Source organism: Artemia sp. Qi Xiang Cuo, chromosome 5, assembly GCF_049724085.1.
Source record: "Artemia sp. Qi Xiang Cuo chromosome 5, ASM4972408v1, whole genome shotgun sequence".
NCBI lineage: Eukaryota > Metazoa > Arthropoda > Branchiopoda > Anostraca > Artemiidae > Artemia > Artemia sp. Qi Xiang Cuo.
The window spans coordinates 56,413,404-56,485,492 of record NC_142798.1 but is presented as its reverse complement, the minus strand read 5'-3'; the positions used below and the strand labels follow the sequence as shown (position 1 = coordinate 56,485,492).

The window sequence follows — 72,089 nt, the reverse complement described above, 5'->3', positions numbered from 1 at the left end:
GAAAAGAAAAGAAACAGGGGTGGAACCCCAACAGACCGTATACAATACTATGGTATAATTGCGTAAAAATGGTAATTTTGCAATGAAACATGGTAGAATCTACATAATTACTGTATCAACGTAACCTTTTTTAGGCCAATTTGCTTTTTGTACATTTAATGGAAAGGTTTTAAGTTGCAAAATTGTAAGCTCAGCAAATTTAATGTTCGTTAGAGAGGGAATTGTTCAAATGTGTGAATAGGTTTATCTTCCAATCAATTTCCCTCAATACAGCTTGGACTGGACAAACCTCTTATGTACTTTCAATTAAAAATTGACGGTTGATTACATCCATGTTTCAAAACAATATAATGTACAACCTCTTTGTATAATTGAATCTCTTTGTTCATCCCACGGGGAAAACTATAACTTATTGGTCTTACAAAACTTCATTTAAATTCTTGTTTCTTATCCCATTTCGTTTACAAATGATGGAGATATAAAAACTGATTTTTCCAATATTTTAGGAAGTAAAAAAGACTGGATATACTTGGCGAATTAATTTGTCCAAAACGGAGAAGTATTGGAATAGTTGGTTTCATGGACTTTCTAATATGTTCCTTAGCATTCCTGCAGCGAAAATTCTTCTGTTGGCTGGTATAGATCGCCTTGACAAAGATTTAACAGTAGGACAAATGCAAGGTAATTCAGCCTCTATTAATTTATACTTTTAGGCCTTTATTTTGTTTTGTTCCACTGAAATTTGACAAAAAGGATATATTAGCCTTTCTGCTAGTAACCTCGATTAAGGCTTCCACTCATCTGGGTTTCTCCCACCTATATAACTAAGTTTTGTTTGTTTTCATTTTCCTTCCATTTATTTTTTCTTTCTTTTTTTGCTGTGATGTTAGGTATTTATGCTGTTTTAATTTACTATCGTTGTAAAGCATACAAAAGCTACTTTTTTTTTCCCTTTTTATATTTTATTGTCGAAGTTTGAGAAAGATTTTCATTAACCTTGACATTAGAATTCGACTAAAGCTTTTTAATTGTTGTTATCATTACAACAGGCCATGGTCATATTCTTGGTTGAGATCTCTATTTTATAAAAACAAAAATACGTTTTGTTTTCTGGTCTTTAAAAAGTTAGCATAAATTCATGAGATACTTTAACTTTTGTCCAAATAAGGATCCAGGTTTACTATTTATTTAATCTGTTGTATCCTAAGGCCTGTTTTCAGTAAGATTTTGCCCTAGGTCGCGATGAATAGTTGAAAAATATGAATTTTTTCAATGGAAATGAATTTCGGATTTGTTTTGTACTTTTTTATAAGTCAGTTTTAGTAAAAATTTGTGTGGCTCCAAAGAAGTATTAAGAAGGTTGTAAGCATCTTACTAGCTTTTGCTCTCGAAAATTGATTTACGAATTGGAAATAAGTTATAGACTAAAAAATATAAATTAGCGAGTCATAAATGAAGTTCTATATCACTTACGATAGACAGTGAGCAACTACTTGGGTCAGATGACCAGTATAAACAAAAAGATTGTTATTAACACAACATACAAATTGGTTGTGTCAGACGGTTTAAACCTGCAACGGTAAAATGATCGGGAACATCTTTGCTAATATTAAAAAAAAGTAAAACGGTCCTTTTAGGTAAAAATAGGATTGAAATGAAAAATTTCACCGTCTGGTGGCTATGTTTAAAAAAATACCTCGTGTTACCCAAAAATAAATAATTAAAATGGTGATCACTCGTGGTGGTCAATTAGTTTTACATTTTATTTACTAAAAGTTCATACTATTTTTTTTTTTTTTTAAGTTTGATATAATATTATTTAAAACATTTACAGGCAAGTTTCAAATGCATGTGCTCCCTCTGTGTGGACACGCTGTACATGAGGACGTACCTGACAGGGTAGCAGAAGTTGTGGCTACTTTCCTAGTCCGAAACAGGTTTGCAGAGGCTAAAGAAAATTTCCACAGGTAAAACATCATTATTTCTTAGAGGTAATATAAAAGAAGCATAAAATTGATAGCTACGAGACACAAATTATTGATTAAGTACACTGATGTTGCACATACTAAAAAGATGCAAAAAGACCCCCTCCCTCTCTAAGAGATGTCTTAGTGACCCTCCAGCTTCCATAGAAAATGTTGCCTCCTTGTCGTAGCATAATATTTGCAAATATGAATCTATAATGAGTCGTCGATAGTTAGGCTGAAGATAAGGCATCCACTCTTACTGACAAGAGTGCATGGCCAAACGCCTAAAACCATGTAGTCATCAAAATGAGCATTGGTTTTGCATAAAGCCTTCACTCAGTTAGGGGTCTCGAGGGTTTCTTGCTATCTGGTTTTTAGTCAGCTTAAACGCTTTGTATATACTTGAGAAAGAGTTATTTGTCCCTGCACTGGTGGGATTGTTTGCTTTTCTTAACGCGCTAACGTTTTCGGAGATTTAAAAAACATCATAATTCTTGGAACCTTACGGCGTTTAAAGACTACTACTGTATCTGCATTTTGGCTGACGAATTTTGAAGTTTTGGACTGGGCTTATTAGTAGTTTGGGAACTCATCTTTCAGGGCTAGGAAATATGAAACTGGGTAATCTAGGTAATCTATGGGTATCTGTTCAGGGGCTCTAGGCGTTTACCCCCCTGCGATTACCCCACCCCGATAAATACTCTCCCGCGGAAAATACCCCCCCTCCCCTGAAAACACCCCCTCCTCTCGTGGAAATTAAGGCTTTCCAAATTTGACAATTTTATTTGATTTTTTTTCCGTAGGGGGAACGAATTTTGGTACTAAAATTCGAGAACCCACAGTTTTTTCGTTACTTTAGAAATCAATTTAGGCTATAGATTTGCATATTTGGGGGGGGGGGGGGTAAAGTATAGCGGGTCTGCATTCAAAATGCGTTTGGTACAATTATTCTGCATATTAGATAGATAGATAGAGAAGTGTATTTTAAATACAAACTATACGACCATGAACATAGTAAAGTAACATAAATGAAAGGTACAAATGACATAAACTTTGATCAGCGATCATCACAAAACACTTAAATGAAACACTACATTAGCCTAATAATAGTACTTAATATTTGGAAAATCGGTCATTGACAAAAAAAGCACTTAACACTTGGGAAAAACACTCCAAGACTCCCCCCCTCCTATGTGCAAATATATAGCCCAAATTGTATATTCCCCATCTATTCTGTTACTTGTCCTTGTCTTGTCTCATGCTAAGATGAAACAAACTAACGAAGAAACCGTTTTGTTCTCGAGTTTTACACAGCGTAAACTTGAGTGAGGGGGGGGGGGTAAACGCCGACCACCCTATTCAGGTACTAAAGATGAAGCAAATGGACTGGGAGCAGGACTCATGATGAATAAGGAAGCCTCTAAGTCTTAGGTTGGGAAGTGCTAATGATAGCCTTCTAACTGCGCGTGTCCTTATAAAAATGACTAACGGAGACAATACTGGTTCGAAAGAATTTTTTCACACACAGCTACAGTACCAAATAGACAACATCCCTGGTAAAAATATAGTACTTTATTAGGGGACTTTAATGCCCTGGTTGGCTAATGGGGATTTTGTGTAGGAAAAGAAAAGAGGAATGTAGTTAGACGTTTACAATTTTGCAGGCATGATCATCTAGTTTTAAGCAATACCGTACTTCGTCATAAAATGACCCATAAGCTAAAATGATTTTCAGATGATAATAAGACGCCTAGTTCTGTTAATTATTTTAATGTAAATCAAAGACTGGCAAGACTGAGGTTAGGACACTTGGGTCAGGGTGTATAGTAGTGCTGCAATTAATGTCAAAAGGGAAGACTTCAATGTAGTAGTGTCCAGAGTCGATTTGAAGCTGAATTTTAGGAAAGCAACCTTATCATTAGTTATTTATTACTTTGAAAGATTAGAATTTGCGAGGAGTGTTCAAAAAATAGCTGGATATGAAACTGGAGATTTTAGGATTTACCGATTTTGAAAGATGAGTCCATCAAATTTTGTTTAGATTAATAATAGAGTAGTATCTGGATTGTCAGATGCCTTTAGTCCTGAGTTTTATAGACTACGATAAGGCATTTGATTAAGCAAGTGGGAAAGCCTTAGTCATATCCTTGTATATTTACCATCCAGGATTTTTTTTTGGGGTGGGGGTCAAAATAGGTTGATCCGATAAACTTGCGTTAGGAGCAAGTTTAATGCAAACTTGCGTTAATTAAGTAAATTACACTACTTTAGACTACGTTAGGGGGCGCGCTCCCCTCGTCCCCCCTGGATCCGCCACTGATTTTACCAAATCAGTACGTTAAAGTGACTGTTATTGTGAACATAGTTAATGCAAATGCATTAGAAAAATGCAACCTGATCAAACAGTTCGTGGTAACGAACTGTAAGTAAGGAGCGACCCGGCTCAATGGTAACCGAAACTCTAGAAAACGGTATTTTGATACAAATAGATACATCAAAAGAATCAGATTTTAATGCTGATTTCAAATATATAAGTTTCATCAAGTTTAATTTTACCCATCAAAATATAGGCGCCTGAGAAAATTTGGCTGATTTTCGAAAAAAGGAGGAAAGACCCGCTAAAAATTATAGAACCTTAATGAAAATCACACCATCATATTCAGCGTATCAGAGAACCCTACTGTAGAGGTTTCAAGCTCCTATCTACAAAAACGTGGAATTTTATATTTTTTGTCAGAAGAAAGATCACGGGTGCGTGTTTATTTGTTTGTTTGTTTTTTTGTTTTTTTTTTCCCAGGGGTGATCGTATCGACCCAGTGGTCCCAAAATATCGTGGGAGGGTTCATTGGAATGGAAATTAAAAGTTCTAGTGCCCTTTTTAAGTGACCAAAAAAAATGGAGGGCAACTAGGCCCCCTCCCACGCTAATTTTTTTCCCAAAGTCACCTGATCGAAATTTTGAGATAGCCATTTTGTTCAGCATGTTCGAAAATATAATAAGTATGTCTTTTAGGATGACTTAATCCCCATAAATTCCCGGGGGAAGGGCTGAAACTTATGAATTTTACCCAATGTTAACATATAGTATTGGTTATTGGTAAGTATCCCGAGGTTTGCTGGGGATTTTTTGCGGGGTAGGGGGGGAGAGGGGGGGGGGGGGGGTTATGAGGGAGGATCTTTCCATGAAGGATGTTTTCATGGGGGAAGGGACATTGCTATAAAGGGGACGCCGGACTTCCCAGCATTATTTAAAAAAAGATCAGAAATTTAATATAAAAAAACAAGTATTTCAACTGCAATAGCAGCAACATCGAAACTTCAAACGAACAGAAAATACTACATATATTATTGGGTTTACCCCGTAGTCAATACCTCGCTCTTTAAGCCAAAGATTTATTAGTACTTTCATAAGAGCTATTTATTCTAATTAACGGCCTTTGTGATTAAGCGGTCATTTTTAAAGAATTGGAACAAAATTCGAACTTTCGCTTAAAGAGCAAGGTATTAACTAGGGGGCGAACCCCCTAATAAACTTATTAAAAATATATGAATATAGAAGTTCGTTACGTAAGTTAATTCGTAAGTTACGTATATTTATTACTAATAAAAACGTTCGTTAATAAAATTAAACAAGTTTCGAGAAAGCCATTTAAATAAATAAAAGTAAATTAATATTAAAATTTTGTTTTAATTATTCATGTACGGTGAGCCAAGATAAAAACCTGCATTTATTCAAAAACTTTCAAAAATTAAATAAAAAAAACAAGTTTTTTAAACTGAAAGTAAGGAGCGACATTAAAACTTAAAACGACCAGAAATTATTCCGTATATGAAAGGGACTGTCCCCTCCTCAACGCCTCGCTCTTTACTCTAAAGTTTGACTCTGTCTCACAACTTTATTTTTTAAAACAATAAAAAACTTTAGCATAAAGAGCGAGGCGTTGAGGAGGGGACAGTCTCTTTCATATACGTATATTTATTACTAATAAAAACGTTCGTAAATAAAATTAAACAAGTTTCGAGAAAGCCATTTAACTAAATAAATGTAAATTAATATTATTATTTTTTTTTATTATTAATGTACGGTGAGCCAAAATCAAAACCTGCATTTATTCAAAAACGTTCAAAAATTAAATAAAAATAAAAAGTTTTTTAAACTGAAAGTAAGGAGCCACATTAAAACTTAAAACGAACATAAATTATTCCGTATATGAAAGGGACTGTCCTCTCCTCAACGACTCGCTCTTTACGCTAAAGTTTGACTCTTTCTCACAACTTTATTTTTTAAAACAATAAAAAACTTCAGCGTAAAGAGCGAGGCGTTGAGGAGAGGACAGTCCCTTTCATATACGGAATAATTTCTGTTCGTTTTAAGTTTTAATGTCGCTCCTTACTTTCAGTTTAAAAAACTTGTTTTTTTTATTTAATCTGTCCTAAAAATCACCTGGTCTGTCATAACTTTGGCCTTATTGCCTCCTTTCAGTCTTGTCTTAGGTGTAGCAGGTTCCTTTTTACTCTTTAATCATAAACATTCAGTGTTCAGTCTTAATAAGGGAAATGGTTAGAATTGTTAATCAACTAAACTAATTTGTAAAGGTAAAACAAGGATTACATGTAAGATGAGTGTCAAATAGGCTCAAAATTACAAGAAAAATAATAAATGTATATATATATATATATATATATATATATATATATATATATATATATATATATATATATATATATATATATATATACAATATGATTATTTATATATCAGCATTTTAATTATTTATTTGCAAAGAGACCCCCTGCCCCTCTAAGAGATGTCTTAGTGACCCTCCAGCTTCCATAGAAAATGTTGCTTCCTTATCGTACCATAATATTTGCAAACATGAATATATAATGAGTCGTCGATAGTGTTATTTACTGTTATTTCAATTAGCCCTAAGAGTAAAATGTTATTGTGAAAACAAACTTATGGAAATTTTGAAAAATAGCCTGAAACATTTAGAAAATTGTGTCGGATCGAAACGAAAAGTATACTATTACTAAAAGTATACTAATCGTCATTGTAGGAAAGTATATGCAGGACACAATTCTTGTGTATCAGACTTTGTCTCAGTTGTGTTAATTTAGTTATTTCTCTTACATTTCTTGTATCTTTCAATGTTCTATTTCAATTATTTCTTTTCCTTGCAATTGTAGGCAGTAAAAATCGGCAGCGTTTACTGCTTTGATTTACGACAGAACCATAAGCCCATGCATACTCTTTGAGATAACTACGAGATATAATCGTTTAAGCAATGCTTATTTACATTCTTAATTACATTTGCTTAATTAATTTTGTATGTTTTCTTTTTCACTGTATTTTTTTTATGCTTTTTATATTGTGTTCTTTTCTTTTTTTTTGATTTAGAATAATAAAAACGACAATGATCACTTGTTTCAATTTAGTTATTTCTCTTATATTTCCAATATCTTTCAATGTTCTATTTCATTTCTTTCTTTTCCTTGCATTTTTTTTTGCTTCAATAACCATTGGCAAGATTATTATCTGAGCCATTCAGAGGTCAGCCCGTTTTGTTAAACACTAATTTTGGAACTGTAAATGTTTGATTCTTTTTATCAAGTTTTTTTCTCCTTCTTTCGAGATTTCTAGTTGGATTTCAGATGTTTATTGTCATTTACTTTACAGTTTCAGATGAATTTACACTATTTGTATTAAACCATATCATAGTGGCCTTTTTTTCGGTGGAGCGCCACTTTCGAGTCGGCTGTAAAAGATATGCTTTTGTATGTCTCTTTTAGCCTTTTTTTCTATTAATAAAAGTTGAGTATAACAGAATTGATGAATACATATAACAAATCATTACCTGTCTGTAGAAGTTGGAACCTTAAATCCTGACGTTTTCAAAACTGTGAATACTTTTTTTTCTTAGAAAACAGTCAAGTTTTCATTAATTTTTCAATAGTTTCTGCATAATTATATTTGTTTATTTCTGCACTGTTTTTTTTCTGCACTAATTTGATTTTTTTTTTCAGTTGTTGAATAGCACTATTGTAAGAAAACTTTTTTTCAGGCCGTTCCCTTGCTGTTGACTGATATTTTGGCATTCCCTAAAAACTTGTCAATGTGTTCAACCACCGCGAATGATTATCTTTACTTTGTAACTGTACCTATTGATGAACCAAAACTGCAGATGAAAAAAATTCAGTGCTAGCCTGTCATATTTCCTGGAAGATTACTAGTTGGTAACAGCTCAGTTATGGTTTGGAATACAATATTCAATTGTACATAAGCCGTGATCAATTGTGTGGATTTTAAAATAATTTTTTATCTATGTAGTGATACATAAAATAAACGGTTACTGATTTTATATTTCTTACCTTCACAATTTGATTTATTGACAAACTTAAATTCTTTTTTTCAATCCACAACTCGTCAGCCAGTTTTATCTGATTTAAATGTTCGATAAATTCTACCTATATATATGCTAGTATTTGTCAGAAATTGCTCTTAGTAAATATAATTAGGGAAAATCTCTTAGGTATATTCTTTTTAACATAAAAATAATCCTTGTCCTGTTAGTTTTGGGATATAACTGGGTTGTCAAGAGACGAGACAAATTATAGACAAAAATTAGTAATAAGCGGTCGCAGTTTCAAGTTCGCCAAAAACAAAATATAGAAATATCGTAAAAATCTGGATATTTTTGGCGTTGTGGGCATGAGTATCCTTCGCTCCCACATGCCTGAGCGAAGTTGTTGGGGTAAAAAGCTTTCCCGTGAGGAATAAAAAAAGTTCTCATTTGATCTTGCCTGTGCGACATTTCAAACATTATGACTTTAAGATTAAGAAATTTTTTCTTTGCTCAAGACACAAGCACTTACAGAAGATTTTTATTTAGTTTTATTTTTGAACATTTAGAAAAATAACTGTCTATGGGTGTCTCGGAATTCACTAATCAATACTACCGCATTTAAATTGAAATATAGTGTATCCTACTCCAGATATTTCACAATATACACGATAAAAAGCTGTTTTATTCTGTTTAATATCAATCTGTTTAATAAGACATTGAGCCTATAAGAGGCAGGCCTGGTTTAATCGACTGACTCTCAGAGTCGAATTGGACTACGGTAACTTAATATATTTTTCACGATTTTAGCAACAACGCACTTGTGAGTTTTGTATATTCAAAATGGTATTCCCTATCACAAGGATATCCCCTAAAAATAAGGAATAATTTAGACTGATAAAACACGTTACAGGCCTTGAATACTAACTAATGATTTTAGAAGCGAATTAATTAAGCTATGCTAACATGTACTTTAGCTCATTTGAGGTCAAAATTGCAAATTTTTCTGTCAGACCAATACATTCAGAACATTCTTATAAAACAATTGAATAACCATTTGGCACAAATCCAAGTATGTATGATTCCTCGATCAAAATTGTTAACGTTTTTAAACTGTTTTATAGTGATTACTGTCAGATAAAGTTTTTAGAGCAAAGTTTAAAAATGAAAGTAAACTCCTCTTATAGTCAATACATTATGGCATGATTAGTCAATATTCTTTTTCTCGCTTATTCTAGCAAAAAGTATAAAGATGGATTGCGAAACAACCAACAAACAAAACTATTGGGAAAATTAATTTTTATATTGGAATCAGGTACTTAAACAGGTATTTCTGTGGGGTGATGGATAAATCGTAAAAATGTAAAAAAAAATAGATGAAAAAACGGCCCAAAGCCCCTCCCCCTGTGTTCATGTATGAGTGGAGCACACTGGTTCCCATTTTATACATATATTATAACGGTAAAGGAATCAAATAGTTCTTGGTAACGAACTGCAAGTAAGGAACGACTCGGATCAATAGTAATCATCATTAAAGTACGAACTTTTTACATCAATAGATATATATAAAAAGAATTGGTTTTTTATGCTGAATTGGCTTACGAACCCGAAAAAAATTATCTCATTTTCAAAAAAAGTTGGAAGGAAAACGCCCCAAAAAATTTGCGGAATCTTAATGAAAATCATAGCATCAGATTCAGAATATCAGAGAACCCTACTGCAGAGGTTTTAAGCTCCCGTCTGCAAAAACGTGGAATTTAATATTTTTTGCCAGAAGAAAGATAACGGAGGCGTGTTTATTTGTTTTTCAAAGGATAGGTGATCTTATCGAACCAATGGTCCTAGAATATCGAGAGAGGGCTCATTCGAGCGGAAATTAAAAGCTCTAGTGCGCTTTTGAAGTGAATTGGAGGGCAACTAGCCAAGGGCGGATCCAGGATTTGTTTCGGGGGGGGGGGTGTTTTACTAATTTTTGAATCAGTTTTCGACTAATTTTACTGATTTTTACCTAGGTTTTACTAATTTTCTACTTATTTTCGACTCGGTCAAAAATTTCGGGGGGGGTTCAAACCGGGTACCCCCCCCCCTGAATACGGCCTTGCAACTAGCCTCCTCCCAAGCCCGTTTTTCATCAAAGTTGTCCGATCCAAATTTTGAGATAGCCATTTTGTTCGAAAGTTGAAAGGTGACTCCCCCCCCCCCGAGGCCCCTGGGGAAAGGGCTATGATTTATGAAATCTGTCCATTGTTTACGTATAGTATTTGTTAATGTAAAGTATATAAATTTTTGGGGGGGGGATTTTTCATCGGGAGGGAAGTTTTTGGGGCTGAATTTTCCAGGGTAAATTTTACGTTTGGGAAATTTGCCAGAATTCCTATAGTTAATACATTTTTCACTTTGCCAACTCAATTTTAGACGTGGAGATATTCCAGTGGAATTTTAATTGCCAGCTGACACACTGAAGTTCTCGATTGAAAATCTTGGATTGAGAATTCGAACATTGGTTTATAGTTTTCTTGCTATCCATTCCCTCTCTGTTCCAAAAAAAATCTCCTAATTTTTTCGCTGTGCTTCCATTGTGTCGTTTATTGGGTGCTTAGTCGATTTGGAGGCTCAAAAATTTTAAAACCAAACGAAGGTGGGACATACTTTGTTCCAGTATGTGAAATAAAAAAAACAAGTTTTTTAAAAGTAAGGAGTGACATTAAAACTTCAAACGAACAGAAATTATTCCGTATATGAAAGGGGCTGTCCCCTCCTCAACGCTTCGCTCTTTACGCTTAAGTTTTTATTGTTTTAAAAAATAAAGTTGTGAGACAGAGTCAAACTTTAGCGTAAAGAGCAAGGCGTTGAGGAGGGGACAGCCCTTTTCATATACGGAATAATTTCTGTTCGTTTTAAGTTTTAATGTCGCTCCTTACTTTCAGTTTAAATTTTTTTTTTTTTTATTTAATTTCTGATCGTTTTTTAGTTAATGCAGCTTTTATTTTGGCTCACCGTCATTGAATAAGTAAACAAAATTTGCATAAAAATTTTACTTTTCTTTTGCTAAATGGATGTCTCTAAATTTGGTAATGATGTAATTTACAAATTAACTTACGTAACTAACTTCTATATTCGTATATTTTTCTTCTGGCAAAAAATACAAAGTTGCAGATATGAGCTTGAAACCTATGTAATAGGGTTTTCTGATACCCTGAATTTGACGGTGTGATTTTCATTAGAATTCTTTCACTTGTAGGGGAAGTTTCCCCCCTCTTTAAAAAATCAAGTAAATTTTCTCAGGTTCGTAGCCTTTGATGAGTAATACTAAACTTAATAAAATTTATATATTTAGAATCAGCATTATAAACACAGTCTTTTGATACATTAATTGACATCAAAATTCCGTTTTTAAAAGTTTCGATTACTATTGAGCCGTATCACTTGTTTTTTTTATTGTTTTTTTTATTACGTATATACGTATACGTATAGCTCTTTTGAAAGCACTAAAAAAAACTGTAGCGTAAAGAGCGAGGTATTGACTTGGGGGAGAACCCCCTCACATACGTTATAATTTCTGTTCGTTTTAAGTTCTAATGTTGCTTCTTACTTTCAGTTGAAAAAACTGTTTTTTTATTTAATTTCTGATCGTTTTTTAAATAATGCTTGGAAATCCGCCGCCCCCTTCATAGAAATTTTCTTTACCCCAAAGAAACATCCTCCATTGACCGATTCTCCAGAGTAACCCCCTCCTCTAGCCCCCCCCCCCAGAAAAAAATCCTTCCTGAAAATGTCTGTATACTTCCCAATAACCAATAAATAATGCTGGCAAGTCCGGCGCCCCCTTCATGGCAATTTCCCTTCTCCCATTAAAACTTCCTTCATGGACAGATCCTCCAACATAACCCCAGACCCCCCCCCCCCACTACCAGAAAAAAAACTCCTGAAAACTTCTGTATACTTCCCAATAACCAATGCTATATGTTAACATTGGGTAAAGTTCATAACTTTTAGCCCTCCCCCTGGGGACTTCGGGGGATTAAGTCATCCTAAAAGACATATTTATCATTTTCGACCATGCTGAACGAAATGGCTATCTCAAAATTTTGATCGGGTGACTTTGGGGAAAATATAAGCGTTGGAGGGGGCCTAGTTGCCCTCCATTTTTTGGTCACTTAAAAATGGCACCTAGATTTTTAATTTCTGTTCAACTGAGTCCTTCCACGATATACTATGACCATTGGGTCTATACGATCACCCCAGGAAAAAAAAAACAACAAACAAACTAATAAACACATATCCGATATCTATCTTCTGGCAAAAAATAGAAACTTCCACCTTTTTGCTAATAGGTTCTTGAAACCTCGACAGTAGGGTTCTTTGATATGCTGAATATGATGGTGTAATTTTCATTAAGGTTCTATAACTTTTAGGGGGTCTTTCCCCCTTTTTTTGAAAATCAGCCAAATTTCCTCAGGCACTTAACCTTTGATGAGTTGCACTAAACTTGATGAAAGTTATATATTTGAAACCAGTATTGAAATCTGATTATATTGATGTATCTATTGGTATCGAAAACCCGTTTTCTAGAGTTTCGGTTACCATTTAGCTGGGTCGCTCCTTGTTCACAGTTCGTTACCACAAATTGTTTGATAAAATTGGCCAATTTTTACATAAATCGGTACTTCATATGCATGGCAGATGGAAGTCATAGAACTTACTTAAAACCCCATAAATGTAAATACGGTTGTTCTAGAGAAAACTATACAACACAAATTCTGCAATAATTTAGACCTAGTTGCCTAACGAAAATGCTATTTTTATTCACGAACTGAAAGCTTGACTACGGCAATGATAATATTCTGGAGAGCCAAAAGCAAATACAGACTGGTACATCAACAGCTTGAATTTGTCTCTTCTGACAGCAAGTATTTCGGCGCTCAATAGTAGTTTACTTTGTCAATCACCGAACACCCCTTGACGGTGAAAAGATGAAATTGAGGCTCTCACTTTATGCTTTCGACACAAACAAGACGATGAACTGCCCTACTCGGCACCATGGATTTTGGAATTACTTCCGACTTCTGTGATCTGTAGACCGCAGCTCCCCCAGTGATCTTCATCCAATCTCTGACCATCCATCCGGAATTATCCCCGTCGTTCTAGGTCCTCTTCGAATTTTTGACGAAGTTTGTTCTTTTGTTCTGGTCTACAGGAGGATGCTGGCTCGCCGATGAGAACGTTTCGGCATTTTCTACCTTCAGGGTGACGTGAGGTCTGGACGAAGAGCTTGAGGCGACGTTTTTGATGACAAAGGATAACACCTTGGACTGGCCGAAACGACTTCTAACCTGGCTATTGGGAATTCTAAACCACCAGATAATTTTGAGTATATAACGAAGGTAGCGATCATTGAAAGGGTCCAAAGCTCTCGCCTCTTCGGCCTTGAGTAGCCACGTCTTGCAAGTGTACGGTAGTGCAACTCGAACGGATATTGTTTAGGCTCTGACTTTTTTCTTTTGTCGAGATCTCATATTTCACTTATAGTGCGTTTTTTAAAGTGACAAAGACCCCTAATCCTTTGCTATGCGTGCTGACATGTATTTTTGTGCTCCATCATTTGATATGATAATGGACACAGAGTACTTAAATTCATCGATGTTTAAAATTGGTTAACATCCAAAATGATAGACATAAAGCAGAAAGGTTGTGCGCAATAACATTAGTCTTGGAGCTATTAATGGTGAGTCTGATGTACTTCGAAACCACACAGACAGCATCAGTCATGTCATTCAAGCCGTCGGCAATGGTTTCCAACACGACAATGTTGTCTGCAAAATCCAAATCTGTCACGAGTTGAAGGAAACCGTCCTGCTGTCTGGAGACAATTCGACTGTAATTCTCAGGGTATTGTTCATTATCAAATCTACCGAGTAGTTGAGTAATACGGGTGATTGGGGACATCCCTGTTTGACTCCGAAATTCCATTGGAAGCTTGGGAGTGTCGTTGCCAAAAAGACAGACGCAGGCTTTGCTGTCTATGTGCGCGCTTCGGAGTATGTCGATAAGGTCATGTGGCACTCCATCCTCAGCCAAAATTTCTATCTGGTTAGGGAATCGAAACCAGCAATGAAGTCAATGAAATCAACGAGCAGTGGTATACATTTCCGTCGGAATACCATCCTCTTGTGGTGTCTTATTGTTCTTCACACACTTAAGCGCTCTTAGTGTATCTCCGATACGTGGACATACGTGGTGGGTCCAAGTTGGAATCGTAAGGGTACCTAGCAGTACCTGATCAAGGAAACAGATCGCATCGGGCTTTTACAGGGTTTATTATGTCTTATCTTAAGGGGGAAGGGATTAAAATATATTAATAAGTATTTTCAAAATAACAAGTGTACGGACAGTATTGTCAAAGTAAGGGCTAATGGGTGACTAGACCTTTTACGAAGCGAAAACGATACTTCATCATAAGAAAAAGATATCGTAAAATAAGACGTTGTATAGATTATTTTTGTAGACGTCTAAAGAACTACAGGTTAATATGTGTGAAACAAATTGTTGAGCAAGTAGTAGAAATCAAAATGACTGCTAAGTAATCAATTCTCTCTTCTTTTTTTTAAATCGGCTGCCATGGAACAAAATAGCGTAGCAACATTAAGTCTGATTTTGTATACTTGGGGACGAGGGCATGTTTGAAACCTTGGGAAGCCTTGGGGAAACAATAAAAGTATGATAGCTGTTTTCTAAGTTCTACAACTTTTCCAACTTCCTATTGCACTTTGATAGAGCATAATTTTACTTTTTTATTTGTCCCTGATTGTTACAACTAATATTTAAGAGACTCCCATTTGACTTTAATTTTTTTCAAATGAGCCCAAACCTGATGAAAGAAACATAGTATAAAATTTAGACCAAATAGATACAAACAAATTATGTGATAATTACACATTCTAATAGTGTAGAACTCAAAAGTTAAACCAGTGACAAAGTCTTATTATTGCTTAATGACGAAGATCAATTTTAATCAAAAAGTTTCAGATTTAATCAAAAGTAGAGACTTCCCCTATTTCTTCGCGATGCCCAAAAATCTTTTTTAGGGGCGGGGAGGGGATAGGGATTTTCAAAATCGTCAAAACATGATGAAAATGTGTCCAAAACGAAAAGTGATTGCGATAAAAATGCATATCTTCTCCCTGTCACTGGTAACAGGACAATACTACCAAAAACGCCTATCCTAGTTCGGGTCTTTCAGCACAAGGACTCGAAAAGTTTATTAACCGATTAGATTTTCAGAGCTATCGAACTGCCTTTTTTTAAAAGTCTGAGCTTGATTTTTCTTCTCCTTAATACTAGCATGTCCTGTCTATGTCGAGAATGACGGAGAATTTATCCAGCAGTCAGAATTCCTTGCACTGTAATGGTCAGATGACTTCATTATCTGATCCATCAGCGGGATCTCTAACTTAATAATTCCAGATGTACTGCCATCCAACATTTAATATTTGCAGTCATCTAGCGATAATATACAGTACTAACACAGTGCTACATTCAAATTTTCAATCAAACCCGTCACATTCAATAGCGCTCTTCGATGGAAATCGCCTAATTAGCGACTAAGTTCAAGAATTCCAGATTTTTGTTATAAGGGAAAATGTATTGGAGTAAGTAATGTTGTTTGTTTGAATTATCTCCAATTTCCAGCGAGATTTTTAGCTTAAAATTTGTGTAACTGGTCGATTCGCCTCACGAAAGATAAAAGTTTAGATAGACAAATGTCGTTCCAGACATATACTTCCACCCGGCAATTATAAATATTACCAAAAATTGTAAAGATCAATCGATTTATCGGCCCTCCAAAGCCAAACAGACACACCTTAGTTTTTTCTCCTGTTCTGGAGACATCAGTCAACCTTGTTACTTAATTGCTGTCAAGCAACAATTGAAAAATTTTGGCCTCAATTACCGACGATGCATCTTATTCTGATTTCTTTGTTAAAACGCCTATCAAAAGTTAGTCTCTAAGTCTCTTAAAAGATGGTTTTAAATGGAAAATGCATAACCAGAAGAAAACCAATTTTCAAACTTTTATTTTTAAAATAAAGAAAATTACATAACGATAGCTGCTGTAACACGCAAAAGGTTTAAAAGCAAATTCACCAACTATCGTAGCACTACAGATGTACTTCTTAATACAGGTTGACAATCCTTTATTCGGAATTCATTTGACCAACTATTTTGCTTATTTCGTAATAGTGATAGCAATCACGGTGTATGATAGTGCCAAGAACTACAGTGTAATATTGAAGTAATGCATTACATTTGTGGAAATATATACAGGCATAAACGTAAGAAAGATAATTCAATCGTATAACCGTCAATCGTTAGATTCATGTCATGCTAATAATTACTACGCTACATGAGAAAAAAATTGACTTTTTGGTGATTTTTGGGATTAAGAATTCTGAATAAAAAGTTGTACATCTCAACGGTAATTTGTGACATCTCGTGAACAATTATCCCTATACAATCTAGTCATCAAGCCCACAAGTAAATAAATAGCAAATCTCTAAGGTTTACCAAGTGCCCTCAGTTGGGGGTACAAAGTAAAGATATTACAAGAAGACGACAATTTAAACAAGTTATTCTGCAATAGCTTATTTAAGTATATTTAACATTTGTATAAATGCTTTTGCAGCTAGCATGGACACAGGTAGTTAAACACATTGTCCGTACTAAATACAGAAGTAAACACAATAAATCCATGATATTTCTTCTGTTTATTTTTATTTTTTTTATTATATTTTCAAAACCATCTTGCACCTTTTTCGCCATCCTTTCTCGTTGTTTGTTTGATGAGATTATCGAGTTTGCAACTGAATCATCCAAATTAGCCGTTTAATATGGAAAGGCAAAGAATTTAATACGAGTCGTTGAAAATTACTCAGTCTGAATGTCAAGAAAAAGTTTTTTCTACATTTTACTTAATTTGTTTTTCCTAAAATAAAAGTAAAAGCAAACAAAGTAAGATATCTTAAACCAGATAAAATATTGAAATTGTAATGGCTAAAATGAATGAGAAAATTGAAGGACATCCGGAAAAGGAATCCAGTAGAATATTTTAACAGCATAAGTGTATTACCACCAGATGTAGACAAATAGGGTAAGTCCAAGCCTATTCAGAAATTCTGTAAAGCGAATTCTGTAAAGTAGATTGATGCCACAATTTTTTAACTGAAAGTAAAAAAAAATGCAACTAATGTGTGTCATGGAAAAACTTTCAGAAAGTGATATAATCTACACCATTTAGAATTTTGGTCAAAGTTCACGTAAATTATTCTCTTGAACTAACCTGTAAGCTATAAATACACAGTAGTTTTATATCTCTAATTGTATAGCTTTCTGTTTTGTATTTGGCCATGGTTTGTAATGAGGCAGGAGATTATAAAGGAAATATAGCTAGCACACGGAAAAGGCAGAAATGGGTACATGAATAATTAAAAGAACGAATTTAAATGTACAAGAAAAGGATAAAGTCTTGGGGAGGAGCGTAACTACCCATGATTTCAGTAGATAATTGCAAAGAAAAAAGAAAAAAAAACTTACGATGCTAGGGAATGACGTATTAACCCAAATGCCAGGCGATACCAACCAGGGTTGTACCCAGTATTTCGACTGAGAAGCACAGGACCAAACCATTTTTTTTGGGGGGGGGGGAATCGATTAGGAAAAACAATGAATAAAAGGTGTTTTTAGGGTACTGGTTAGGTTAAACATGGCTACTTGTATGTCATTTTTGACACCTTTTATTCATTTATTTATTCCTCTTTTTTTTTGGGGGGGGGGGGGAGGGAGAGAGTAAACTAGATCAGAACTTTTGTGCTCTTTGTTCAAGAGTGCAAATACGAAAAAGTGTAAACAAACACACTTCTTCTGTACATTCTTTATTGTACCATTCATTCTGTTTTTATTCATGCAGAAGAATACGCAACAATCAACAGGTTCAAATATAAAACAAATATCCCAAAGATATTTCTGTAAATAACACTTGGGTAAATAACATATAAAAACCTATAGATTAAGTAGAATGTTGGAAAAATGTCACAAGGAAAAATTGATAAGAAAAAGAAATTTAGTCATGTATTATTCACAATTGATTAGTAAGATAATAAGAATACTTTATACGAGCGCTAAAATTCAAATCGAGAAGGATAAAGAATAGTGCGACTGATTCATCAACATAACTATTTTCAAAGGAAGCTCCGTAGAGTAAAAAAAAACTTTTTTGACAATTCAAAATTGTTTATAAACGGAACAGACTAGTTTACAAGGTCAAAAGGTCACCTGTAATAGTAAGAAACAAAAAGGGATACTCTAGGTATCAGAAATATTATAAAATTCTGAAGTTAAATCTCAGAAAATAGGGATGTCGGGGTCCATCGAAAATAAATTTGATGGGCAAATTGGCTCCCTAGCTTAATTTTAGAATTTAATCTTGAATTATAACATTTTTCAAGATATCCAATCACGAACCACCTCATGTTCTTAGCTTTTCAATTAATTTTCATTTCCTTTCTTTTTTGCTACTCTGTCAGTCATGCTTTGTCAGCTGCAAGGAACTATTTCTAGGCTTTCAACACGTCACATGACGAATAATAATGTATTTCTTGTTGGACAAATTTTGCTGGATGTTGCATAATCATGCTTTGTTGTGTGAAAACACAACTGTGTGATCCTAAGGTAAACTGTAATGTTTCTGCTTTACATTCATTGGTTTATCCTCAAATATTACTGGAAGTTCAGCTTATTCTTTCTTCCATAGTGCTTAATCTTTTTTTACCACAATTACAAGCACTACTAATTGAAGTCAACATCAATTATTAGCCTGTATAGGTCTAAATTCAGAAATTCTGTGTCCATCTAACCTAGATCACTTTTCGACCTAACAAATCAAAATAATATAATAAGCAATTCTCAATGACAATGAGAAGTAGCTCTCAGTTTGGTACTAGCGTCAGTCCAATGACAAAAGCCTTTACTAATTTTGGTGGAAACTCCCACTAGTCCGCCAGCATTCTCACAGCAGATGTTGCAACCTTAAATAAGCAGTCAATAGGGTATCCTGCGTTTTCTTACTTTCCCTTCTTAAGACAAGTTTTGGCAAAAATTATTAATAGACGCAATGAGCAATAGACGTTTGCCATTACATTGGTGCCAAAATCTAGTTGGAATATAATTCATTCCAACAAGTAGGCTAACTTCGGAACACCAAAATTGTCAAATTTGCAGTTGATGAGGTTTTTTTGGGACTCCAATATTAACTAAAATTTAATACATTAAGTGCTATACACAGACCCTTAGTAAAATGGTCTACAAATCACCAACAGAAATTATACTGAAATCACTAAACATAGGAATGTTAAGTATTAAAAAGGACGGAAAAAGGCACATAAAATAGTCAAATAAACCGACGATTGTACATCTAGTATCTTTTGCCAGCCAAAGCTGTCATTTCTGATTCTGAATGCAGATATCGCAAATCTTCCAAGTCGTGTAGCTTTTCTTGATCCCTTATGTAAGCATAGTTCGCAGAAAGACACATGAGATAGTGTATCTGAAAACAAAACGATTAATAATTACAAAAGTTTACCAAATCATAAACAACAATAACTACAAACTGTAAATTCAAACTATTTTGTGATGGAAGATGGTTATAACTAGGAAGATTTTTTAGTATTAAAAATGAAATAATAATAAAGAGTTGTGTTTTAAGACAGTGGATGGTACATTATTGCCTTCAATACATATATAATGAACTAACTAATTAACCACGAAGAATATACTGCCTCTTTAACATACGTGGACAAAGGAATCCAAGAAAGATTGTTTTTTATTACAAGACAATGGCAATCAACCTTATACTTACGATCATTGCCTTCTTAGCAGACAAGAAATAGTAAATGAAAATCCTAAAAAATACAACTTGCAGTTAATAAAGCACATGAAAAGCAACTTTAAAAAAGCCTCAACGTCAATGCTCCAAGGAATGTCAGCTTACAGTAAAAAAACGAGTATAAATAGAAACAAATCTTAGGCCACTCGTTCGAGGTAACCCCAGCCTAAAAAAGGCCCCAGCTTTCGATAAGCTTCCTTTCTTAGTTTTAAGTCGGAGAAAAATTACATGGATGTTATAATTGGATCATTACGTTTGAGTAGTCATATTGAACCTTTGATAATTTTCCGCCTTTCCTCTTCATTCTAGATCAAATGTTTGAGATCACTCCCATTTAGCTCTCTGCGTTTTCTAAGCCATAACACAAAGCTGTCCATATTTTCTTTGAAAACTGACAGAGAAATAGCTCCACTCCTTCTCTGATATCTTCTTTGTTCTAAGAGTCGCCCTTGAGCTCCGTGTAGATCCTATCTCCTCGAGGTAGCCTTACCTTGCCTTAGACACTAGATACACCTGTGCTGACAGAGGCACACAGAGCATCAAGAAGGATCCGCCAATCTTCCCACTATTTTGCTGCTGCCAGTATATTCTCCAACTGAGGATGGATTGAGGTGTTTAGATTTTTTCAGATCTGTCTGGTTAGTTCGGTTCATGGTGTTCCTGGGCCTGCCTCTTCGGCGTGAATCCAGTGGCGGCCAGTGGAGTGCTGCATTCGGTAGCAGGGGCCAATCCATCCGTAGTATGTGGCCAAGGTAGGTGGATTGGTTGGTTATCCTCTGCTACGAGTGGATGTTAAGAATTCTTCTGAGACATGTGTTCTCAAAAGCAAAAATTTTCCTCTCTTGTTCCTGTTCAATTGTCAGGTTTCGGCTGTGTAAAACAGAACTGGCATGACGTTGCTGTTAAAGTCGTAATTTCAGCCATAGAAAGGAGCTTTGTGACCGCCAAATTTTATGTAGTCTATTGAAGGCTGCATTGGCTTGACCGATTCTTGTCAGCAATTCTTTTGAGGTGGATCCTGTGTTTTCGTATTTTCAATTATACTTCCTAAGTATTTGAAATGGACCACTTGTTTTAACTGTTGGTCTCGGCAAGCGATGCTCAGAGATGAGTCTGCTGTGGCCACGCATTTTTTTTCATATTTACTTTTAGGCCGACCTGGCAGCCTCTTTCCCTCACTTGGTCTAAGAGTTCTTGAAGTCGTTGCTTGTACGATTCTAATACGTCGATTTCGTCAGCAAAGTCTATATTGCTCAGACGTACCTCAGTATTCAGCTGGATGCCGTTTGTGCTGGTGCTTCGCATTATGTAATCAATTACAACTACGAAGAGTAGCGGCCTAGTTTAACTCCTGACAGGATGCGGAAGAAACGGGTTTGGCCACTTGGCGTCTTTACACAGCACTCATTGTTTTCACAAAGAGCAATGATCAGCAAAAGCATCTTTTTGGGGATTCCGTAGTGCAGTAGGATCTCCCACAGACTCTGGCGGAACATTGAGTCAAATGCCTTCTCCAAATCGACTAATATCTTATAGATCTTTGACAGCCACTCTGTGCTTTCTTCCATCAGTAGCCGTAAAGTAAATATCAGGTCTGCAAAAGAATGGTTCGGTCTGAATCCACGCTGTTTGTCACGGAGGTGTTTGTCGAGCAATGAGCTGATTATCTGCAATAAAATATGCGACAGTAATTTGTTGGACATAGAAAGTAGGCATATTCCGCACCAGTTGCCTGGGAGGGTTGCGTCCCATTTCTTGAAGATCCTGACAAGGGTACTGTGTTTCCAGTAAGAAGGTACTTAGGCTGTCACCATGATTGCTGCAAACAATGCTGTCCAGACAGCCGGCCATGTGATAGCGGTTGCTTTTATCATTTCCATGGAAGTTGGATCCTGAAGGAGAAGAACCAACAGCCAAAGCGGTCCTTTTACCAATATTCGCAAAATATGAAGTAAATGCATCTTGAACATTCAGTTCACCTTCGATGATTTTGCCATCGAGATCCAAAAAAGAAGGGGCTGATGGAGACTGAAAAGAGGGCCTAAGCACAGAATTTATAACCTGCCAAGTTTTTCGTATATCTTTACCACAATCTGAAAAACAATTAAAATAATACTGGGACTTGGCCTTTCGACACACAGAATTATAAATATTCCTATAAATTTTAAATCGCTGAAAGCAAATAGCTTTCATTGAAGGGCTAGCAGACTTAAAGGCCCTCCAGAGATTATTTTTTCTCCTACAACTCCTAAGGAGACCAGGGTTCATCCAAGGATTTAGAGGAAAAGCATTCTTAGACTTAAGATTAGAAGGTGAAACAGAACAAATATCAAGAACAGCGTCTTTAATAGACTCATAAAAAGTATCAAATAAATTACAAAAATCAGAATCACTCTCAAAACCACCCCAAGAAATTTCTGCCAATCTTGACCTAAAAAGCATCAATTCCACTTCACCAAACCTAAAAGGCCTCTTACCAGACTCACAAGTCCTCTCAATAGTCAGTTTATCAAAATCAGAATCACTCTCAAAACCACCCCAAGAAATTTCTGCCAATCTTGACCTAAAAAGCATCAATTCCACTTCACCAAACCTAAAAGGCCTCTTACCAGACTCACAAGTCCTCTCAATAGTCAGTTTATCAAAACAGTATCTAGAGTAAACAGGGAAATGATCGGATATGTCGCTCACTAAAACATAATTTTGGATCAAGGTAGCCGTACAGGAAATATTGTCAATCAGAGATGACTTACTCTCTGTTATGCGAGATGGGATACATACAGAAGGTAAAGTACCTGCGGTAAGCATGGACGACAGAAAAACCAAAGATACAGAAGACTTTATATCCATAAGTTTATATTAAAATCTCCCATAATAATTAATTCAGTCGACTGTTTTAGGATGGTATCCAGCAGATCATTAAGGGTGTGTAGAAACAGTGGAATAGAGCCACTAGGAGATCGATAAATAATACCAACAATTAAATCCCTACCTCCACATTTAATATCTACGAAAAGTGACTCAAAGACACCTTTGATATTTCTGGATAAATCCATTCTAAGAGAATATGGGAGATTATTAGAAATATACAAAGCAAGACTACCCTTGGCCATCTTTTGTCGATTCAGTCGTTCCATTTTATAACCTGGCAAATCCAAAAGCATATTATTCTTAGGATCTAAGAAAGTCTCGCATAAACCATCAGGTAGGTCATCAACATCAACATCAGGTAGCTCATCAGAAACAATATGTTTTAGATGGTCGATTGAAGGACAAAGACCCTGAATATTCAACTGGAGCATTGAAAAATATTTATCCCGTTCGACAGCCTCCCTTACATTAGAAACATATTTACTTATTACTGCGTGGTTCACTGTGGTCAAATCACTGTTAACATGTCCGATAGAATTATTGATAATGCTTAAAACATCTAATGGGTTATTTTCAATCTCAAAAAGTCGTCCTACAACTGGAGGCGTTTCTAATTTGCTAGTAAAAAAAAGCAACAAATTTTAGATATGGTAATAAATCATAAAATATACATGAAAAAAAAAAAAAAACAACATAACTAAGCACAATCTGCGAATGATTGAATCTTTCGTATCATTGATTGACCAGGTGGTTTGGCCAAAATTTGCCCGCGGTCAGTCCATATACTAAATTTACCGCAGCAATCTCTTGCCACATTTAAAATTTCACGACGCTTTTTTGTTAGCGATTCTGATAAAAATATTCCACTCTTTGCTAGTTTAGTCTTTGCTTTGAAAACAACTCGAGCTAATTCCACATTTTTGAAGCGTATTAGCACTGGAGACACTTTAGATCGATCGTTAGAGTCATTCAAACTAAATCGATAAACATTTACAATATTATTGACTTCAAAAACAGGGACCAGCATCTTGTCTTTAATGATAACCGATACTTCTTTCTTTAGATCATTTCCAGGCCTCTGCCTTACTCCATTCATCACTAAGGAATCCAACATCTTTTCTTGTTCAAAATCATCCACTTTCGATTCCAATGACAAAATCCTACTTTCCAAGCTTTTAACCATTGCAAATAGTCTTTTGAGTGATTTTTCTATTTCTTGGAATTTTGGGTTGTAATCAATGGAAATAGCATCATGAATTTTTTTTACTATAATGTCAAGTGCTTGATTTGCTGTATCAGGGTCTGTTAGTTTAGCCTTAACTTGACGGGAAATCTCAGCTGTAAGATTCACTTGTGTCCGATTTAATTCATCCTGGGTAAAAGCCATTTTTTGCAGGATTAGGCTAGGTGCCAGTGAGTCTTCTGCAATAACTCTCGCTGGGTTTAATGCTAGATAAGTAGGTGATGACGATTTATAAATGTCTGGAAACGAATCTAATTCGGTAAATGCTTTACCAACATCTTTTTCCGTTCTTTTGCGAGCACTGGGGTTATCCGGAAGTAATTTCAAATTAGACTCTGCCACTTGGTGCTCAGAATGATCGCCGTAGCAAAAAACTGTATATCTCCATAATCCTTTAGCACCACTTTTTGACTGCAAAAAATTGCTGGCCAAGGGGTGTAACTTTTGAAACTAGCGAGAACAATGTCAAAAGGCTTGAATTGTGACATCAGCGTAGCACTGAAAATAAATAATTACTTATCTTTGAGTGGGCCGATTAATCCAGTAATTTGCAAATTTTCCATTAAGGAAAATTATGAATTTTCCATTAAGGAAAAATTATATTTCCTTAATTTTCCATTAAGGAAAATGAACAATAAACTATGTGAATAGTTTATAATATCTATAGCTCAAATAATTCTTGTACAAGCCCCTCCTCCTCTCTATTAAACATAAACTACTTTCGTAGATATTCCTAGCTCCGTGTCTAACTTTCTTCCCTAAGACACCATCAGCGACTTCAAAAACTATTTCCTAAAATTGTTCTATCCATCTTCTACATTGCCAAATGAGTCTACCAATGTCATTGGCTTCCCGGAAGGAAGGAACTAACCCTAGACACTACTAGATGGTGATCTTTACTTTCAACGTCAAAACTGCACTCTTATATACCCTAGTTTTTTGTATCGATCCCGCCAGTCTTCGGTTTACAATAGCATAGTCAATAAGTTTGGCTGCCTTACCATCATATGAATATCATGTTATGGGCCATTTTGTGATCAAATTTTTAGAGGTATTGTGGGTTCAGGGCGCAAGAATCGGCTCGAGAATTCATGTTAAGAAGACTAAATAACTAAGAATAGGAATAAGTGAAGGTGAAGAGGTGACGTTGGGTAACGAAAAGATCGATCAAGTGGGCAGCTTCACTTACCTAGGTAGTATTACCAACGGTGGGTGCAGTGAAGAAGTTAAAAGTAGAATAGCCAAAGCCCATGGGTTCTTTTCAAAGCTAAAAAAAAGTTTGAAAGAATAGGAAGACTTATGGACCATTTTGTGATCAAATACTATATAGGTTATAACTAGATTGTTATACTTGCAAAATTACAGCAGTCTGTAACCCTTACTGTTTTCTTTTCCAAATTTTCTTTCCCCAAGAAAAATACCATATTTCTACCTACGACTCTATTTGTTCCTGTAGCTGTAAGTAAAATTTATCTGAATCACTACCATCTCCACTAGCCAGTTCTATCTGAGCATATACTACTATGACTGATACCCTACACTTTTTAGTCACAAAATGAGCCACTAGTATCCTATTATTAATACCTTCCCAACCTAAACAAGACTTAGCAACTTCCTTATTCACTATGAGCCCAACTCCCTGCCTGTACACCCCGTCTTTCCTTTCTAAGTAAATAAATTGTATTGGCTATCACCTAATTTCATGTTTCCTATCCCTGCGATTTGAGTTTCTGAAATTCCTAATAAGTCTAGTTTGAAGCGTCTGAATTCGTCAGTCAAGAAATTGATACGATAGTTGTATTTTAACGTTGTAATATTCCAAGATGCAATTTTCATATTCTTTAAATCATTGAAATTATTACGGCCTCCTGAAAAAGCAACGGCCCCAGAATCAGTGCAGGACGGGGATTAACAGATCTTCTGAAGAAACGCTTAATCCGGCTTAGAACTGGAGAGCAAGAAGTCCCTGGGACCTCCAGTTGAATGAAGGCTTTGTCCAATCCTGGGCCCATCTTTGTCACAACATGGTTTTCCACACTTTGCGATGCTGTTCAATCAACAAGAGTCGAAATCACACACAGACATTCTCAAGCCTATTACCTCCAACTCATTATATATTCATGCCTACAAATATTATACTAAAACGAGGAGGGGGGAGGGGCAGCCCATACTAGATAAATTAGCTAGAAAGAGGTTTTTCAGCCCACCAAAACCAACCAAAACCCAGAAGAATTATACATTCGTCAGAATCCTGTGCAGGTGGTGGGTCGTTTACTAGACTATTATTTCTTCAAGGGGCACCACTCCTTAAGGTCACCATGCAGCGCTATTAGCAGTAACAGTTTTGGTTAGGAAAGCTCATGAAGCGTCCACTCTGATGCCACGCACGCAGGAATTCCCTGTCAAGGATAGGGACGGAGAAAGGACCTTATGATGGAGCGATTGATTGATAAGTTGGTAAGGAAAAAGCCCGTGGTTCTTGGATTTACAATTAAATGAAAAAAAAAACGCCTTTTTTGGAAATTAAAGTAAAGAGTGACGTTAAATTTCAAAACTAACAGAAATTAGTTTACTTATTATATAGAGAGTCCGCCTGATAAGCTCCTACTCTTTTGGGCTAATTTAAAGTTTTCACAATTATGCATTGAAAATGATATTAACCCTGAAAAGATGAACCGCGCGGGAGAGAGGATGCTCTGAAGTGTCAAAAATTTGAGGTCATAGTTGTTAAGTTTTTCAAAGGATGATGGGCTCATCCGAAAAATTTTGCGACTGGGGGTGGGGGGCTCATCCCTTCCATCTCTTCGCAGGTGTGTAGGTGAATTTAATTTTAAAAGGGTACCTGCCAATCCTTTGTATCCATGTTACAAACGTAGTTCAAGTAAATTCCTAGAGAGGTGAGGAAGTAACTCTTCCTCCACACCCATCTAATAGAATTCTCACGAAAAGCGTGCATAAAACACAGTTTCGCGCATAAAAACACAGTTTCTGAGCCTTATCTCTGACCTAACCCCTCATAACTAGCTTGCAAATATCCAAAAATACATAACCATGGGTTCTACTATGTAAACTTACAAATAAACCATTCATTTTGTACAGACAGCATATATGTTTAGGTACGAATATGCAAGTGTGATATTGTGTGGCCTCTGAAACTGGGTGGCTCCATAAACGTCGTTTTCATACATCTAAGTGAATTGATCATCAAAGAATTTTTTCTCAATAACAATTTTGGCCCCAATCAGGCCAAAATTATCGTTTTACAGCAAAAATACCAGAAATCAAGTTTTATCACGCAGCATCCTCTTTTTTTTATATAAAAAGGCCCCTAATATAGATTTTATTTGAACGATCCCTCTTTTCATATCCTATGACAACTGGTTCGATATAGTCATTCTTTATGATAAAAAATAAACAACAACAAAAAAAAAAAACCAAAAAAATAAAAGAAAGCGCATACACAATCATCTCTTTCAAGACAAATAACAAATTTCATGTTTTTGGCCGTACAGACTTGAAACCTTAGGCAAATGGTCTTAGTACATGTTGAATTTGATGGTGATCAGCTTTCTTGGAGGTGGGTTCTTCTTTCAAAAGAATTATTCGAATATTCTTGCATTGATAACTTTTGAAAAGCAACTTTAAACCTAATGAATTTTATCCATTTAGAATCACCATCAAACGCTAACTCTTTTGATTCATATTGCTATTACACTTCCATATTTTTTATTTTTTTTTAGATTCGATTACTAATAGTCAAAGGTTGCTCTTACTTGCCGTTCATTAGTATAAACAGTTCGAAAATCTAAATTATATTAAAATTCTAAAAGATTGAAAGAAGATCATTAATATTCGTCGCTTTAGACGAAAGAACGAGCTGTAGTATTTTTCCCCATGTGTCTAAAGTCACTCAAGCAAAAACTCCGTAAAAATTGTTTTCTTACTTCAACAACACTATTTTCATCTTTGTCAGTTGATTTTAAAAGTTTCAATATGCCGTATAGTAATAGTTCCACTGGCAAAGACATAGGAACCACAATTCCACCATCAAAACGCAGCAAATCGAAACAATAACCATGAAAATTTCAGGGGTATACTCACTTATCATTTCTCCACATTTTCTTGGCCAAATACTCCAATATAATCTAGATTTTTATTTTATTTTTGAGGTAAGTCATTCTTTAATTGTCAATAAATTTATTTTCTTGCAAAAACCTCTACTTTCTCAAGTGATTCCATTTATAGCATTTCGGTTGTCGTGAAGTTGAACAAACTTCAACTTTTGTTTATACATAATTTCCTTATTTTTCGGAAAGCCAAAGTCGACCATAAGTTCCACAATGATCCCTAAAATGATCTGTCTGAAGGGAGACGTAAGCAAAATTCCTGTTCTGAAATCGCTTTAATTCTTATTCTAGGTAAAAAAAAAATCTACTGAAAGCATTAGTTTCATATTTAATTTACCCTCAAATTCTTAATAAATAACAATTAAATTTTCCAGCATTTATTATTAATCTCCTTACCTAATGGTATTAGTTTCCATATAAAAAATACTTTTTTTAGAACATCTACTCAAGTATTTTAATACTAGCTTCGGATCTCCATTGTGTTTTGTTTTATCGAGAATTAGTAAGTAATTACAGTACACATTCATATTATTCCTGGTAGATGTTTTTTTTTTACAGGGAGTAAAAAAGTGTATATAAATAACGAGGAAGTCAGTGCCTTCATTACTTTTGAAAAGTAGTAACTCTATATAGTTAGTCTACTTATTTTAGGATGGATTTCATTCAGCCCTGTCCTGAATGAAGGTAAGAGTATATTGATCCTTAAGGGCCTTGACTCTGAAGTGCCAGCACTTTTTTTTTTTTTTTTAATTAAAACAATGTGCTATTAGGAACCAAAATCACTAACAAGTCAATAAAACATTCTACCCCCTTCCCCTCCAAAAACCTGATACTTTTTCTTTACAACAGAACTATAAAATGTGCTTTAACAAACTTATGACCTGAAAATAGGGCGGATCTTAAGGGAAAATAGTCCTTAGGTATAAATAGCCCAATGCAAGAACATTCTAGGGTGATTTTCTTCTAAATATTATCCAGAGAAGTTCTTTGAACTTTTCCAACTGGAGGAATTGTTTAGCTGAGACTCAAGTCAATTTTTTAATCATGATTACACTAGTCTACAAGACAAAAGCTTTACCGGACATTTGCTAATCAAAAGTAAGCAACACGGTCTGATTGTGTGCGGTTGTCAGTTAAAAATCACTTAAAACTCAAAACTGATGTCCTGCTGCATAATCAACCTACCAGACTGAAGACAACTAAGCCGCAAGCAGAAGTGGCAAGAATAAACATGATTTCGCCATTTTCAACATAATCTTTGCAAAACAGCTTGATCTCTTCTGGTCCACAGACTTCCATATCCTCAATTCTTGTTCCGTTCGGGAATAGGAAATCTAGAATAAAAAGACTTTTTACAAAAACAAAAAGACTGGAATAGACGCAAATTCCTAGAAGGATTTTGCATTGTGACCTTTTATGCTTTATGGTTCAAACAAATTTTTAAGTCTTCTGAAAGGGACTTTGAAAGGGAGATCTGAAGGCACAAATGGATAAGGTACTTGTTATTTTTTTAAGCTATTAACACAGTGTTATCATAACCCTATCATGAATGGTACATCAACAGTTAGTAGATCTAAGAAACCAGCCATCCTTACTGTTTTTCTTTCGTTTTTTTAATCAATTATTTTCTTTTTCTTTTGCTTATGGAAGAACCTGGAACAATATTCTTAAGCCTTTAGTCTTACACAAGCACAAAAATAATAAAACCAGAACAGAAACAAAATACATATAGCTAATGACTGAGGATTTACTTTTCTGACTGCAGAAACTTAATCCTTATGGCAAAAACTTTCTGTGCAGATCTATGAGTTTCAAAATAAATTAGAAAAAAAATAACAAGATTTTCTTGTTTTAAATAAACATTCCTAGTCCTTAGATTATCTTGAAATGAAAGACGGAAGAGTAGCCAAGGGACCTCCGACTCAAAAAGGCAAGGAAAAATAACTTGAAATTTTCCAAGTTACCTTAGTGGTTTAGTATAAAACTAGTTGATAGTATATATTCCTGTAAGTGGAAGGAATCTAAGGGAAGTTTTCCCTCATACCGTTACAAAGGACTTCCCTACAAAAACTTTGTCCTAAAAAGCACTTTTTCATTACCCACCTCAATCACTGATTCCTCTTTGGTTATGTTCACCAACTGTGTTACTGGAGGAACTATGGTAGTTCAATTTCAAGTAAAATACGAGGAACTTCCTGGTAGAGACTGATCAAAGTCAACACATGTCTGCCTTGCTTCAACCATGCACCTCCCATGCCAAAGTTGAGTAAGATTTGGCTGGCTTTATTTACAAAGCTAGGTTTACATACTCAAAACCCAGTTATATTTCCCTAAGTTAACAAAGGGATAGGCAGAATAAGTGTTAACATAATAACTTAATCCTAAAAAAAACAACTATAAATGACGTCCGAATCTCAAGATTGATTAGACAGAATAGAGATAATGTTGATAATGTATAAGTTAAATATCAAATTGGGTCCAAAAGCTGCTTACCAAATTCAGTGAAGCTGATACACTGCTTCTCTGGCCTATTTTGTTTGTTGGCACACATTTTCCACCAGAATGTGAATACTACAGTCACTCCAGTGAGAAAAACCAGCATAGCAAGCCATAATGCATTAAGGATATATGCCAGGATTATAAACTAGAAAAGAATAAAAATTTTTAAAAGAAACCAAAACAGAAGATATTGTCTGTTCACAATTGCCACTAATAAGGGCCCATATTCGCTGTCCACATTTGCTGGAACGGATCTACTTCATAAGTGTAGGAGAGGACACCCATCATTGAAACAAAACCTTTCTTTACCTCTGTATCAAAAACTGCCTGAAATAACTCAACGTACTGCATATCAAAGCATCGTCACAATATTCACCTTCCCACTGGAATTTTTGTTTTGTCCTTTGGAGAAAGAACTGTTGTCACGCAAAATTCAGTAGCCTTACTCTTTCCATGTTTTTGAATCAATTCGACTATTTTTGGCGTTTTTTCTGGACTGCTGCCCCTCTCCCTCCCTAATTAGTGGGTACCCTGAAACGCAACCATGCATAATTGTGCTTGCAGTTGTCCCTAATCCCCTACTTATTAACAAAATTTTTAACAGATACAAAGAATCCAATTAAGTTTTTTAATTCCTTGGAAACAGCCAGAAGATTGCAAATTACGAAAAACTTGGATTGAAATTACGGAATTAAGAAAGGTAAGGGATTTGTGTACTGTCACAGCACACCACAACTAATCAGATCAGTTATCGGATTTGGCATCTAAGAAGCAGTCAAGTAGGAAGATGTACGTCTAGGCCTGTTTATCCAAAAGTTCATTTTCCTTTTTTTTGGCAATTACTAGGGATGCAATCCTATCTGAAATCCTATTAGATATGCAATGTTTATAAAGTGTTGCAAAAGACCTACTTCTTCTTGATAAGGGTTCTTTAGGAACCGTTTTTACAATGCTTACAATATTTTATTCAACCCCGTTAACTGACCACATCCATTTTATGGGAGTTTCCACTTTAGAAGGTGAAAAAATCCCACTGGCTACATTTGATGAACAAAGAAGATGGTTTGTTAGAGACACCAGCCGTTTGCCAAAAAACTGCTCCAGAACGATGGCCATGTGAAAGGTAATTTATCATGAAGCAGAGTCATGTTTTTCGTCTATCGAAAGTGCAATCACAGACAAAATGTTCTATCCAATAACTGTCGAGGAATATTGACAGACAGAAGTTCCTTTAGATAGTAGACTTCCAGTCGACATTCACAAAGCATAAAGTTTTCTATCTTAAAACATCTTCCAATTAGATCTAAGTAGGTCAATAAGAAGCAGACCACTCGAACAAACATGAACCATAGCCCCATCACGATGTAATTCTTCTTATAATTTAGAAATTTTTGCAAACTATACATGTACGTAGCCACATACACAGAAATATACACTAGGCGTAAAACATGAAAGTCATTGAATAGTTTCCGGGATAGGCAGAATGTAGAAGGTTATTTAAGCTACCTATTCCGGATACAATTTTTTAATAGTTGTACCAAAAACGGTACATATCCAGCTTTAAATGAGTTAAAAAGTCAGAAAGATTTATTTAACAGACCTTCATCTTCTGCTTAAATTAGCAGCTGCGTACCTACTTCACAGAAGGTAAAGAAGACCAACCAAGACCATGGAGCCTTGGAAATAAATGTCATTACTTTGTTTCATAATTATTTTCGTGAAATCAAATTAGGGATTAATAGTGACGAAAATATTTCAGTACCTCTTGCTAAAACCTTCTAAAAAGAAATTACAACTTTCGCTAATTTATAATCCTTGAACAAATTCTACAAAAAATTTAAAGTTAAATCTAGTTCTCCTGTAATAGTATGCAAATTTAATATATGCCTTTCTGCTTTGGGCACAAAAATATTTTGACAGGGCTAGGCAAGTCTATCTACGGGAAGACAAAATAAAGGTGGGGGTTTGTATCTCGGCTACCAATAATCCAATTACAGGAAGTAACTGTGTACTCCCATACTGGACTGGTACTGGTCTGAACTTACAAAAACATCACACAACATGCATATCAACTGTAAATATGTGCATAGAGTCAACACTCGCTATTTCCCATGAGGATGCTTTGGGCCTGGATTTTTTTCTGGTTCCCCAAATCAAACAAAAACGTATTTATAAAAGTAGATTAGTATTAATAAACGGGATCTTTTTGTTAAAAAAAAAAATTCATTATTTACCATGCAACAATGACAACCAAGAGTCCAAGCTAAACAAAATCTTGGCATATTGTTGTCATTCTAATGCTGTATATGAGAGAATACAGCTAGTCCCTTTTTGCAGCCTCAATCCTTAAGCTTTTGTGCAAATTCTGTATCTTCACTGTTATTGCAATAATGGTATAATCCTGACTTTTTACACAGATCAAAGCAATATTAGCTGCAGCCATATCGTCTCAAGATCAATAGCAGTTAATTATATCCTCAGTATTAGGTGTACTTACATCAATGTTACAGACAAAGAAACTAATTAATGTTAGTCAAACAAACAATAAGGGTAATTTCTTCACTAATACATATTGTTTCACAACACCCAAGATACAAAGTGAAGAAAAACCCACTTACAATCAGACATGTCACCCTTCCACCAACTCTTGCTCCTCCAGTACTGTACATCCTGTGTTTTGTTTCACCAGTAGAAAAACAACCCACACACAAAATCAAAAGAGCTAAAACTCCCATAACACCTCCAACAATGACAAATACCAGCTGTGTGATGCTAATCCTGAAAAGGCAAAGAATGAAAAAATTACTAAAATACATAAATTATACTATCTGATACCTAACACAGAAATTAACAAAATATCTCAAAATTTGCAAATGAAATTAATAGTACTAAATACATGAAAACTGGTTATACTGCTACTATTACAAACATATTTGTTTTCACCATTGAGCCCCTTCAGACTGACGGACAGGGTGACCACTCATATTTTGCCAAAGCTTCTGCCTTGCCAAAATTCTAGGAGATCCAAAGAGTTTAGGTAGTTTTCGTTTGATCTCATGCAGTTTAATCAATGGCAACCAGCTTTTCCCTTGTCCTCTTCCAAGAAAAAATATACATAATATATGGTCCAATAATCGTTTTCCTTCACTAGTGGGTTTAGGGACTCAATTCGTATTTTGGATGAGTTGGCCCCCCCATAGCACCCAGAGGGAGGGCTGCAAGTTATGAACTTTGCCCATTGTTCACATGTAGTATTGGCTATTGGGAAGTATGGATATTTTTCAGGGGGGGGGTTACGAGGGCGGATCTTTCCATGGAGGAATTTTTCGTGGTGGGAGAAATTTTCCATGGAGGGGGAACAGGATGTCCTGGAATAATTTTAAAAAGGTGAGAAATTAAATAAAAAACAAGTCTTTACTGAATTAAACTTTTGAAATTAGCTTTGCAGTTTTTTAAAAATGTTCTTTAACCTCAATTCTGACAGTTTCAGGCTTTCAGGCAAAAGAAGACAAAAAGTAATCAATCAGTAATCATAATCCAATTGCCTGAAACTATAGTTTCATTCCATCAAAATTCAATATATAATGATCATTACAAAAGCTCAATTTCAACAAGTCTACTCCAAACTAATGTACAACATAAGAATATACACCTGAACTGACTGAAAGCCAAGGGTAGTGATTATATGGCCAGGTTTATTGTCGTCCAGGTTCACAGGTTTATTTATTCCATCATGGCTGCACAAAAAGGAGAATCAATAGAAACCTTTTGTAAGGAAGAGCAAAAAATGTTGCAGTAATTTTTAGTCATACCACCCCAAAAAGAACTTTAGATTTCCCCTTCAGGGAGAATTTTGGCCTGGGTCCCCTATGCTTCAATTACACAATCTTGGTTATGTTTAAAGCATTTAAAATAATAAAGCAGTTAGAGATAGGAAGATTTTAATGCAGCTGCAATATAGTTCCCCTACAAACAACAAAACAGTGTTGTATCCAAATAGAAATAGGAGAAAGCATTTACCATTCTGCTCGAACATGAAATACATCTTCAAATATCAATCTAGATAAAGCTGCTCCTCGAAATATAGTTCCACTGAATATGCTGACACCAACAACACAAAGCAATGTGGCGATGCATGTGGCATACGGTATCCTTGTCAAGCAATTCTGACAACCTACATAAAAGGAAAGAAAATAAACTGAAAATAAGGTTTATTTATTCCATCATGGCTGACCAAAGGGAGAGTCAATTCTGCTTTACTGTGCTTGCAGACAGGGGTGGGGGCAACCAAATGTGTGTATCAATGAGTTCATCAAAGACAGATAAAAAAAGGACTTTTAAAGAGGAAGCTCATTTGGCAAGGCGCAATGGGGTAAAAGATGTAGTAAACATGTGCACGTTTCTCTCCATTTAAATATCGTTATTTTCATCCTTTATTATAAAGTGCATATCATACTTGGTATTCTAATATATCTGTGGGAAACAAGCATAAAATCAAAGCAATTCAAAAGAGAGCTTGAAAGATGTATTTCAAAGCCCAATTGTTCTATGATGAGCTTTCAAAGAGGGCAACTATAATCCCCTTACAAATATGATGTGAAGCTTCTTGCATCAGCTTTGGCCAGAAGGCTTTGGTTAATCCCTAGATCCAGAAATTATTCCCTTCCTTCACAGTCCAATGAGTTACCTTTTCGAGGGACAAAACCCATATTCTCACTCCAATTTCGTAGTAAAATGGGGAGTTGTAAGTGAAGTTTAATGAATGTCTTTTATTTCCAATGCTAATGTTAAATCTTTAGTTTTACACCTCCTTTTTTACTCAATTTCCGACTTTTTTCATTTCTTTTTCTTTCCTGCCATGGGTAGCAATCTTTATTGTTCTTAATTTGTGTTTTACTTTTTTACGATCAAGTACATAATGCAGTCTTGATTTATGTTATTACTTTTGTGTAATTAGTATTCAAGAAAGCAGCACAAACTAGATTTTTTTTTTACCTTTGATGTTGGTGTTAAAATAAAACGGAATCTCATCATAGCTATATGAACAGAGCATTAATTGAGGTTCTCCTGAATTTTATAGGGACACTTCTGTAGTGGAAGTATTTACTCTCACCCCCCTAAGAAAAATTTAAACAGTCTTTCTTGGACTAATTAGAGGGTAAGGGGGACTTAGCCCTAGATCGCATTAAAAACCTAAAATATATGATCTTCCACCAAAGTGTTTCCTATTCTCTTTCAAAACAAACACAAAAGTAGCCAACATCTTCCTTCCCTAACTTAGAACTGTTAAATTATCAGACAATTTGAATGTAAACATTATTAACCACAAGTGCCTTGAAGAAGACAAAAGACAATGATCAATGATCGAAGTCTATGATCAACAGCCTTGCTAAGGAATTTCCTGACAGATGAAAATTTGCAATGACCTAACAGTTGTAGAAACCTGCTCCAGAAATTTAATAAGCAGCCCTATGAACACCTTCAATGATATTACAGATGATGTTTTGGATCTATACACGAGAGTAAACCCCTCTAAATCCATGATACTGTCAATATGTTTCCTTAAATCCCTTCCGTTTTCTTAATCCTGTCCCTCCTGAAACTTCTGTGTCTTCCTTTAAATTATTTGGAATCATGATTTCTTCTAATTTAAAGTGGGATATCCATGAAAAAATATTATTTGTAGAGCTAATGCGTCTATCTCCCTCCTTAAGCTCCTAAGTAAATAGCAGCCTCCAAATACTTGTAGAGCATATTCCATCTTGGAACATATAAACCTCTTGTAGAAGTCCAGCATCACAATTGGAGAGCTAGCCCATTTTGTGCCTGTTAGCCATTTCATGATCAAAAGTCTCTTTCCACAGGATTATTTTACTGATTCTGCTTGATTCTTCCAGGTCCAGTTAGGGTCTAATATAACTTCCAAAGGCTTTGGTGAATTATCATACATGATTGGCATAGGGTACCATCCAGCCAAATAACTGGGGGCAGAAGACTTTTTCATGTGAAAACTATGGCCTTAGTTTTCTTTGCCAATTAGTCCAAATCTTTGGTGGTGTCCTATATAACCAAATCATCTGCAAATTCAGCTCTTCCAGCAGTGTCCCTGAAATTTTCATGTTAATACCCTTAGCCTTGGAAGCAGTTGTAGCAGTAGTAGCATTAGCAGCAAACACATACTACCTTTTGGTCAGTTGATCCTCCTCATCATCATTCCCTGATATTTCCATTTTAATACCCTAGGCTGTTCCTGAGATATGCCTTTATGGCAACCTCCATCCACATAGTGCTTTGATTTAGTTTTAATACTCCCCTCAAAATTGCCTGAGAGCTTCCCCTTAACACTCTTTTTGGACACCAAGAGTCAACCATGCTCTGCTTCCCCAAGACAAATAGTGGTAAAATCCTAGTTTAAGGATTTTTATATCTTGGAAATAGAGGTCTCATGAGTTTATCAATAGCCTTAATGATCTGCTGGGAAGATATTCTGAAACACCTGCCTCCATTCCTTCTCCTTCCATAGGGCACTGACCTTTACCAATATTTTCTTAACCCTGGAATACTGTCGCTTCGTAAATTATACGACCGCCAAACCATTTTTCGAGATTCCCGTGTAGACGGTATCACATAATAAGACGTGACTTCACGTAAATTCCTTTTTAGAGAAGCCAGTTATTGGGCAAGTTCAGACTTGAACGGATCCCTGCTCGTTTCCGAGATAACGAGGGTGAGTAGTAAATTTTATGAAGTGACAGTAATAGTGTAACTTTTTTTGCGAAAATCAGAATTAGTACATTTAGTTTTTTCTTGGATTTGTGTCAGTTTTCTTGTGACAAAAGTTGTTAAAATTCTAATTTCAACATCTGCCTAGGTAGGAATGTGCATGTGTCCTCAGGAGAGGGAATGCTACATACACTACACGTTTTTGTCTCTTTTTCTTGTCGTTTTTTTTTTTTTTTGGATGTTTTGTTTTCTTTTAGATGGATTCTAGAAGGATTACGGAAAAACAAATCCAAAAATTACTATATGCAAGCGACGAAGAGGATAATATATCAACTCTTAGTGACTCTGAACAAAATCTAATCGGAGAAGATCTGGAGGATTTGGAAAACAGCAAGACTCCGATGAAGATTATGTACCTGAAGAAGAAAATGATAGCCATCTGTCCAACACAAATGCTGATGAAGATACTGGTCGTCAATGTGCATCGGCATCTGTGCGAAGGCAAGCAAGAGCAAATATTCGAACGCAGTCTAAATCTTCAGACAAAGATCAAGAGAGCGGCGAAAAGAACTTACTAAGTTTGGAACTTCCTGGCGACCGACTCATTGTCGTTCCATCGAAACGATCGCTCAGAGGAAAAGATGGACATAGGTGGTCAGCTTTACCCCCACAGAAAACCAACAGAGGGAGACTCTTGGGTCGAAATCTCATCAGAGGTGTGGCTGGCTCTGTAGGTGATTCCGCCAAAGTGGCTTATAAGCCTCTCTAAGCTTTTCCAGTCTTTTTGTCTGACGAGATTGTGGACAAGATCGTGTTGCACACGAATGAAGAGATTGAAAGAAAGGCAGCCAACTACGGTACAGCTAGATCCACAGAGGAGCCTACAAGTAGAATAGAGCTGAAAGCTTTATTTGGATTGTTCATTCTTATGGCAGCACTAAAAGACAGACATCTCTCTGTTGACGAAATGTTTGATGCCAATATGAGTGGCTCTGCCTACAAGGCTACAATGTCGAAGGAAAGATTCTGCTTTCTCATTGATTGCCTCCGATTTGACGATAAAGAAACTAGGAATTCCAGGAAACAGAATGACCCTTTTGCTGCCATAAGAGAGGTGTGGGAAGACGTCATCAAGAACTGTCAAGGTAGTTTGAAGCCAGGGGCCAAAACTACAATCGACGAGCAATTGCTCGGTTTTAGGGGAGGATGCCCCTTTAGAATGTATATACCAAGCAAGCCGAAAAAATATGGAAATAAAATTGTAAGGATGTGTGACGTGGTCACCTAATACATGATAAATGCTATCCCTTTACCTGGGTAATGGAACTCGAACAGGTGGTTTTCCTCTAGGCGATCACTTCGTTCGAGAGCTTAGCAGACCAATATGGGGTTCCAATAGAAACATAACTATGGACAATTGGCTCACTTCCATTCCAATGGCTGAAGAGCTCTCGAAACCTCTGTACAACCTGACCATTGTTGGAACGCTTCGAAAGAACAAACGTGAAATTCCTCCTGAACTTCTTCAGACAAAAAAGCGTACTGAACAGAGTTCAATGTTTTGCTTAGACCAGGAGCTTACCCTGGTTTCATATGTCCCAAAACGAAACAAAATGGTCGTTCTACTGTCTACATTGCACGAGAGACCTTCTTTGGCCTACCCAAGTCGAAAACCAAAAGTCATTGAGTACTACAGCTCGACTAAAGGTGGGGTTGATACCTTCAACCAAATGTGTAGTGACATGTCCTGTTCGAGGAAAACTAAAAGGTGGCCCTTATGTGTATTTTATGGGCTCCTAAACATCACTTCCATCAACTCTTATGTGGTATACAGCTTCAACCACGGAAAGATTGGAGAGAAGCCTTCTACAAGGAAATGTCATATGAAGGAACTCTACCGAGAGCTAGTGCAGCCTCACATACAGCAAAGGCTCTTAGGTAGAAATTCGAGCCACTCAGTCCGTGAACACATCAAAGATGTCGCAGGAATTGCTAGTCCTTCTGGAAGCCCAACATGTCAGGACCGAAAACGCAAAATTTGCTCACTCTGTCCCTCGAAACTCCATAGGATGATGACCACCTTCTGTAACAAGTGTGGTGGGGCCATCTGTGCAGAACATCAAACAAAGATGTGCATCCCTTGTGGCAACAAGATATAAATTTTGACCAATTCTTCCATTTTTGTATTGTTTCATATGTAGTAGATGCACTGTTAAAAATACTATTTGGTACCTCGGCTCCTCGATTTTTTGCAGGCATTCAAAGTCAAAGTCGTAAAATTTACGAAGCAACAGTATTAATGCAACTTTTAGGAACCGACAGTATTCCAGGGATAAAAAACTGTTATAAAAGTGAGACCTTGCAAAACAGACCTTCTGCTCAATCAAGGCACTAATATACATTCAGACATCATATACTCAGCCTTCCACTCACAATTATTTAGATATGCAAGAATAGGCAGTGATTATATAGATTTTAAAATAGATGTCAAATATTAAGCCATAAACTGATCTCAACAGTTTTTTCTGCAAATAAAATAATTTGCGAATTCAAAAAATATAGTTTTCAATATAATGAACTTTTAAGTAAATATGCAAAAGGTTATCAAATAATATTAGGGGATTTGTTTTGTAATTTCTTGTCTTTTCTCTGATCTGGGTTCTTTTATGTTATGGTGTATTGTGTTTTAAGGCTGTTAAATTTATTATGATTCTCAACTATAAAAAAAGCAATTTATCCTCAAACTCAACTAGTTTTCTTGGATGTAGGTCTGTTCTAAAAAGTTTTTGTGCCTATTTACTATAGCTTGTTCATAATAGGGATACATCTAATATCCTTTTGGTAAAATTCTAGACAAGGTACTTTTTTTTTTCTTAGAAAAGTGCAAGGTTAGAAAAATAAAACTTTCAGCAATGAATGCAGGGGCACAACATACTCTGGGAAGGTATTGCCAAGCTACTATATTAACCCTCTTCCGATTTTTATGTCTCAGAAATTTGCCTACTTGACAGGCTACTGACCAATTGGAGTTTTGACAAAACAGTATTATAACTTAATTTTTTGTTTGCAGTTTCTTTTTCTCTGGTTTTAGTTTTTTTTAATGCAATTCTTGTTATTTGAATAGAATTTTAAGCATTATCAATGGGGATTTCCTGAATTTAGGAAATGTGTCTGTAGATCTTTGAAACCTATAAATTAGGATTGAGCAAAGTTGCAAAGCTGAGAATAGTTTCCTTGTACTTCATTTAAGTAGAAGATCTATTTTGCAAGGTTTCCCTTTTATAAAACAAGGATTTTTGAAGGTCATCAAAGGTCAGTGCACTCTAGAGGGAGAATTAATGGAGGTAGGTATTTCAAAATACCTTCCCAGGACATACTTTAGTCAGTAGAACCATCCCTGAAAGTTTTATTTCCCTAACCTAACCACTTTCCAAAATAGCAAAAAGTAGCCCGTACATGTATTTCACAAGCTTCACCTACCATGGAGATGCCATGAGCAACCAATGGTAGGTGCACCACTATGCCTGGAAAAGGACTTTAAAGGAGCAAAACCCATAAAGGCTAGGCTAGTATGTATTTTTCTGAGAAGCCCTGATTGATGGTGATCCCTTTGGAATAACTCATTAGACTTAAGGTGTTTTTACTTTTGAGTTTATAATGGTTTATATTTACAAACTATAGTGTGGCATGTCCATGGATCCTTTCTTTTAGGTTGATTGTGTTTGGATGTACTGTTTATCTTAGGTGATTATTTGGGTAGGGTCAAGGCCTCAATCAAGTGCCCCTCTGTCTGAATTACTAGAGTAAGAAAATACTTTTAATTTTCTCTTCACCACATAACCACTATCTTGCATACATAATAAGAAAATTATAGGCCTAGGCTAGGTTATCCTTACCCAGCATAACTTTGGGCCCAGTTTTGTAAGGGTGTGAGAAAGATGCAGGCAAATCAATTTGGCAGGGAGGCTCATTATCCATTTTTGATTGAAATTAGTGAAGAGCTCTAGTCCAACTCAGTCTTGAGACTAAAACTGGATGGAGAAATCTACTTTTTACCTTAAATCACACTTGTCAGCAATAAGGATAAGTTCTGTGAACACCTGTCACTGATGATGATAATTCAACTTGTTGGGTGCATCTCATATTGTAAGCCAAGGTTTCTTGCACTGGCCTTTGTCAACTGCAGACTTAAAGGCTTCAACACTGGGCAATATAATAGCATTCTGGCTAAGAGAATTTGATAAACTGACTACATGGTTAGAATAGAATTTGTTGTGCAGCCTGGTGTTAGCATGCTTTCAATAAAGCTTCAAGGGGTGGGCTCTGGTATTTGGTGAACTGACTATCTGGAACAAGTTGAGGATCACACTCCACTCCAGGTAGTTTGAACTTATTTAATCAGGTAGAATATGTAAGATGTTGAAATCCCTTTATGCATTTAGTTGCATGTTCCTGCACTGATTCTAGAATTGAGATATTCTTATTTATTGGATTAGCAACAAACATCCCAAATTCCAATTTTGAACTTATCAGGTCCTTTAAGAGCTCGGTGATCACAGCTAGGGATCTACTGCAGAATGTTATTATTGTTAAGCAAAGAGTTTGGTTGGATCTGGCTACTACAGAGCCAACCAAACTTAAATTTACATGAAAATTAAACTTGAGCTTATCATAAACCAAGACTCCCAGATCTTCTTCCCCTTGACAAATCATCCAGGACAAGAGGGCATAGTAAGAAGCTGCTCCAGAAGAGAGCTTACAGCAGACTCTGCAGCCACTATTTCTCCAATGGAGTAGTGGTCCCCTGGAACAGTCTTCCTAATGCAGCTGTCACTGCTCCTTCTGTCAATGCATTCAAGATCGCCGTTGATAAGAATTGGTCCACCAAACCATGGAAAAGAGTGGGACGCTGCCAAACCAATGGCTCCCCATCATCACTGACCAGCAACTCTACAGGATTGTTTCCTTATTTTGCTGGACAATGTGATTTCAGGTAATGACTACATATGAATGGCTGTTTTGAACTATCATTGGATTCCAAAAAATACTGGCACAAAGGGTCATTTGTTCCAAAATGAATGACTCTGCATTTCTGGATATCAAATTCAAGCTGCCAGGATTTTGCCCACTTTGACAATGCATCAAGATCAACCAGGATGGTTCTGGCACTTTGAGGGTTATGAACAGGACCAATTATTTTGGAATCATCTGTTTACAATAAAATGTGTTTCTCTATGATTGAAGGTGTGTTGTTGAGATTAATAAAGTTGGACCCAAAACTGTTCCTTGGGGTACTCCCCTTTTTCCATCTGCTGATTCCGAGAAGAAGGTTGATCCGTTGTCTTTAAATACCTTTATCACCTACTTTCTATCAGTAAGAAATTGCATTATCCAGTTGACAATATAATCTATGGATGCCCATTGCACAGAGTTTAGAGTTTAGTCTCCTGTGACAAACTTTATCAAATGCTTTGGGTAGATCCAGTAATAACATGTCAACAGGAGATCCCTCATCCATAAGTTTTGATGCATACTTGATGTGTTGATAAGGTTAGTGTTAACTGATTAATTGGGATGAAATCCATGTGGATTAGGTGATAGTAGATTATTAGCATTTAAATGGACAATAATGGCTGAATTGACTATACCTTTGAGGAGTTTTCCAATTGCTGAGGTAAGACTAATTGGTCAATAAATGTTAGCTTCATTTATATTGCCCCCTTTGTGTATAGGCATGATGTAAGCATCCTTCCAATCTTGCGGAATATATTTAGTACTAAGGGACTTTTTGAAAAGTAGAGTGAGAGGATGTGACAACACTGCACATATCTCATGTAGTAGCTGGGGGGGGGGGAGGGGTACACCATGTGGTCCTGTAGATTTATTTGGGTTAATCTTCTTAAATTGGGTTTCTACATCAGATTTGGTTGTATTAATGGGTGCTAAGACATTTAAAATTTCATACCGTTGGGGATCTGGAATTGGAGTATTATCAGGGACTGTAAATGCCAAGATGAACTGCTTATTTAATGTATTGACAATCTCCCCTGGGTCACAGATTTTACTTCTATCCAGTAGAAGTTAACAAATGGTTTTTAAAGGCTTGGCTTGGCTTTTGCCCTCTGTATTAAGAACTGTTGTTGTTGTTGTAGAGAAAATAAGCTTGGCTTTTGCCCTCTCCATCATCAAATTAGTATTTATATAATTATACACTAATTGAATGTCAATTTTTTTTTTCTCTCCCCTCCTCTTGTAACTGGTAAAAGGCAAAAAACTATTAGTAAAATAAAAACTATAACCAATTGAAAATATTTGCTGAAGAGAAGAAAACTCCCAATGCCTCTAATATATCTATTTCTTTATCTTTACTGACACAACTAAAACCTAAAATTAAAGGGTGAATGTCTTCAGACCTAATGAATCAATTTTTCTGATTAGGATATTGCTCTCAATTGTGAAATGAGTACATTCTAAAAGGATGTGGTCAATTATTTCATCAATATTTATACAGCTAAAAAAAGAGCATGACTTGCTATCTGAAAGATAGTACAAAGCTTGGCAAGATCTAGTCATCACAGGCCCAGTTCTCACACAGAAAATTGTGTTTGCAATTTTCCTATTTGGGTGGATCTGATTATGGGGATACAATGCCCAGCAAAGGAAAACATATATATTTGTAGCTGTAATATGGATTATATTACTTCTAAAAAAAATTGAAGCAGAAGTTATTAACTTTGTGGTTTCATTTACTGTGAAAGCAACCTTCCAAGAAGTTGGGTGGTGAATAGACTGTTTTGCAACACTGTCAGCAATTTTGCTGCCCTTAATCATTATGTGAGAAGGAGCCCAAATTATTTTTAAGTTGAAAAGTCTAGGAAAGTGGCTGGAAAAGTATGGCTCCAGAGCCACATATGGCTCTTTGGTCCCTTAAGTGTGCCTCTGGCACAAATATCCATGGAAGGCACAAAAATATTTTCATTAAAAAAGAAAATTGCATCTTATTTTGATAAATTAAAATTCTTCTATAATCAGGAATATGTATATTTTTTTTGTTTAAATGGAAAAATTTTAAGAACAAAGCAGATATTCTGAGAAGAACTAAAGAGTTACCATTGTTTTCCAAAACCATTAAAGATGGAACAATTAGAATTTGTTTGAATTTAAAAACACAGCATATGGTAGCTCTGAAATTAGCTTCAGCTTTATCAATAGCAGCTGACAAGTCTTGTGACATGAATGATACAGCACAAGTTTCATATTTTGTAAGATTTATGTTTCATTCAGGTCCCAAAGGAGAACTTTTATGGTTATTACCACTTGAAAGGTCAGACATGTGAGAAGATATCACAAGTGCTGCAATTGAGTGTATGGATAAACATTATATTCCCCATGAAAAAATTGTGCTTCAACAGATGGGGCCAAAAGCATGACAAGTTGTCTTATTGATGGGAACTTGGAATCATGCCAAAAACTATAAACAACAACATACAAACCTGACTGACTCAAACTTTACAAGGAGATGAAAACATATTGTTTGTATTAATAATTATTTAATAAGTATAGAATATAGTTTTATTTAGTGCACTACTTATTTTTTTGCAAAAAATGTTGCTAAGCAAGAAGAATTGCCTCTCAATTCTCTAAAAATTGTTGCAATGTTCATAATTGGCTCTTTGGCTAATAAGTTTGCCAACCCCTGGCCTAGGAAGACATTATTTTTTTAATCTTTTGTTGTAAAAATACAATAATAGGAATAATTCTTCCTTGCTTCTTTTTCAGATTAGAAAGAACAGTTTTAGAACCAGTTACAATGACAAAAGCACCTAATCTAGCCTCAGCACAGTATCCAGTACCTTTAAAAGAGTAAGACATTCCAAATAGAAAATAGAGATTCTATATGAAACTCTAATTCCCAATGTTGTATTATTCTATAAAAAAAAAATGCCTATGGATGCCTTCTTATCTTTGGAAACTGATCCATCAGTAAATATATTTTTCTAATTGCAAAATTCTGCCATTTTAGCTAATGTTAGTTGACAAAGGATTTGAGTATTTATCTTAGTCTTAGGGCAGTCTATGCCAGGGATATTTAAATCTATGACATTATCTTTGTTATCTGAGGGGTTAGTGGATGTCTTAATCTGGCAACAAAAAATTAGATTTTCAGGAAAACCAATACCTTCCAGCAAGGAAGTCAACTTGACAATAGCTGGGCTAATATAAGGCTTCTAATTTTCACATGAAAATGTGCAATTTTTAGACACTCATTGAAAACATGGTGGTTTTGATTGGTAATAACTTCCATAAAGTAATTTGAGGATAGTTTCAAGAACTATTTCTCCAAAGAAGGGATATTAACCTCTTTGAACAATACTGGGTGTAAGCCTATATAAGTCCCTTCACATAAGGAAACATGTTAAGAAAACAATTCTTATTTCATAATAGGGGAGAGAGGGGCGATACCGCACGGGGGTGACTCCGTACGTTTGACCTGTCGTCTAAATTTTTTGAGCTAATCCTTTCAAAAAAATTCCCGTTAGATGCGCTTCATGTAACTCTCATTTGGTGCAAGTTTTAAATTTTTGAGACAAGAGACAACCGAGAAAAGAGGTAAGGAAGTTTTTATGTGCTTGCTGGAATTCCTTACACATGTAGTCTTTGTCATATATTTTCTAAGTTATTGTAGCTCTTGAGCCGTGAGTTAGCAGGATCAGACAAGGTATACCCCTGCTATTTGCATGGTAATTTTACTCAGTAAATATCAGGCCGTTATCTACGAAAAAAAATATTTCAAAATGGCGCCAACATGGGGTGACTCCGGACAGTTTTTTGGGGGTAATTCCGGACACTTTTCGTGGTGTCCGGTTTCGCCCTGTAATGACGGAAGTCTTTCATAAGTTGGAAAATGAAACTGTGTGTAGCTGGAAGCAGAATGTTGGTAAAATTGACTATATTCCTGTCTTCCTATAGAGAAACTGAAGTGATTTGTTTTGACTATCAAACTTTGTTTTCAACATTTACACTTAGACAAAAGTTATCCCTTGTCTTACAGCCTAGCCTATTTAAACACAACTACTCTGTGTAACAATCTTTGTCCTGAATCAAAGTTGTCCAAGATCAAGTCTACCTGTTATTTAGATGCTTTGTTCCAACTTTAAGATCCAATGCTCAAGATTGGACAGCATTTTATATGATTTGGCTAAGCTTAGCCTTTAATTTCTATCCAAAATTAAGGTGTACTTTTGACTGTCTATACGTTTAAAATAGTCTCGGCATGTCACTGTTTATGGCATAAATATTCAAGCTAATCTTAATTGAATATTCTTCAATACTTTTTCACAGGTGTACCAATAAACCTTACCCCCCCCCCCACCCCTTCTTGTTTAAAATACATACTCTGAATTGTATACATTCAATGGATTATTGTCTTATATATTATAATGTTTAGTTTTATAATATATGTGATTGGAACTTATAATTAGACAGTAATCATTCAAATAGAGTAATGTGAGATTTATATAAGCTTAGATTTACAGTACATCTTCACAGCTATGCAGATCAGTTCAATTCATTTTCACCCATCATATTTAAAAAAAATACTTATTATTAAATGATTTGCTATTATGTTGAACAATAAACATTTATTCAATGCCTACTTATATCAGAAAGATAAACAGTAGCGTCTAAGGCTGTATCCCAGGGGGTAGAGGGTTTGAAACCCCCCGAAATGCTTGTTCAACTTGTAGAAACATAATTAAAATGAATATAAATAAATGATTGATGTGGTTTTTTAAAGTTTTTTTGTTTAATGTTTTGTATTATAATATTAAACTAAACATTACGCTGCATGCATGCATCTTTCCATTCTATGCCTCAAAGCATGGCGTGACCTGCGTTAATTCCCATGTTATTCTCTTGAGGTTCTGACGATTATAATTTTCTTTTACAGATGGTTCGCACCTACATTCGAAAGGGGAGTGGTCCTCCTGATCCAGAATTAGTCAGACATGCTGTTATTTAATTTATTCATAGGAAGTTGTCTTTCCGAGCAACCGCAGAAGAATTTTCCCTGAAGAAGAGTACCCTTGCGGATGCCGTGAAACGATACAAGGCAAAAATGCAAATTCTCGAGCAGAGTGGTGCTAGTGGTAGGAATTTTGACAATGACATTGTTCAGGAGAGCACTAAGTTTGTTCTTACTTCCAAACAAGAGAAAGAGCTTGCTGCATACCTCGAAAAATGCTCACTACTTAACCATGGGCTGACTACCTATGCAACAAGAAAGTTAGCCTACCAATGGGCAATAACATTGAAGATAAAATTCCCATCAAGCTGGAAATTGAATGAGAGAGCAGGAGTGGATTGGCTAAGAGGTTTCATCAAGCGGAACGCCAGTTTGTCCATCAGAAAACCCGAAAATACAAGCCAGGCTCGTGCTGCCGGCTTTAATGCCGTTGTAATTGTTGTCTTCTTTAGAAATCTTCAGGAGTTATATTGCAAGTATCATTTTCCTCCTGGTCGAATTTGGAACTGTGATGAAACAGAAGTACTACAGTTGTTCAGGCCCCAAAGGTGATTGCTAAAAGGAGAGCAAAACAGGTGACACAGACTGTGTCAACAGAAAGAGGGGAATATACCATACTGCTATGCTTTATATCTGCAATTGGTCAGACAACTCTACCAGTGTTTGTTTTTCCAAGTCAAAGCTCCAGAGAGGATGTATCGAGATGGACCACCAGGATGCATTGGCTTAGCCCATCGCGGTGGATGGATGACCTTGGACAATTTCCTTTGTTCCATGGAACACTTTCTAAAAAAGGTCAAACCCAGCAAAAATAACCCTGTTTTATTCTTGTTTGACAATCATGAAAGCCATATTTCAGTAGAATTAGTTTCCTTCTGTAAAGATAACGGCATCCACCTCCTAACCTTTCCTCCCCAGTGCTCCCATCGTCTCCAACCCCTTGATGTTTCAGTGTATGCACCATTGAAGCATGCAATCAGGGAGTCGTGTGACAAGTGAATGCAATTAAACCCAGGCCAGAGAATTTTGATAAATGAAATAGCGAACTTGGGCGTTCATTCCTTTCTGAAAAAGCTAAACCCTCAGAAAATCGCTGTTGGTTTTGAGAATGCAGGAATTTGGCCTGTAAATCCAAATGTGTTCACAGAAATTGATTTTCTGCCTGCTGAGGTGACAGCTGAGGACAAACCGCCCAGATGCAGCTGAACAGAATGCCCCAGAAACTTCCAATATCGATGATCGTCACCCTGGTTTATTTTGTGATTCATCTCCTGTCATGATGGGTCAACAGCAGTCAAACTTGCCTACGGCAGTAACTCCTGAAAGCATCAGACCATATTCACAGGCAAAGATGCAAGTGTGGCGGTGCAAAAACCGTAAAAAGGCAAAAGTAGAATTCTGACAGAAACGCCAGAAAAAAGAGCACTAGAAGCAGAGACTGAGCTAAGGCTTGCTAAGAAAAAGAAAAAGTCGCTAAAAAAGTCAAAGGTTTCACTCATTGCTGACAAAACTAGAGACAGCATTTCAGACATAGATATACAGCTCAATGACGAGTCTTTACATTGTGGAAGTATCAGTGAGTTTGAGACAGATGAAGAATTATCTTGTGGAAATTTTGTGCTTATGAGGTTTATGGTTGGTAAGAAGCAAAACTCTGCTGTTTATTATGTTGGTGAAATTGAGAAAATAAGTGGCAGAGTAGCGAAAATAAACTACTTGCGCAAGTCCGGTAGGAAGTTCATCTTCCCTGAATGTCGGGATTGTGCAGAAACTGACTTTCAAGACATTATTATGAAGCTTCCCGCACCGGTATCAGTAGGAGGAACTGAGCAAACAGCCAAAGCTCTTGTATTTGGCTGTGATTTGGTCCAATTTCCTATACAATAAATTTAATGTTACATTTAACTTGTATATTATCTGAATTAAATGTTAATAATATCTGAATCAATAATTACAAGCATTAATTATTGAATGTACGGAAATACCCCATGTGTGTCCGAAGTCACCCCCTGGTTGAGGTGACTTTGGACAATTGAATAGGTCAAACATTTTTGGGTCTCAACAAGAAACAACTCGATGAATTTCATTGAAAAAAATCACCAAGAAAAGTGAATAATTGAGCTATCTATTCATGTAAAAAGGAAGTTCGTATCTTTAGAAATACGCTTTTTAGGGGTCAAAATCCTCAAAATGTACGGTTTCACCCCTCTCTCCCCTATGCAGAATAAAATAAGCATGTATTTGATAAGCATTTTCTCTGTTTTCAAATATAAATTAAACACCATCAGTGTCATTAAATTATTTTTTATATCACATGTTAAAAGAAGAATAGTGAGAAATTAGGTTTGGCTAGACACAAAAATCTTTCTGTCTGAAAATAGATACAAAAAATTTACAAATGTGGTAGAAAAAGTATAAAACAATGAAAGAAGTGAAGACAAATGTTCTCCTAGGCCTACTGCAAAGTGTGTTAACTATGATTATTCTGTATATTATGAAGTAAGAATTGTTTTCTTATGTGAATGGGCTTATCTAGGCCTATAATCAATGCTGCAATAGGTGTGCTTTAGAGCCTAGTGCACCAGTAGCCTAATTAGGCTAGCCTCAGGCCACAATATGCTATTGATTCCACTTTAGAATGTGATTTTTTTTTAAGCTGAATGATAGACTGGTATACTATCTGTCTTTCCATATATTATGGACAGGAATAGTTTGGTAAAGTTCTACCAAATCATATTATTGAGTTGGGAACAAAGTGAATACACCATTTGATGCCTTTTTTATGCTGATTGCGAATACAATAATCATTTCTATTGGAAATGAATTTCAGCCCTCCCCCTATATATGCCAATTCAGGGTTAGGTTTGGTTAGGTTGTAGAAATATATACCCTGAATTGGCATATATAGGGGGGCTGAAATTCATTTCCAATAGAAATGATTATGGTTAATATATACCAAATCACATTATTGAGTTAGGACTAAAGTGAATACACAATTTGATGCCTTTTTTTATTCTGATTACGAATATAATAAGCATTTCTATTGGAAATGAATTTCAGCCCCCCCAACTATATATGCCAATTCAGGGTTAGGTTAGGTATCACCTAGGCTATATAGGGGGGGGGGGCTGAAATTCATTTCCGATAGAAATGCTTATTATATTTGTAATCAGCATAAAAAAGGCATCAAATGGTGTATTCACTTTATTTGAAACTCAATAGGGTAAGACACCCCGTAGTCGGCCACCTGCCTATTCTTGGACAAAATGTAACTAACAGGGAACCTAGCTCTAGGCTAATGTGCTTAGAAAGTTTTTATACAAAGACAAAGCTGGTTTCCCTGGTCACTATTAGATATACATATTGATTTATTGATTATTGGATTTTATTGACCATATGGATTTTATGACTATTCGGCATAGATATCCATATGGATAACTAATAGTGACCAGGGAAACCAGCTTTGTCTTTGTATATAAACTTTCTAAGCACATTAGCCTAGAGCTAGGTTCCCTGTTAGTTACATTCTGTCCGAGAATAGGCAGGTGGCCGACTACTGGGTGTCTTACCCTAATATGATTTGGTATATATTGACCATGACTACTATATTTGTAATCAGCATAAAAAAAGGCATCGAGTGGTATATTCACTTTATGCGTAAATCAATAATATGATTTGGTAGAACTTTACCAATAGTTTTAGGCTACTGAGGGCATCTCAGTTAGCACCCCACCTTTGCCCAGCAACAGCAAGCATAAAATTCAGCTGTCTTTTCAAGGACATCAGTCAGATAATAGATATGAACATTCCAATTTAACTTATTATCAAGCCAAACGCCAAACAAATTCACATTTCTGTTAAAATGAGTATACTGGTTACACAATGTCAGATTGATTGATGGACAATCTTGCCTATTATCACTTTTCCTAGGCAAGATTATCACTCAAGTAATCTGACTTTGTCTGACCAATATATTCAGTTTGACAAGAAAGTGAAATTCCTTATGTTAAGAACTAAGATTTTTAAAAGAAAATATTACTCATTTTTCAAGGTTTTCGTTTATTTCTTCTTTGAAAACAGAACAGAAAAGTAGAAGAAGCTTATTTGAGCGGAAATTAGCGCTAGAGTAAAAAAAAAATCCTTCACTGTCTATATGGAGATATAAAATACCACCTTAAATTACCTTAAATCGCACTTGCCATCGATAAGGACAAGTCCTGTGAATGCCAGTCACTAATGATGATAATTCAATTCGTTAGGTGAATCACATATTGTGAGCCAAGGTTTCTTACACCAGTCTTTGGCAACTGCAGACTTCAAGGCTTCAGCACTGGGTGACATAATAGCATTCTGACAAAAGGAGTTCCGTAGGGTGACTACGTGGCTAGAATAGAATCTGTTTCGCAGCCTGGTGTTAGCAAGTTTTTGATAAAGCTTAAAGGGGTGGCCTCTGGTACTTGGTGAACTGATTATCTGGAACAGGCTGGGGATCACATTTCTGTCACGTACTAACTTGTATGTCATTATTACATCTCCTCGCCTACCTCTATATGTGAGAGACGGTAGTTTGAGCTTATGTAATCGGATAGGATATGTAAGATATTGAAATCCCTATATGAATTTAGTTGCACGTCGCTACACTGATTCTAGAATTGAGATAACACCCTTATTAATTGGATTAGCAACACACATCCCAAATTCCAATTTCGGTCTGATGGATAATAATTATTACTAAATTGTTATAAAAATAATTATTATATAAACTCTTTGAAAGTCTACTATTGGTGATTTTGTTAGGCACTATACCACAGACAAAAAAGTATATGACATTTACATATATTTTGTCTGTGCCCTATACTGCTACGTTTTTTGGCTTTTAACGCATTTAAAATATACGGGAGGGTAAGTAAAGATATTTTTCACACTCTTATTAATTTTTCCCTATCAAGGTCAAGTATTTCACATAATCTGCCAAGATTTGTACAGGCTAATGAGCTATTTCTTTCCCAGGTTAAATCGCCTAATCTATAATCTTAAGTTCCAAGCTGGTCTTTGATCATTATGATAAAATAAAATTTTTCGTCACCCATCTACATGTAAAATATGCAGGTATATTACACATATCTTTAGACAAATAATCAGGAGTAGTGAATGAGCTAAATCACAAATTTCAACGATCACTATTTACATTTTAAAAATAGTATTTTCAAATTTCAGCATTATAATTTTTTTATTCCACAGCATAAACTGAAGATTTGTTTTCTTCCTTTTATGTTTTAGATTAATTTTGTCACATAATAACAGTTTGCATGTTGGCTCTTTCCATTTCAAGAACTTCCCAAAATACTTTATATCTTTTGGGGAACAAGGTGGTGACTCTAGACTACTGGAATAAGCTGATGCAGAAAATTGACAACACTTAGCCTGTACAGCACATTGAGTGTTTCCATCGCACAATAATCACATGAACACACCTGAAAATCTTTCTTTCGGCATATTTTTTCAGTTCTAGTGGCTGCAAAAGAGGGTCAAGTCAGCTACTCTAATTTTAGCATTACGACAATGGAAGTTTGAATCTTTTCTTGATCTATGCGGATGTCTAACTGAACTAAATGAGTCAGATGGCAAGTTGTAAGGATTATCATCCACGTTTTAAATGGTAATATTAATAAATTTCCTATTCTAGGAGCTTTTAGATTTTAGGCCAAATCGTTATCTCATCTTTGTAAATAATTTAATTACTATCAGTCACGTCAAAACAATTAATTACCTCAGTGATACTGTCCGTTAAGCACTGTCATCTCAACGAATTTCTCTTAGCCTTGCTTCTTCCCATAATCGTCACTGGTTGTGCATCTTTCATGACCAAAGACGTGTTAACAAAGGCAAATTTTATGTTTAAAAACGAGAATCGCTCTTTCATCAGAGAAAATGTTTTTTTTTACGATAAAGTATAAGTCGCATTTCAAACGTTGTTCAAATGCTAATGAAGATAAAAAGCTTTAAAATTTAATCTTTAGTCCCATTAATCTTGCTGGAATCAATTTCAAAAATATTTTTATGTGGTATGCACCGCCTTCTTTATTATAATAACATGAAAAACCGAATATCCGAAGAAGTATATTACCCTTGACATTCAAGTACTGAGGGCGTGTTCCGCGTCCCACGGAAAGTTAGTAATATTTAACAAAAAATTCTTAGTTCGTTCCAGGTGAGAGTGAATTAACAGCTGGAACAATAGCAAATTAAATTAGTATTAAATTTTGTATTAAATTCTTGTGAATACGGTTAACTAGCGTATTTATTGAATTAACTTCTGTACATTCATTACATTAATAATTAATGAGCATTAAAGGATCAAAATTCAAATTTTTCATATTTTACTCATTCCTCATTAAAATTACTCGTGTTTTAATAATAAATTACAATGCATATTAAGGCACTAGTTAATAAACTGTTCCAGGTTGGCAGTTATTTCGCATTAAATTTTAACGAGCAAATCCAATTCATTCACACAGCTTTACCGACTAGGAGCTTTGGCCTACTACCTAGGATTTCCCACTCATTTGGACAGACAAAGGTCGCATTTTCGCGAAATTATCCAGCCAAAGCGCACCGCGTCGGCTCTATAGCCTAGCTGATACTTACTGAATTTTTCATAATTGATTTAGTTAGAAGTCCTTTATTTTTTTTTTTTACCTCTGTTTTGTTGGTTTTCGTTTCTTTTGTTGCTCATTTTTTTTCTTTTTTGAGTTGATGTTGTAAGGATGATGGGTGATATTTCTAGATTATATTTTATATAGCGTAATCCTTTTAGATTGGGCGATGTTATTTCTTATGATTTACCTCCGTAAAGTATAAATGCTGATTTTTCCCCGCAGAGGGGTAGTTGTTATGTGGATGTGAGTTCTTCAGGATTAAAGGTGAATGCAAGATCGTTTTGTCTGTGTCATTGGAATTGCCATGTAACTTCAACGTATTATCAAATTCACTAGTTAATTGATAATGTGAATATTAAATTTGATGTAATTGGCCTTTGTGAAACTTTTTTAACTTCTGAGCATGTTCTGTCGTTATACAATTTTCCAGGATACAGGCTTATTGTAAGGAAAAGAGAGAGAATGGGACGTGGAGGTCTGGCATTTTTGGTTAAGGATCATTTTGTTGCTAAAATAAGGAGACCTATCAGTTTGGATAGAAGGTAAGGTGGAATCTCTTACTCTTGAGCTGGAAGTTAGTGGAAAAGATATATTGATTACTGAGGTTTATAAGCCGCCGAGTATAGTTTGGGAGGAGTTTGAAAATGGTTTTAGTAGTTTAATGGATGCAGTAGAATTGAGTAATCTGGAGTGCATTTGCATGGGGGATTTTAATTTTGATCTTTTAAGCTCATACAATGATAACTTGGATTTTTTAAACCTTTTCTCCAATTATGATTTTTATCCATTAGTTGGGATTCCGACTCGTGTTACAGGACAGTCAGCTACACTTATTGACAATATTTTCGTGCGATCCCGGGTATTACATAGCTGTTATGCTGACGTTATTGTAAATGAGGCTTCCGATCACTTTCCTACAGTAGCAGTGACTTCATATCAATATGCGATAAAGCAGAACAGGACAAAGGTTAAAAGGAGGCAACTAAAAAAAGAGAACCTACAGAAGTTTAGAGAGGTAATAAGTATCGTGTCATGGAAACCAGTTTATGAAGAATCTGAAAGTGCTTCTGCGGCATTCGATAAGTTCATGGACATATTGCAGCCAATATTTGAGAGAACTTGCCCAGTAAAGAGCATAAAGGTGAGGAAAAAGGAACCCCGGAAACATTGGGTAACTATGGAGCTACTCGACTTAGTTAGAAGGGGAAATACATTGTATTTGAGTTACTTAAATAGTAACCATAGTCAAGATCTAACTGAATTTAAACAAATCCGTAATAAAGTAAATCGGCTAAGGAGGTCATGCATCCGCGAATATTATGGATAGAAATTTAAGTAAAACAAAGGCAATACGAAAACGACTTGGAATATTATAAATGAATTCGTAAATAAAAAGAAAGAGACCGAGATTCCTGCTAGTCTGATCTTTGATGGTAAATTTGTTGATGGAAATGAAGAGGTGGCTAATTTCTTTGGTGAATATTTTTCTAAGATTGGTGAATCAATAAGTGAGAATGCATACGATGAAAATAATGAAATTAATGAGACGTTTAGTGATGAAAGGGGAGTTGGATTGGAAATGTCTGCAGATGAAACGAACGTTGAAGAATTAAAACAGATAATAGGATTGGTAAAATCAAGTTCTCTAGGGAATGATGGAATTAATCTGAAAGCGTTCAAGCATGTTACGGTATATTTGTTGCCTTGTATTGTTTATTTGATTAACCTTTCTTTGAAGAAAGGTAAATTTCCTACTCGTCTGAAAGAGGCTAAAGTTATTCCGCTTCACAAAAGGGGTTCAAAAACTGATCCGTCTAATTGGAGGCCGATTTCAATATTGCCCCTATTTGCTAAGCTGTATGAAAAAGTAATGCATCGACGGCTTTATAACCATCTGACTACTTACGGTTTTCTTAGTGATACCCTGTTTGGATTCAGGAAAAACCACTCTGCAATACATGAAGTCCAGCACCTAACAGATTTCATTAATGGTGCTCTCGAGAAAGTGTACTGGTACTTTCAATATTTATAGACTTTAGAAAGGCTTTTGACACGGTGGTTCATAAAATTTTATTAAATAGGCTAAGCCGTTGAGGGATCCAAGGGGTTATTCTGAAATGGTTTGAATCTTATCTTAACCAGCGTATTATTCGAGTCTCTATTAAAAATTCTATTTCAAAAACTTGTATCGTTAATTCTGGTGTGCCTCAGGGTTCAGTGCTTGGCCCACTTCTTTATCTAATTTACGTTGATACCATGCGTTTTTATATATCAGATGCACTTATAACGTCTTTTGCTGATGACACGGTGTTTACGATTACAGCTACTTGTCTGAACCAATTAATTGAGAAGACAAATAAGGCCCTCGCTGAATTGATAAGTTTTACAAATTCTAGTTATTTGGTAGTGAACATTTCAAAAACAAATTTCGTGACATTTTGTAGAAATGGAGTTTCACGTGTTTTAGATAATAAAATTGTTTTTAACGGTGAATTTTTAAAGCATGTAAATAGTGTTAAATATTTGGGCTTTAGTCTTGATTTTAATTTAAGTTGGAAATCACATTGTGATCTTGTGGCAGTTAAGATGTCAGGAGGGTTGGGCGTGATAAGAAGACTGAAAAATCAACTACCGTCAAATGTTTTACTTTTACTATATAATTCTATTGTTAGCCCTTATTTATCGTAAGGTTGCATGCTATGGGTTAGTAGTTTTATTTCAAGTTTTAGGAAGGTCCAAATTTTACAGAATAAAACAGTTCGTATTTTAGATAATTATATTCAGTTTGAAATTAGCACGTTGAATTGCTTTACAAGTTTGAAAATTTAAATATTTATCAGTTACGGGATTACCAGTTAGCAATTTTTATTTATCAATGTTTGAATAAGTGTTCACCGGAGGTATTTTGGGAAATTTTTAAAGCTAATTCATCTTATCACTGTTATGAGACTAGAAATGCGAATGACCTTGCATCGGAGCTCCGGAATACTCAACGTGCTGCGTTTCTGCCTCGTTTTGCGGGACCGGGGGTGAGGAATTCCCTCCCGAATGCTATTAGACAAGTTGATAATGTAAGCCAGCTCAAGAGTAGATTGAAGCGTTACCTTTTGGGTTATAATTTGAATGATTAGAATTTTGAATTTGATTAATGTTTGGTATGAAAATTGTTTGGACAGACAATGGTCGCATTTTCGCGAAATTACCCAGTCAAAGCGCACGGAGTCGGCTCTATAGCCTAGCTGATACTTATTGATTTTGTCATAGTTGATTTAGTTCGATGTATCTCTTTTTTTTTTTTTTTTTTTTTTTTTTTTTTTTTTTTTTTTTTATTGGATTTTTTAATGATGATTTGTGATATTTCTCACTTGCCATTTATATAGTGTAATCCTTTTAGAGTAGGAGATGTTCTTTATGTTGATTTAGTTCAAGTGCTGATTTTCCCCCGTAAAGAGATAGTTTTTATGTGGATGTAGAGCTTTATAATAATGGATTTGCAGCCATCGTAAACAAAACTTCTGGTTTTTTTAGATGGCCGCTGTAAATTTGTTTGTATTATTTTTATGCTAAATAAATTAATTTAAATTTGAATTTAATAACAACAATTATTTTTGTTTTCAGGCATACCAATTCTCAGAAATATAGGTCAACATTTTTATGCTACTTACAATCATGAAATAGAAGTTAGCATTTGGATGATTTCCATAATATTGAAAACTATTTGTCTTGAACAGCAAATCCAAATAGAAGAACGATCCAAATAGAAGAAATCCGAAGAAGAACGAGCAAATCCAAATTCATTCACACAGCTATACCGACTAGGAGCTTTGGCCTACTACCTAGGATTTCCCACTCATTTGGATTTAATAACAACAATTATTTTTGTTTTCAGGCATACCAATTCTCAGAAATATAGGTCAAAATTTTTATGGTACTTACAATCATGAAATAGAAGTTAACATTTGGATGATTTCCGTTTTATTAAAAACTATTTGTCTTGAACAATCCTTGGAAAGAACTAATAGAATTAAAATGAGTATCTGATATATAATGATTTTAATTACGGAAACTCAGCAGTTCAAATTTTTTTCATTATAATTTTCTTTTTATATTCAATGTTGCAAGTACAAAAGAAAATACCTGTATGTAATTCATTTTCAGTAAAGCACAAATGACGCAGTAGGCCTTAGACTTGTACAGTTAGGGAAGGGAGAAGTAGCCAAAATCTGGTTTGTCGTGATTTTTGTTCATTTTGAGTTTGATTTGTATAATCAATTTAAGTTTTACTCGTCTTAGGATTTATTTATTCATTTATATTAGCACGTCTGGAATGTTTGTTTGCTATTATGGTTTATTTAACTTCTGTTCGTTTTGAGTTTCTCTTATTCTTTAATAGTAATTTCTGGTCTTTTCGAGTTTGAATTATTATAGGCATTTGTTTCTGCTGGCCTTAAGTTTAATATTACTCTTTAGTTTTCTTTGTAAAACTTTAATTAATTTCTTTTCGTTTTTAATTTCCAAAGTTTCAAGTTTTACAACATTCCCCATTTCAACACAATTTTTTTTCAATATCAAGTTTTCATCAAAGTATCAAAACATCAAAGCGATGTTTTTTCCAACATTAAGGTTTTAAAGTTCAATATCGCCCTCAACATTCCCTGAAAGTAGTTACAAATAGATTTAGTAGCAGTTACAAGCAGTCGCGGTCACAGTTGCAAGTTATCGCAGCCGGAACTAGTTGCAGTCACAACCAGTCTCATTTACAGCCGCACATGGGCGCCCATAAGGGGGGGGGGCGCGGCGGGGGGCACCCGCCAACGCCCCTGGCTCAATGACGGTGTCATATATTTGTGTTAATTTAAAAAACTTTCCACAGAATAAGTTTTCAAAGAAAAGTAAAGAGCTGTATTAAGCCAAAAAAGGGCAGAAATGGAGCCGAATGATCATCCAAGAGTAAAAATACCACAGATCACTATCAACAATTAAATTAAACTTATAACGATCAAAAATTATAATAAATAGCCGAGTCAACTCAAAAAGAACAAAAATTAACTTTAACAGGGCTGACAACCCCCATGCCTCCTCAAGACCAGAACATAACTTATACTTTACTGAAAAAAACATGACCGTGGATTATCAGCTCAATTTGCATACGTTGATGTTCTCTACTTAAAATAAAAAATTGGTAAAAAAAGTAAGTAAAAAAGTTATTAACGACTTAAGTAAAAAAAGTGAACTTTTAAACACATTTTGTTTTAAGTAAAGCGCAAATTATGTTCTGGTCTTGAGAAGGCATGGGAGTTATCAACCCTACTAATGTAAATTTTTGCTCGTTTCGAGTTTGAATCCGCTATTTATTCTAATTTCTCTTCATTTTGAGTTTCATTTATTGATTGATATTGATTTGTGGTAGTTTCATACTTGGATGATTACTTGACTTCATTTCTGCCCATTTTTGGCTTGATGGAGCTCTTTACTTTTCCTTGAAGAGAATGTTTTGTGGAAAAAGTTTCTTCAGGTGAATTTCTGTTCGTTTTTATTGACATTAAACAAAAAAAACAAGTTTTTTTAACTGAGAGTGAGGAGAGACATTAAAACTTAAACGAACATAAATTAGTCCGTATATGAAAGAGGAGTTCACCTCCTCAAGGCCCCACTCTATAAGCTAAAGTTTTTATTGTTTTAAAGGATAAAGTTGTGACAAAGAGTAAAACATAAGCGAAACGAGCGAGGTGTTGAGGAGGGGACAGCCCCTTTCATAGACGGAATAATTTCTGTTCGTTTTAAGTTTTAATGTCGCTCCTTACTTTCAGTTTAAAAAACTTGTTTTTTTTTGTATAATTTCTGATCGTTTTTAGTTAATGCAGCTTTTATTTGCATAAAAATTTTACTTTTCTTTTGCTAAATGGATGTCTTTACAAATTAACTTACGTAACTAACTTCTATATTCGTATATTTTTATTCTAGCAAAAATACAAAGTTGCAGATTTTTGCAGATATGAGCTTGAAACCTATGTAATATGGTTTTCTGATACGCTGAATCTGACGGTGTGATTTTCATTAAAATTCTTTCACTTGTAGGGGATGTTTCCCCCCTCTTTAAAAAATCGAGTAAATTTTCTCAGGCTCGTAGCGTTTGATGAGTAATACTAAACTTAATAAAATTTATATATTTAGAATCAGCATTATAAACACATTCTTTTGATACATTTATTGACATCAACATTCCGTTTTTAAAAGTTTCGATTACTATTGAGCTGTATCGTTTGTTTTTTTATTTTTATTTTTTTATAACGCATATGTTATTACGTATATGAGGGGGTTCTACCCTTGGTCAAAACCACAGTCTTTAATTTAAAAGTTAAAAAAAAAATTGATTAACGAACCCCTGAAACACAAAGGCCGTTTAATTATAAGAGAGACCTCTTTTGAAAGCACTTAAAAAAAAAACTGTAGCGTAAAGAGCGAGGTATTGACTTGGGGGAGAACCCCCTCACATACGTTATAATTTCTATTCGTTTTAAGTTCTAATATTCCTTCTTATATTTCAGTTGAAATGTAATTATTCCGTATATGAAAGGGGCTGTCCCTCCTCAACGCCTCGCTCTTTACGCTAAAGTTTTTTATTGTTTTAAAACATAAAGTTGTGAGACAGAGTCAAACTTTAGCGTAAAGAGCGAGGCGTTGAGGAGGGGACAGCTCCAAACCCCTGAATCACAAAGGCCGTTTAATTAGAATCGATAGCTCTTTTGAAAGCACTAAAAAAAATGTAGCGTAAAGAGCGAGGTATTGACTTGGGGGAGAACCCCCTCACATACGTTATAATTTCTGTTCGTTTTAAGTTATAATATTCCTTCTTACATTTCAGTTGAAATATAATTATTCCGTATATGAAAGGGGCTGTCCCCTCGTCAACGCCTCGCTATTTACGCTAGAGTTTTTTATTGTTTTAAAAAATAAAGTTGTGAGACAGAGTCAAACTTTAGCGTAAAGAGCGAGGCGTTGAGGAGGGGACAGCCCCTTTCATATACGGAATAATTTCTGTTCGTTTTAAGTTTTAATGTCGCTCCTTACTTTCAGTTTAAAAAACTTGTTTTTTTTATTTAATTTCTGATCGTTTTTTAGTTAATGCAGCTTTTATTTGCATAAAAATTTTACTTTTCTTTTGCTAAATGGATGTCTTTACAAATTAACTTACGTAACTAATTTCTATATTCGTAAATTTTTCTTCTGGCAAAAAATACAAAGTTGCAGATTTTTGCAGATATGCAAAAATCTGAAACCTATGTAATAGGGTTTTCTGATACGCTGAATCTGACGGTGTGATTTTCATTAAAATTCTTTCACTTGTAGGGGATGTTTCCCCCCTCTTTAAAAAATCGAGTAAATTTTCTCAGGCTCGTAGCCTTTGATGAGTAATGCTAAACTTAATCAAATTTATATATTTAGAACCAGCAGTATAAACACATTCTTTTGATACATTTATTGACATCAAAATTCCGTTTTTAAAAGTTTCGATTACTATTGAGCCGTATAGCTTGTTTTTTTATTGTTTGTTTTTTATATATATGAGGGGGTTGTCCCCTTAGTGAATACCACGCTCATTACATTAAAATTAAAAAAAAAACTTTGATTCACAAACCCCTGAAACACCAAGGCCGTATAATTAGAATAGATAGTTCTTTTGAAAGCACAAAAAAAAACTGTAGCGTAAAGAGCGAGGTATTGACTTGCGGGAGAACCCCCTCACATACTTTATAATTTCAGTTCGTTTTAAGTTCTAATATTCCTTCTTACATTTAAATTCAAAAAACTTTTTTTTTTTATTTAATTTCTGATCGTTTTTTAAATAATGCTTGGAAATCCGGCGCTCCCTTCATAGAAATGTCCCTTCCCCCAAAGAAACATCCTCCATGGAAAAATTCTCCAGAGTAACCCATCCTCTAGCCCCCCCCTCCAGAAAAAATCCTTCCTGAAAATGGTTGTATACTTCCCAATAACCAATAAATAATGCTGGCAAGTCCGGCGCCCCCTTCATGGCAATTTCCTTCCCCCATGAAAAATTCCTTCATGAACAGATCCTCCAACATAACCACCGACCCACCCTTACCTCCCACTACCAGAAAAAAAACCACCAGAAAACTTCTGTATACGTACCAATAACCAATACTATATGTTAACATTGGGTAAAGTTCCTAACTTTTAGCCCTCCCTCTGGGAACTTCGGGGGATTAAGTCATCCTAAGACATATTTATCATATTTTCGACCATGCTAAACAAAATGGCTATCTCAAAATTTTGATCGGGTGACTTTGGGAAAAAAATGAGCGTGGGAGGGGGCCTAGTTGCCCTCCATTTCTTTTGGTCACTTAAAAATGGCACTAGAACTTTTAATTTCGGTTCAAATGAATCCTACCACGATATTCTAGGACCACTGGGTCGATACGATCACCCCTGGAAAAAAAAAACAAAAAACAAACAACAACTAAACACACAAATAAACACGCATCCGTGATCTTTCTTCTGGCAAAAATGTTACAAAATTCCACATTTTTGTAGATAGGAGCTTGAAACCTCTACAGTAGGGCTATCTAATACGCTGAATCTGATGGTGAGATTTCCATTAAGGTTCTATGACTTTTAAGGGGTGTTTTCCCCTTTTTCGAAAATCAGGCAAATTTTCTCAGGCGCGTAACTTTTGATGGGTAACACTAAACTTGATGAAAGTTATATATTTGAAATCAGCATTGAAATTTTATTCTTTTGATATATCTATTGGTATCAAAAACCCGTTTTCTAGAGTTTCGGTTACCATTGAGCCGGGTCGCTCCTTACTTACAGTTCGTTAACACGAACTGTTTGAAAGTCCTTTTCATGAACAAAAAAAATAATATTTTATATCTTTTTTTTTTTTTTTTTATAAGAATCCATAGTTTGGCATAATTGTGGGGGTTTGACATGCCCAATATCCCTAAAGACATAGTTGCTGGACCGTTTTACTACGCTGAACAAAATATTTGTCTCAAAATTTTGACTAGATGTGTTTGGGACATAAATCAGCTTGAGAGACGGGCTGATTGCCCTTCAATCTCTTTTTACTCTTAGAAAGGATCCTAGAACTTTTAATTTTTAATCGAATTAGCTTCTTTAAACGTTTCAATCATATTTCTAGCTATTATAGTGGTGCTGCCTATGATATTGCTTGTAGGCATTTTCAAAAACCTGCATCTATACAGTTTTTTCGTTTAATTGGAACATCCCCTTAACACATCCTAGAGGCTTCACCTTGATACTCTACGTTTTATTATTTACAGCGACTTTATTCGTAGGACTAAAAGCATGTACATAGTGCCTTCTGGATAGTTCAAAATCCCCACAACTTACTCTTAAAGATCTAGCTTAGTAGTATAAATTGTTCTTGAGATATTGCTTTGTCACCTTTTTGAAAGTTCACATGCTCATAGTTTGTTTTGATTTAGTTCAACGTCCGCCTAACAATTTCTTATATTTGATTATTGAAGACATTGTTATATTCTGTTGGACTATTAGCTAAAAAATGGTTGTTTCACAATTTCAATCAAATATGTTTGGGAAAAAGATGATATAAAGGGAGAGGGAGGCTAAATTCTCTTCATCACACTTTACTCTTAAAATGGAACTAGAAGTATGCATTTCCAATCAAATGAGCCTCCTCTAATGTTCAAAAGACCACTTCTTCATAAAAACCTTACATACCCCATGGCATAACATAAAACCCTTATCCCTATACTTTAGGGGGTTGTGTCAACCCCAAAGGCCGTGTTATGAGATATTTGGACTTTTTTGAACAAATGACTATCTTAAAATTTCTATCGGATGCATTGGGGGAAAATATGACGTGGAGGGGGGGGGTATAGCTGCCCTCCAATAAATTTCACTACTAAAAATGGCTCTTCAACTTCCGATTTCCATTCCAATGAGCCCCTTCCAAATTTTATATGACCACCATTTCCATGAAAACCTTAACTTCCCTCAGGGCATACCTTATAACCCTTACCCTGAGAACTCTGAGGGGCTCATCCTCAAAGACATAATTTCTAGACTTCGAAACTGCATCAAAAAAATAACTATCTCGAAATTTTTACTAGAAGTGTTTGGGGAAATGATGGGCGTGGGTTGCCCTCCAATCACTTTTGACTATTAAAGAAGGCACTAGCCCTTTCAATTACCAACCGACTGAGCCCTTTTTGAAGTTTTTACAACACATGGCCATCTTAAAATTTCTATCAGGTGCGTTTCTGGAAAATACGACGTGTGTGGGGGGGGGGGGTATTTGCCTTCTGATCACATTGACTCTTAAAAAGAGCCCTATAACTTTTGATTACCAATCCAAGGAGTCCTCTTTGAAGTTTATATGGCCACCATTTCTATAAAAACCTTATATGACCTCGGACATAACTTACAATCCTTGACCTGAGGGCTATATGGGGGGGGGGTATCCTCAAAGACATAATTTCTGGACCTTTCAACTACATTGAACAAAATGGATATCTCAAAAATTATGATTGAATGTGCTTGGGGAATGATTGGTGTATGGGGAGGGGCTGCATGACCTCCAATCACTTTTGACTGTTAAAACGACCAGTAGAACTTCTGATTACCAATCAAATGAGCCCCCAGTGAGGTATATACGACCACCCTTTCTTTAAAAAACCTTATATCCCCACAGGGCATTACTTACAACCCTTGCTCTGAGGGTTGTGGGGGGGGGGATCATTATAAAATTCATAATTTCCGGACCTTAAAACTACACTGAACAAAATGCCTATCTCAAAATTTTGGTTGGATGTGTTTGGGGACGTGATTGAAGGGGGAGAGGGGGAGCTGGTTCCCCTTCATGAGCTCTTTTGAAGGTCCTATGACATTTTCTTCTATAAGAAGTGTCCTGGTCTAAAAAGAACAATATATTGTGCCCACATCGCTCTTTACTTAGGCAGCACTATAGCGCTGCCTATGATATTTTGTCTTGAGATTTCAATTATACAGTACTGGAAGTGTCGATTAGACCAGGTAGGCCCCCTCCCCCTAAAATTCAGTCTATGGGCGCCCATGCAGCCGCAATAGTATAATGATACTTTTTAGACTTGGAGATACTGTAGACAAAGCTTTAAGAGTCGAACAGTGCGGTTTTAGGAAAGATAGAGGATGTGTGGACCAAATTTCCACTCTTAGGTTAAAAATTGAGAAGTGCCATCAAACACATTTAGTCCTCAGTTTTATTGATTATGAGCAAGCATTCGATCCAGCTGATTGAAGAGCCTTATCGAAGATTTTAGCCTTGTATGGTATACCAGAAAAATACATTAAAGGGATTAGTGCTATGTATGAGAATAAAATTACTGCGGTTAAAGTAGGAAATGAAGTTAGTAGTTGGTTTCATATTAAATAAGGATTTAGCAGGGTTATGTTCTATTCCCATTTATATGGATCATTCTAATGGACTTTGTCTTAAGGAGCACAGGTAAGGCAATGGGAGAAGACCGAATCAAATGAGAAAGAAAAAACTTCCTGGACTTAGATGCTGATGATTTAAGCATTTTAGATGAAATGTTGAGCAAAATGAATGAACGTTTAGAGGTATTGCAAGTTCAGGGTGCTCGAACAGGTTTGAAAATTAATGTTAAGAAGAGTAGGTTGGTAAGGCTTGGAATAAGTGAAGATGAAAAGGTGACCTTGGGTAACGACAAGATGGATCAAGTGAATAGCTTCACTTACCTTGGTAGTATTATTAGTAAAGACGGCGGGTGCTTTGAAGATGTTAAAGGTAGAATAGCCAAGGTTCGGGTGTTTTTGCACAGTTAAAATTTTTTTCGGAAGAATAGGATCAGTCTGTGAACCAAGATTAGAATATTGGAAATTACAGTGATGACAGTGGTAAAATATGGTTTCGAAGCATGGGTACTCCAAAAAAGGAAGAAGATTTGCTAGATGTTTTCCAGTAAAATTGCCTACGGATATGGGCGCCCATAGACTGAATTTTAGGGGGGAGCTTACCTGGTCTAAACGGCACTTCCAGTGCTTTATAATTGAAATCTCAAGACAAAATATCAATGGAAGCGCGATTCCGCTACCTAAGTAAAGAGCGATATGGGCACAATATATTGTTTTTTTTAGACCAGGGCACTTCTTATAGAAAGAGATGTCACAGGAACTTAAAAAGAGATCATGGAGGGTAACCAGCTCCCCCTCCCCCACGTCAATCACTTCCACAAACACATCCAACCAAAATTTTGAGATAGCCATTTTGTTCAGTGTAGTTTTAAGGTCCGGAAAAATTACTTTGAGAATGACAAGCCCCCCCACCACAACTCTCAAAGCAAGGGTTTTAAGTGATTCCCTGTGGGGATATAATTTTTTTTTATAGAAAGGGTGGTCGTATAAACCTCAGAGGTGGCTCATTTGATTGGTAATCAGAGGTTCTGCTGGTCTTTTTAACAGTCAAAAGTGATTGGAGGTCACCCAGCCCCCCCTCCCAAACCGCCCATACACCAATCATTTCCCCAAACACATACAATCATAATTTTTGAGAAAACCATTTTGTTCAGTGTAGTTGAAAGGTCCAAAAATAATGTCTTTGAGAATAACTCTCCCCCCCCCCCCTTATATAAGTAGGGAAGCCATAATATCTCCCGGGCGAACACATGTGCTGCCATCTACAATTGAGTCTAACGCTGACAGGTTATAATTTATTCAAGGATTATTGATCGAATCTAATGGGGTCAATGCCCCCTTTTTCAAGGTCGATTTATTTGTTGTTTCTAGGTGTAATGACTGCGGGGCGAAGTTTGCACATGCGCATTGACGGGAAGAGATGTATTGATCGACTCGAGGGGAAGTGGATTTCTAGGAAATTGATTACATAAACGAAGGGGAATTATTGATCCACGAAGGGGGACAGATTTCTGAGAAATTGATTGCATAATCGACTAGGACACGAGGGGAAGTGGATTTCTAGGAAATTGATTGCATAAACGAAGGGGAATTATTGATCCACAAACGGAATTAGAAATGACATTACTTGTTTCCTAGGAATTATGCGGGACTCTAAAGTGATAGAAATTCCATTTTTAAATATGGCTTCTTTGGTCTTTAGTGACAGAGATAAATTAATATTCTATTTTTAAATATGGCTTCTCCGATCTCTATGTCAGAGAGATAAATTGATATTCTATTTTTAAATATGGCTTCTCTGATCTCTAGTGACAGAGATAAATTAATATTCTATCGAAACCATAATAGAGTAACCAAGAACACCTTAGAGATGAAGAGATTAACGCGGGAATTTTTTCATAGGAGTTACAAATGTGACAGTGTCGGGATGCCAAAACAAAAGAAACGCGCAGAAATTACACTTGGGGTTTATTTGGGTGAAACCGTTTGAGACATTTTAGAAGATGATTTAGGCGAAACCGTTTGAGACATTTTAGAAAATGATTTGGGCGAAACAGTTTGAGACATTTTAGAAGATGATATCTTTAGGCTTAGTGATAAATTCTGGAATTAATATTCTATCGAAACCTTAATAGTGTAGCTAGGAACACATATGAGATGAAGAGATTAACGCGGGAATTTTTTCCTGAGAGTTTCAAATGTGACAGCGCAGGGATACCAAAACAAAAGGAACACGCAGAAATTACGTTTAGGGATTATTTGGGCGAAACCTTTTGAGACATTTTAGAAGATGATTTGGGCGAAACAGTTTGAGACATTTTAGAAGATGATTTAGAAGATGATTTGGGGTGAAACTCTGGGGTCGTTATAATACACAAGCTGAATTTGAACAGTGTTGAGGTCCCCTACCCCAACCCCAAAGGTCCCCTTCCCCAAACCCAAAGGGCCCGATCCCCCGGACCCCAAAAGGCCCCCAAATGCCCCCGAGCCTCCAAAGGCCCCTCAGGTCCCTAAGGACCCCCCGGGTCTCCAAAGGACTCCGGCCTCCAAAGACCCCCCGGCCCCGCCCCTTCCTCCGTCCCTTTTTTGATTTTTTTTAAAGTTTTCTCGAACTGAATTATTTTTAGACTTAGAAATTATCCAACATTTTTCGGGTTTTTTCTTTAACCCACTGGCATAGAGTTTTTAGCCTAGAATCTTACCTTAGTTTTATTTAGAGTTGAAGTTTAGTTTAGTTATAGTTAAGAGTTTAAAGTTTTACCTTAGAGTCTTAGCTTAGAGTTTTAGTTAGATTTCTAACTTAGTTTTAGTTAAGAGTTTTAGCTTAAAGTCCTAGCTTAGAATTGTAGTTAGAGTTCTAGTTTAGTTTTAATTAAGAGTTTTAGCTTAGAGTTTTATACTAGAGTCTTAGATTAGAGTTTTAGCCTAGAATCTTAGCTTAGAGTTTTCGTTAGAGTTTAGTTTTAGTTAAGAGTTTAGCTTAGAGTCTTAGCTTCGAGTTTTAGTTAGAGTTGAAGTTCACTTTAGTTTTAGTTAAGAGTTTAGAGTTTTAGCTTAGAGTCTTGGCTTAGAGTTTTTGTCAGAGTTGAAGTTTACTTTAGTTTTAGTTAAGAGTTTTAGCTTAGAGTCTTAGCTTAGAGGTTTTGTTGAAGTTTTAGTTTATTTTAGTTTTAGTTAAGAGTTTAGAGTTTTAGCTTAGAGTCTTAACTTTGAGTTTTTGATAGAGTTCTGGTTTAGTTTAGTTTTAGTTAAGAGTTTTACATTATAGTCTTAGCTTAAAGTTTTTGTTTAAGTTATCGTTTAGTTTAGTTTCAGTTAAGAGTTTAGAGTTTTAGCTTAGAGTCTTAGCTTAGAGTTTTATCTAGAGTTGAAGTTTAGTTTAGTAATAGTTAAGAGCTTAGAGTTTTAGCTTAGAGCCTTAACTTAGAGTTTTTGTTAGAGTTCTAGTTTCGTTTAGTTTTAGTTAAGAGTTTAGAGTTTTAGCCTAGAGTCTTAGCATACAGTTTTTGTTAGATTTGAAGTTTAGTTTAGTTATAGTTAAGAGTTTAGAATTTTAGCTTAGAGTCTTAGCTTAGAGTTTCAGCTATAGTTGAAGTTTAGTTTAGTTATAGTTAAGAGTTTAGATTTTTAGATTAGAGTCTTAGCTTAGAGTTTTTGATAGAGTTCTGGTTTAGTTTAGTTTTAGTTAAGAGTTTTTAGCTTAGAGTCTTAGCTTAAAGTTTTTTGTTGAAGTTCTCGTTTAGTTTAGTTTTAGTTAAGAGTTTAAAGTTTTACCTTAGAGTGTTAGCTTAGAGTTTTATCTAGAGTTGAAGTTTAGTTTAGTAATAGTTAAGAGTTTAGAGTTTTAGCTTTGAGTCTTAACTTAGAGTTTTTGTTAGAGTTCTAGTTTAGTTTAATTTTAATTAAGAGTTTAAGCTTAGAGTCTTAGATTAGAATTTTATTTAGAGTTGAAGTTTATTTTAGTCATTGTTAAGAATTTAGAGTTTTAGCTTAGAGTTTTAGTTAAAGTGCTAACTTAGTTTAATTTTAGTTCAGAATTTAGAGTTTTACTCTTGAGTCTTAGCTTATAGTTCTAGTTAGAGTTGAAGTCTATTTTAGTTATAGTTAAGAGCTTAGAGTTATTAGCTTCGGGCCTTAGCTTTGAGATTTTTGTTGGAGCTGGAGTTTAGTTTAGTTTTGGTTAAGAATTTAGAGTTTTAGCTTAGAGTCTTAGCTTAGAGTTTTAGTTAGAGTTGAAGTTTAGTTTAGTTCAGTTTTACTTTATAGTTTTAGCTTAGAGTTTTAGTTAGAGTTGAAGTTTAGTTATAGTTAAGAGTTTTAGCTTAGAGTTTTAGTTAGAGTTCTAGTTTAGTTTTAGTTACAAGTTTAGAGTTTTAGCCTAGACTATTAGCTTAGAGTTATTGTTAGAGTTCTAGTTTAGTTTAGTTTTAGTTAAGAGTTTAGAGTTTTAGATTAGAGTCTTAGCTTATAGTTTTAGTTAGAGTTGAAGTTTAGTTTAGTTATAGTTAAGAGTTTAGAGCTTTAGCTTAGAGTTTTAGTTAGAGTTGAAGTTTAGTTTAGTTATAGTTAAGAATTTTAGCCTAGAGTCTTAGCTTAGAGTTTAGTTAGAGTTGAAGTTTAGTTTAGCTAAAGTGAAGAGTTTGGAGTTTTAGCTTTGAGTCCTAGCTTAGAGTTTTAGTTAGAGTTGAAGTTAAGTTTAATTATAGTTAAGGGTTTTATCTTAGAGCCTTAGCTTAGAGTTTTAGTTAGAGTTGAAGTTTAGTTTACTTATAGTTAAGAGTTTTAGCCTAGAGTCTTAGCTTAGAGTTTTAGTTAGAGTTCTAGTTTAGTTAAGTTTTAGTTAAGAGTTTTAGCCTAGAGTCTTAGCTTAGAGTTTAGTTAGAGTTGAAGTTTAGTTATATTTAAGAGTTTAGAATTTTTGTTTAGATTTTTACCCCACACCTTTAGTGGGAGATAAAGTTGAGTTTAGTTATAGTTTAGAGTTTAGAGTTTTTAGCTTCGAGTCTTATCTTATATATTTTTTTAGAATTCAAGTCTAGTTTAGTTGCAGTTAAGAGTTTAGTTTTACAATGGAGTTTTAGCCTAAAGTTTTAGTTAGAGTTGAAGTTTAGTTTAGTTATAGTTAAGAGCTTAGAGTTTTAGCTTAGAGTCTTAGCTTAGAATTTTAGTTAGAGTTCTACTTTAGTTTAGTTTTAGTTAAGAGTTCAGAGTTTTAGCTTGGAATCTTAGCTTAGAGTTTTATTTAGAGTTCTAGTTTAGTTCAGTTTTAGTTAAGAGTTTAGAATTTTACCTTAGAATTTTAGTTAGAGTTCTAGTTTAGTTTAGTTTTAGTTAAGAGTTTAGAGTTTTATCTTTGAGTCTTAGCTTAGAGTTTTATTTAGAGTTCTAGTTTAGTTTAGTTTTAGTTAAGAGTTTAGAGTTTTACCTTAGAGCCTTAGCTTAGAGTTTTAGTTAAAGTCCTAGTTTAGTTTAGTTTTAGTTAAGAGTTTAGAGTTCTACCTTAGAGTCTTAGCTTAGAGTTTTAGTTAGAGTTCTCATTTGGTTTAGTTTTAGCTAAGAGTTTAGAGTTTTACCTTGGAGTCTTAGCTTAGAGTTTTAGTTAGAGCTCTAGTTTTGTTTATTTTTAGTTAAGAGCTTAGTGTTTTATCCTAGAGTCTTAGCTTAGAGTTTAAGTTAGAGTTACAGTTTAGTTTAGTTTTAGTTAATCATTTATAGATTTAACTTTGAGTCTTTGCTTAGAGTTTTAGTTAAAGTCCTAGTTTAGTTTAGTTTTAGTTAAGAGTTTAGAGTTCTACCTTAGAGTCTTAGCTTAGAGTTTTAGTTAGATTTCTCATTTGGTTTAGTTTTAGCTAAGAGTTTAGAGTTTTAAATTTGAGTCTTAGCTTAGAGTTTTATTTATAGTTCTAATTTAGTTTATTTTTAGTTAAGAGCTTAGAGTTTTAGCCTAGAGTCTTAGCTTAGAGTTTTAGTTAGAGTTCTAGTTTAGTTTTAGTTAAGAGTTTTACCTTAGAGTCTTAGCATAGAGTTTTAGTTAGAGTTGAAATTTAGTTATAGTTAAGAGTTTTAGCTTGGAGTCATAGCTTAGAGTTTTAGTTAGAGTTCTAGTTTAGTTTAGTTTTAGTTAAGAGTTTAGAGTTTTACCTTAGAGTCTTAGCTTAGAGTTTTATCTTAGATTCTTAGCTTAGAGTTTTTGTTAGAGTTCTAGTTTAGTTTAGTTATAGTTAAGAGTTAGAGTTTTAGCATAGAGTCATATCTCAAAGTTTTTGTT

At 35.3% G+C, this 72,089-nt stretch overlaps 2 protein-coding genes across 2 annotated transcripts in view; one reads left to right on the top strand and one right to left on the bottom strand.

The window, feature by feature from the left end:
* LOC148952301 (protein phosphatase methylesterase 1) overlaps nt 1–8,323 on the top strand; it is a 68,433-nt gene extending 60,110 nt beyond the window's left edge. Inside the window, exons 7-9 of the mRNA XM_089088918.1 lie at nt 507–681; nt 1,835–1,967; nt 8,032–8,323. Of these exons, the coding sequence (XP_088945044.1) occupies nt 507–681; nt 1,835–1,967; nt 8,032–8,050 (327 nt within the window). The 3' untranslated portion in view covers nt 8,051–8,323. The remainder of the gene's footprint in view (nt 1–506; nt 682–1,834; nt 1,968–8,031) is intronic.
* Nucleotides 8,324–16,367: 8,044 nt separating this feature from the next.
* Nucleotides 16,368–51,793, bottom strand: M6 (neuronal membrane glycoprotein M6). Its single transcript, XM_089089749.1, has 6 exons — nt 51,775–51,793; nt 35,009–35,162; nt 33,607–33,766; nt 30,983–31,133; nt 29,675–29,823; nt 16,368–19,909 (listed from the first exon to the last, which is right to left on the bottom strand). The coding sequence occupies exons 1-6, from the start codon at nt 51,776–51,778 to the stop codon at nt 19,778–19,780; spliced, it is 750 nt and encodes a 249-aa protein (XP_088945875.1). The 5' UTR covers nt 51,779–51,793; the 3' UTR covers nt 16,368–19,777.
* Between the last annotated feature and the right edge of the window lie 20,296 nt (nt 51,794–72,089).

Bases quoted from the DNA above. Each gene is read 5' to 3' on its own strand.
- M6 (XM_089089749.1), bottom strand. The intron at 33,767-35,008 runs GTAAATGCTTTC...TTGCCTTTTCAG, and splicing joins TTTCATGTTCGAGCAGAATG to GATTAGCATCACACAGCTGG. The intron at 31,134-33,606 runs GTAAGTGGGTTT...ATTCTTTTCTAG, and splicing joins GAAGGGTGACATGTCTGATT to TTTATAATCCTGGCATATAT.